The sequence below is a fragment of the Cibotium barometz genome, chromosome 5, assembly GCF_041138505.1.
Source record: "Cibotium barometz isolate CiBa-2024 chromosome 5, ASM4113850v1, whole genome shotgun sequence".
Lineage (NCBI taxonomy): Eukaryota > Viridiplantae > Streptophyta > Polypodiopsida > Cyatheales > Cibotiaceae > Cibotium > Cibotium barometz.
Genome location: NC_141050.1, coordinates 51,197,715 through 51,253,533, shown reverse-complemented (window position 1 = coordinate 51,253,533; position 55,819 = coordinate 51,197,715). Strand labels below are relative to the sequence as shown.

Here is a 55,819-nt window from a genome sequence, read left to right as displayed (position 1 = left end):
CTTACTCTTGCTATTGCAAAGGTAACGCCAAAGGTATGTGGTACTTTGTGTGTGTAAGAAACAGCAAAACACACATCTACTCACGAGGAGCACACGAGGGCGAAGAACACACCAAGTATCAAACAATCCTCTCATCATTCTGCCTCAAGTTTAGAAAGCACCAACATGCAAAGGAACACAACAAGGAGAGATCCAGACCACTAGGATTTTCCATCCGTACTGCTTGATACCCTCCATCAATAACACACATTACATATACAAAACCCAAAGCTCCACGAAATAGGCAAACCCTCCATGCAACACCACACGCAAAAACACTCTCCTCAAGGTTAGAGGATCGCTCCATCCTACCTAAGGCGATCCACGAGTTTGAATCCCCCTCATGTTCATTACAAGTTGAGGACTTTAAGCAGACCCTACCAGGCTTGACTCATGATGCCTTCACTGTCCAGCATTGTCTTCTTGGCACACTTCATAATGTTCACCTACTTTCCATTTATGTTACGCTTTATTTAAGCCCAGCATCTCCCACCGCTTTGTCTTCTTGGTGCACTTCATAATGTTCACCTACTTTCCATTTATGATACGATTTGTTTAAGCCTAAGCATCGCCCACCACAGCACTCACATTATATCTTCATTGGTCTCCTGCACCCGCCAATCCAAATCTCTCTCTCTCTCTCTCTCTCTCTCTCTCTCTCTCTCCATTTAGTCTTCATCTTCACCTCTCTCCCTTTCAAGAGGATCTTTCACTTGTCATGATCATTTCTACGCAGGCCACCCATTTGTGGAGCGTTTCGGTGCAAGGGTTGTCTATAACACTCCATAACTGAGCCGAAAGTTAAGCAACATCCATTGGGTAACAAAAGTTGGCTTGAAATGACTCCAGAATCCCTAAGCAACATATACCACTGAAAATATGCAATCACTACACAACAGTCTCCAGTACGGTAGCATCGTGTATATTGTCTAGTGAATAAAGACATGCGCATCATATGTTAGAAATCATTTGATTTTCCACTGTACATTATGCAGAATATAAAGCCTATACATAGAATTGAACAAAGTTATGTTTGTGCTATCACTGTAGATGCTTGCAAGGGCGCAATCCACATGAAAGAGAAATTGACCTGACCCTATGACGAAGCTATAATTTTGGTTGTGGATTTTGTTGTTTCAGTGTGAAAATCCGCCACTACACTTAACAAATTCTGAGGCATAGCCACAAACGAGAAAAGCTATCCACTCTATGCCAAACTAACTTTGTGGCAAAGGCTTGTGTTACATCATCATACATTTAAAACATTCCTGTAAAGTGCACAAAAAATCTCATGTCGAGAGTTTTGCCTCTATCTCCTCCAAGCTCAAACCTTTTGTTTCTGGGACTTTGAATATCACAAATAGTAGCGCAAAAACACCAATGATGCCGAACAACAGGAATGTTGGGGCAGTACCAATGGCTTCCTGAAGCACAAAACAAAGAAAATTTTGTAAGTTCTCAAACCTCAGCAATAAAACAACACTATCCATTTTCTTGAAAATGAAGAAATTTCTTGTGGGTGATGTTTCGCCTTCTTCCTTTGCAATGCGCCCAGCCACTACATACAGACAGAGACGTGCATACACCCCTTGTCCAGAATCAACGCACTACACTTCCTAAGATGATGGGATTATACACAGTTGTTTGGGAGGTTGCCCTAACTTATGTACACACACTAGGCCTTTGACAGTGTTATTTGCACCTGTAATCAAGTTTCGGCATGCATCCTCAGGACCAGTCACCGAGGTCACAAGGATGCATCCCAGACCTCCATCACCGACGTCTTCTCTCATCTTTCGACAGAGGAGTACAGACCAGGCTCGGCCCGCTCCAATCCGAGCCCCCTCAACATCAGGGTGACCAGAGAGCAAGTTCAACTTACGCTGAGAACCAGATGGCCCCGACTCCCAAGGGAACAGAGGGGAGACTAGGGCATCCCGAGGGGTGTAGGAGTTGGGAGGAGTTGCTGTCTTACTCAGGCCACATCTAAACAGAATCCTTACAATTGTCAGGAAAGATGAGGAAGCTCGATACATGTTGCTGCAACTACGTTTCCCAGGAAACAGGCTTCTACACATGGCAGCTTGCTATTTCCCACATGAGACGTCTGCATATGCCCAGCTTAGTAGACAATCACCATACATGCCTCTTTATGAGGACATCATGGAGTACTCTAGATTGGGCGACATGCAAACCTCAAGGACAGAGAGCCATCAACTTCACTTAACTGGATTTTGGAGACCCCATTTTATATACCCAACCAACCACCCCTTGCCCTGCCACCTGACCCTCACCCCACCTGATCGACCCTCTTCATTGTCTATAATGTCACTACAGCCATACTCAACTCGAAAAATAGCTGTGCCCAAGACCATGAGGGAATACCGGCAGAGCACATTGCACATGCATGTGACGCTCTTGCCCCTCTATTGGCACACATGTTCAACAAAGCTTTATGTCATGGTTTCCCACCATCCAAGTCCACCAACACCATCACCTCATTTTCAAAGTCGGGGACCCATCAGATCCCAACAACTACAAGGCTATCATGATTGTTCATGCACTGGCCAAATTTCATGGATTGGTGCTAGAGTAAGCTTAGCTTCATGGCGGAGATGCATGAATACAGGGCCACATGACAGACCAGTTATACTCCACATTGGATCACAGTTTTACACTCAGGGCTATCATTGCGGAGGCTAGATTGGAGATGCTGTGTTTACTATTATTTCGTGGATTTCCACTGCAAAGCTTTTGCCACTGTTCCCTTGCCACGCATCCTCATGTGTCTGTAGAATTTGGGTATACCATTGGAGATGATATGGGGCATACAAACCAGGTGAGAGCTCTAGGAGGTATGTCACACGAGATCTCTAGCACAATTGGGATGAAACAGAGCTGCCCTCACTCTCCACCCCTCCTATAGCAAGCAGATAATACGGTGTTCATTTCAAATTCAGCTGAGGGATTACATAGGCACTTAAATGATGTAGATTGCTTGATAATGAATGTGTCCCAAGCACAAAAGACAACTACACCTTAAAATGTGGATAAGACTATGTTGAGAGGGGACAGAGCACACCACATAGTGTAGATTGCTTGATAATGAAATGTGTACCAAATACAAAAGATAAGTACACCCTAAAATGTGGATAAGAGGGAGTAACCTCCTAAAGAGGGGAAAAGTGACCCGGCTTGGTCCTAGATGAGTTCACATATCACTACCATGACATACATTCTACAAATCCCCCCTAGAGTGATGTACACATGCACATGAATATGGTTGATCAATCCTCAAAAGGCAATAAGCCCAAAACTTTGTAGAAAGCTTCGAACTTTTCACGAGAAAGATCCTTCGTGATCAAATCTTCCATGTTGTCATGTGTAGGCACATAAACCAAGTTGATCCCTCCTACAGAGAGTCTCTCCCTAACATAATGACAATGCATCTCAATGTGCTTAGTGTGAGCATGGAACAAACGGTTCCTCACAACTGCTAATGCACTCTAGCTATCAGTGAATATGGTAGTGGAGGATGATTGTCCCAACAGCCAAATCTTGCCTATTTATAGGCTCCTAATTACCCCTATGTTGCAGTTGGCCAATGCAACAGCTATCGGTCCTTGGACAAACAAAATGCAAAATTAGACATAAAATGCCAAAGTGCCAATAAATGTTCTCCAGCCTCTGACTGCCTTGGGTTAAATCCCTAAGATTAGCCCTGGCTGTTTACTAAAATCCCTAACATTAACCATAGATGTTCACTGGCCCAAAAGGTGCCTAAACACAGCCTAAACTGGGGATTACCATGTCCACATGTTGTGCATGCTAATTCCTCACACACGGGCTACATATGGATTGTTGACCACCTTTCTAGTACAGCCTACATGTCCCCTCCCTCTGTCTCACCCATCAAGATACCAACTGGATGATTCCATCTGATCCCCTCAGCCTACACACCCACACCACTTGGCTCGCGCCCCCCAAGCTACCCATGAATAGATCACTTCCTAAGGATTACAGCAAATGGAGTCGGAGTCATTGAGAGGCCAGGACTACCCAGACATGTGTCACATGCCATGTGGCTCTGGATTGGGCAGATCCAGGTCTCATCTCACCACCTCAAAGTGGAGACTGGGAGAGCAGAGGGCATTGCCAGAGAGGACAAGAGTTGTAGACTCTGCTCTACTGAGGTCCAGATGGAATAGATCACTTCCTAAGGATTACAGAAAATGGAATCATTGAGAGGCCAGGACTACCCAGACATGTGTCACATGCCATGCGGGCAGATCCAGTTCTCATCTCACCACCTCAAAGTGGGGACTGGGAGAGCAGAGGGTATTGGCAGAGAGGACAAGACTTAGACTCTGCTCTACAGAGGTCCAGATGGAGAAGCACTACATTTGCAGATGCCCAACATACTATAAGATCCAGGCAAGATTCCACTACATCTTCCAAAAAGGATTAGGTCCATTGTCCAGGATCGTTGATTTCCCGGACCATCGCGCCTAGGACTTTACCTGTAACCTGATAAAGCTGAGTAGGCACAGAGACTCACTCCTCAAAGATAGGAAAGCCCAGCCAGCTTCTTCCAAGTACAAGATCCAGTCAGCGACTTTTCCATGGCTCAGTATTACATGAAACCCTTGTACTACTTTTGGTCTTATAGACCAATTCGGTCTTTGAAAACTAGGCCAAAAAACTACACCGTGCAATATGGCACCCGTGAATTACACTTTGAATCAAGGGTTGGGGCATTCTAAATTCACCACTTCAGGGTTCTAGAGAGCAAGCTTTCTTGAAGTAGACACAAGCTCAATAAAAGATCGGAAAGAAATGTGAAGAAAAACATTTGGAGGCAAAGGCTAAACCATGCACGGCATACTTATCCTAAGGCTTACTGTGGTCATTATATAAACGAATTTGCTTTAGCCTTCAAAATCATGCTGTGTATTTCTGGCTATGTTTGACTAATCTACGTTGGATTTGCCCAAGATAGCTTAGTGTCGAGATAATTCTACCTCATGACACCACCCAATCCATACCACTCATATGTATATGCTTGAAAACCCAAATACTCCAAGGTGATTTACTATGACGGAGCTAAACCTTAATTCTATGACTCTACGTAGCTTTAACATCCACTAACAGGAAATCATCTAAGATCACACCCAGATACTCCACCCAAGGTGATTTACTATGATGGAACTAAGCCTCAATTCTATGATTCTACAGTAGCTTTAACATCCACTAACAGGAAATCATCTAACCTCACACGATATCTCCAAATAAATAGTTAATAAGATGACATGATATCTCCAAATAAATAGTTCGTAGGAATATACCTCCAAGGAATATACTACTCATATCTGTATGCTTGAAATGTTAGCAATCATCTCCTGTCTGTATATTTACACCAGGGCCTCTGTTGTGGGTGTGCCAGCCCGATTAGAGTGTTTTCTCATTTTTCCCCACTCTCCATAATTTTTCCCTATTTTTCCTCAGGTGTGGGAGGCTGTCCTATGGCTCCTGGCTGATCCAGACACTGGCCGACTGCTGGTCTGAGTATTCTGACATAGGCCGACTGTCCTTGCTGCTCCACGTCTCCCTCTGTGTGCTGGCCGACTGGCTCATAGGGGCCATATAAAATGGCCCCTAGCCCCCACACACATTGCATTGGGTATTCCGGGGATTTTCTTGTGTATATAGTAGAGTTACACGCCTCTCTCTCTCTCCCTCTCTATTGCTGTGTTTTTCTGCAGTGCACTTGCTCTTGTGTTTTCAGATCTTGTCTTCATCTCCGCTGCATATTCTGACATGGTATCAGAGCTCTAGGCTCTTGATAGATTTTGGGAACTGTGTGAGCAAGAGGGGGGCTGTTTTGTTGCTGATTGGTGGACAGCCACTTGCAGGTTTAAGTTCTTCATTTTTCCCACCGACCCACCCTTTTCAGTTACACCCCCGCAATGGCAGATTTACTTGAGATGGCTAAGAAGCATGTGAAGATCCCAACACTCCCCACGTTCCTAGTGGACCGTCAATTGGACGGGAACAACTACGGCATATGGAAGGTAATGATGGAATCTGTTTTGGAGTCTTACGACCTTGCTGATTTCATTGTTGTTGGGGTTCCACGGCCGGAGTTAGAGGAAGGGGAGTTACCCTCGATTTGGAAGAAACACGAGGCACAAGCACAATTATGGAATCGTGTCAATGCCAAAGTCCGTTCTTTCATTTTCCTCAATTGCACACCACAGGTAATCAATCATATCAAGCATATGACGCTGGCCAGAGGTATATGGCAGCATTTGGCTTCTCTTTACAACAGGGTATCGCCCATGAAGAGGATCTCCTTGGAAGTACAGATGCGGGTGATGAATCCTGCAAAGTCGTCAACAATGCGGGAGCACATCAACAAGCTCCAGGCTCTTCAGCAAGAAGTTCTCCAAGCTGGGAAAGAGCTATCATCGGAGGCTATGGGGATATGGCCATAACGTTGCTATCACATTTGTCCTCTCAGTACTCAGCATTTTACTCTTCGTTGATTACCAGTGGCAGGCTCAACACCATCACATGGGAGGAGCTTGTGCCCATGGTCTTAGACCAGGAGGAAAGATTCACGAACCCTCCACAGGACGGAGGTTCGGAGGCCTTAACTAGCCAACGATCGAAACGCCGGAATAACAAGGGCAAAGGGAAGGCTTCATCGGAGAAGTCTTTTGAGAAGAAGCCCGACGCAGACCCCGAGAAACTGAAGGCAGAGAGGACCTGTAATGATTGTGGCGAGAAAGGCCACTATTGGAGGCAGTGTCTCAAGCGGAGCACCAAGAAGGGTGCAGAATCCTCAGCAAGCAACCGTGAAAACTCCAGCTTTTGTGCACCTGGAGGTGATGGACACAAATGTTTCATTTTCTTCGTGCAGGGAGGAGGTTGGAGGACTCTCCGCTACGGATACTCGGGAGTGGATTCTAGATAGTGGTGCTTCCAGGCACATGACTCCTTCCCGTTCGGCTTTACAGGATCTTTGCAGGTATTCTGGTCACATCCTTACTGGGGATACATCCACTATCCCAGTTCACAGTGAGGGAAGGTTGGAGATAGTTCCCAATGGCAGAGGGGGGAAGCATTCCTCCCAGGTGTTGTATGTTCCATCACTTGGTTTTCATCTGTTGTCAATGCATCAGGTTTGCAAGACTGGCATACGGGTGGAGTTTGATGAGCATTTTGTTGCTCTCTAGGACAAGGCAACACGCCAAGTAGTTTGGGAAGGCGGAGTGGAGAATGGAGTTTACAAACTTTCAGCACTCTCTATCCCAGGTCCTCAGTTTTGTGATGAGTGGCAGTCTAGTAATGGCCACTTAAGTATGGATACGCTGCAGGTGCAGACTTTCCTGGACCAGATGGTGGATGGCTTGCCAATTGATTGCAGCAGTTGGCAGGAACTTTCCAGTACAGATGTTGGTAGTTCTTATGTTCGTCAGTCAGAGGAAACTCTACAAGTAACCTATGCTCTGATGTCTCGTAGCATTCGGGACAAAGAAACTCTTGTAGATGAGGAGGTTCTTTCCACGGGGACCTATTGGAAAGCCAAGCAGGTGGCAGTTGATTACTTGCAGAAGGAAGTGGATGTTGCACATTCTCCAGGCTTTGTGGTTCCAGATTCAAAGGGGGTGATTTACAGGTTTCTGAAGGCCTTGAGTGGTCTTTAGCAGGTTTCCAGGACTTGGCATCCCACCATAATAGGTGTTGATCCTTGTGAGCAATATGATGCCTCCTTGACTCGGAAGCAGAATGGTTCATTGATCTGGTTGCTGAATACCAGATTGGACGGGAGCTTCCTGATGAGGCTGTTGAGCTCATGTTTGCAGAGGACTCTTTGGGAGGCAGGATTGCGTATCTCGTGGTTTCTGCAGCATGCGAAGAATCTTGGACTCTTTTACACAGGAGGGGGATTGATGGATGGAGTCAGACTCCGAAGTCCGAGTGACTCAGTTTGGGGAGAAGAGCCAGACATGAGGACCTTGACATCACGCTACAGTTTTTCCCTCGGCTCAAGAGCGGTTTCATGGAGCAGTAAGAGGCAGCCAACTATTGCCTTGTCATCGACAGAGATGGAATACCGGGCTGCTTGTGGTGCTGCTTGCGAGGTGGTGAGGCTGCAGAGGTTACTTGGCAGGATTGGGTTTCCACTGGTGGAACCCACGGTCATCCAGAGGCATTTTGTTCGTGAGAAGATCAGATGACATCTTGCTAGAGTTCTGTTCGACAGAGGACAGTGCGGTGGACCAGGCTTTGCTCCGGCAGCACTCCAACTCACTGGGGTTGGTTCCACATCCAGGAGCTGAGAGGGGGTGTTAGCAGTCATCTCCTGTCTGTATATTTACACCAGGGCCTCTGTTGTGGGTGTGCCAGCCCAATTTAGGTGTTTTCTCATTTTTCCCCACTCTCCATATTTTTCCCTATTTTTTCTCAGGTGTGGAAGCTGTCCTGTGGCTCCTAGCTGATCCAAACACTGGCCGACTGCTGGTCTAAGTGTTCTGACATAGGCCAATTGCCCCTGCTGCTCCACGTCTCCCTCTGTGTGCTGGCCGACTGGAGATATGAGCAAGTCGTGAGCTTCATGTTACTGTCGGCTGCTTTTTGGGCTGGCCAACTGGCTCATAGGAGCCATATAAAATGGCCCCTAGCCCCCACACACATTGTATTGGGTATTCTGGGATTTTCTTGTGTGTATAGCAAAGTTACACGCCTCTCTCTCCCCCTCTCTATTGCTGTGTTTTTCTGCAGTGCACTTGCTCTTGTGTTTTCAGATCTTGTCTTCATCTCCACTGCATATTCTGACATGAAAACCCAGAATACATATTCCAAGGTGATATTACGATGGAATTAGACCTAAATTCTATGATTCTACTGTAGCTTAGCATCCACTAACAACAGAAAAAGATCATCTAAGATGACATGCTATCTCCAAATAAATAGTTTGTAGGAATATACCTCCAAGGGAGAGAAGGCAAAAGTCACCACTGCATTTGATGCAAAGTTCAATAAGACAGCAATACTTAAAGCCCGTCCTCGTGTTCGCAACGGGAAAATCTCAGAGACCATAAGCCATGATATAGGCCCAAATGAGACCTGAAAAAAAGGTGGACATAGAATGAAAAAATAAAAATTTGAAGGATAGAGGCTAGACTCAGAAAACCGCAAAAACTCAGAAATAAAAGAGTAAAACAGCCTTGAATTTTCCATTTCTGTTTTGTAGTCTCACCTGGTAAGATCCCACGTAAAGAAGTAGGGCAATGACTGCCAAGAAAGAAGCACCTTGTAAAAACGCATAATACGTTGCTAGAAGGAAGAGGGAAAAAACCTGCATGTATCAGCCAAAAACAACTGAGACAATTTCAATATGGCATGGAGTTCAGCCACCAAAATGAGAAAATCAAGGAAGCATAGAAGTGGCACATGGCTATTTAACAATACATAAACCTTACAAGGCCGCTCACGCCTCCAATGAGCAAAGGTCTTCGACCTAGTTTATCTACTTTCCAAACTGCAATAAATGTCATCAAAACCTGCACAACGACAGATGAAAGCTAAATCCACCAAGACTAAATTCATACCAAAAAAAAAAGTAATATGCTCTTTCACACACGGAAGCGTGCACAAGCACATGTTTTAACACAATTTTATTACTGCCAAGGTCTACAAAGCTCATGATACTGGGAGTTTCCAACCTACATAGCTCAAGATTTAATCTGATAATGCCCTTTGGAAATCATAAAAGAAGTGTGGCTTGTTAAAGGTCATTGTCTTTTCATCCACAAAGTTGAGTGACTTGATTGCAGCAATAAGTTCTTCTCACTGTACCCTATCACTAGAGAGAAGATCCACACACACATTTTCTGGATTTCAGATAGATCCTCCTCCTTTCCTTAAGAGCTTGCAGAGAAGGGAAGTTTTTGTGACAAAATGGTCAATGAATCTCCGGTGATAATTGACCCGAGCCTTAGCTGTTTGAAAGTAGTGAGTGCTAGAAATGAGGAAAGGATCAGTGGCAATTCCTTGGGCTGAGACAACGAGTCCTAAGGGGATGCCCAAGGACACCCTAATACACACATCATTATAAAGCACTTTCGAAGATGTTCCAAGTGCTTGTCCCTCCAGAAAAAGATGTGGAAGTCGAACTAAAATCAGAATGTCTTGCATGAACCTTCTCGGTATTGCTAGTTGTGTGATGAACCATGCTTCCTGGACATGATCCGTTGCACCACTTAAAGAAAAAAGGTAGATTGTATAAATGGAATCGGCTTTGAAATATCACAGTCAAAGTGAGAACTCTCTAAACCAGTGCTTGATTCCCATAAGTGTAGCTTGTTGTGCAGCCATGGACACCATAAATCCGAAAGGGGGCAGATGGGACAATACTTTATTTATTAGAAAAGATTACATATAAAGAAATGCTGAATTTGATATTTTGAAGGATCAACAGCTTCAAGCCTAATAGTTACGTAGTCAGCCCAAGATTGTGGGGCATTTATGACGAGATTTGAGTGTATTTGGCCAGCTTGGCCTAAAATTGACCAGTTTTGAGGCCTTCTGGGCAGAGTTTGAATAGAGTTTCACCATTGTTTGACTAACATTGACCAGTGGTGACCGACCTTTTACCTCTAGTTGACCAACTTTGGAAGTAAATTATATAAGTGTTAACCAATATTTGACCATTTAGACTTTACATGAGAATCTATAGTACCTTGAAAGATCCCAAAATGACAGAAACTCTTGTGGCATCAGCAGCAGCAGAAAATCCTGCACTCTGCATAGCAAAAAAAAGGGAGCTTTCATAATCATCAAAAAGTCTTAACAAGAGTTTCCAAAACCACAAAAATGAGAATAATCATATCAGTCACTCAAAATTGCAGAGCATAATACCTGGAAAATTGATGCAGCATAATAAAGAACACTTGGTTGTCCAGTGATCTAAAACCACCAATAAGTTAGTGAACCTATCTCATAGCATTATATGCTCCATAACAACAATGTAATGAATCCAGGATTGTTACCTGTTGGAACAAGACAAGGCCACCACCTATCATCAAAGCTTTCAAACTGGTGCCCGTGAAAATCTCCGAGAGGCTCACTTCATCCTGCACAAGTTGCAAAGATTGCAAGGTTTCCTGCATTTGATTTAAAATGACATCTTCATCGACATCTTTTCCTCTCAACCTGCGGATGGCTGCAGCGGCTCTCTCTTGTGATGGTTCCATGGCTCCTTTTCCTTTGCAAGCACAAAGCAGTATCCAACGTGGTGATGGAGGTAGCCACCACATGCCCACCACCATTATCAAGGCAATAGGTGCAGCGGCACCATACATGATCCGCCATCCTCCCACCGTATCAACTGCTAGATACCCAATAAGATATCCAAGCTGTAGAAAAATATAAGTAGCATGATAATTACCCCTTAAAAATGGTAACCCACTCATTAACACCCAAAGAAATTACTGAGGGAATCTTACCAACATTCCCAGAACTATAAGTGCCTCTTTCATAGAAATCAATGTGCCGCGTATCTCCTCGGGGCAGGTCTCAGCAATGTACATTGGGGCTCCATGCATGGCCTGACGGAATATTAAATTGCATAATTAAATTTGTAAAATTACAATGCGTCCACTGGAAACTTCGCCTCCAAAGGCAACCCAAACTCATGGCCAAAACAATTTCACCCCAAATTGCAGACAGAAAACAAATAAAAAAAGAACTTTGAAATGTATGCGAAAGGCCAGAATAACCTATGAGATAAGAGTGGTACAGTATGTGTGCAGTCTGTAAAAGGAAAAGCATCCCCTAGATCAACCACGACAAAGTGAATATGAAATGAAAAGTAAGATGGATGGGCATATGAGCATCACAATGGGTCTTGGCTATATGCTCCTTAGTGAGGGCTGTTAGATCGCTCATTGTCAACACAACGAGAAAATGAAGATGCCTGAGAACCTCACCATTCAGAGGACTGCATACTTATCTTTCTAGGAGTCCAAGGAACATCTAACACACTTCACCACCGATTAGGAATACATTAACTGTTTCGCAAACAGATACATAAAGGTCTTTGAGTCCTATTAATGTTGTGCTGCGTTATGAAATGATATTATCTAGCTTCCTCTTTCATGAGTTTGAAGGACCTCCATTTCTTTTGCCTTTTTCCCTCAAAGCAAACATCCTTCTATTCATAAAGAAAGTATACCTGAATGAAACAGATAATCCCCCTCTAGAAAGGTAAAGTCTGTGAATAACGAAGAGGGCCTGTCGGTGGTGGGGGGGTTGTCGCTTCATGGCTGGTTGCTGTTGGAGAGAGACTAAATCTGGAGGTCGTAATGCAAAATGAAGCCCCTCTCATCTCTGGATAGTAAGGGGCCAGTGAAACCGGCCTTCAAAAACTTGACGGGCGGTGAACACACTTAATCACACCCTAATCGCTTTACGAACTGGAATAATAAATTTGGAAGAAGAAGAAAATAAATAAGTGGAGCTAGAGTGCTCCTGCACAAAAGACCAATTGGCCCCAAAGCGTGGTGCCCCCGCAGGTATTTATAACTCAACGTCGGCGTAGCCCTTGTACAATTCCCGAGAAGATGCCTCCTTGATCCACGGGGAGATCTCCTGCTAGCTTTCACCCATGATGTGTTGTGGGATACAAGAGCCTTGGCCCCTTATTTATACAAGTTTGGGGGAAAAAGCTATGCTTTTCCCCCTTGGAAAAATCTATTACAAAGGCTTTTTCAAAAAGACAATCGAATAGCTCTTTTTTTTTCTCTTTTTTTTTTAATAAAAGAAAAACACAAGTAGCGCTAGTGTTTTTTCGAAAACCCACGCTGCTTTTCTTTTTTTTTTAATATATATTTTTATATATGAGCTGCCCAGCGCTTTCTTCCCTTCGCTTTTCTCCCTTGCACGATTTGTTGCCGCCCAGATGCTCATCACGTGTAGCTGCCCGGCGCTTCTCTTCACTGCTGCTCAGCGCCCACGCTTGTTGCACGGCGCCTTCACTTCTCTCTCTCTCTTGCGCTTGGGTGCAGTACGGCTGCAGCACCTGCCACGTTAGCACCCAGTGGCAGTGCCTGCAGTCTTGCAACCTGTCTATCCAGCCGCCAGCTACCACGTGTCAGCGCCATACGTGCAGTCCAACCTGTGCAGCCAGCCGTACCTTCACACGTGTCAGCTACCACGTCATCGGTGCCACGTCAGCTGTGCCATGTGTCGGCTGCTGCTTGGGGCTGAATCACAAGGTGCCTCAGCTGTTGTTTCCTGCAACAAGGTAGGAGAAAGACCAAAAACATGCACACACACCAAACATGTATCTGAATCCACACACATGTACAGACTTACACATGCATTTACTGGATTAAACATGATTAGTGAATGCTTAAACATGCTTAAAACATAATTACAATGCTTAAGACAAAGCGGTAAAATACTCAATCCTGTAACATACCCCCCTCTTAAAACAAAGCAATCGTCCTCGATTGTTCATTCAAAGGTTCTGCCAACTGAAACAGAACCTAAGAGAGCAACGAGAAAGCTATGGCCTGCCAACTGAAACAGAACATCAGAATACATAAATCGGAGCATCCACTTTGTGAATAATCATGTCCCCCTGGATGCTTTACCTGCTTTGCTCATGGCCATCCCACAGGACCCACGATCAGCAGTACATCATGAACAAGAATAAACACTGATGCATATCAAATGAAAGTCTAGAATAGGCGTCCCCATTCTCTGAAGATATTCGTATATCCATGAATCAAACCAAGTGACTAGTACACATATATCATAGAAATCCCATAGGCAGATATACTGTCAGTTCAGTATCTCGGGTGTGCTGATAAGAACACCAAGCGACTTCCAGATCTCATCCAAATGAACTCTGTGACAAAGGAGCGGCCCTCTTGAGTAACAGGTAGTACTCCAGAATCCACAGCTGAACCTGTTGAAGCACTTTCTAAGGTAGGCTCCAAACCAAAAGCCTCCAGGTAGGCACCGTGAGCTCCCCGAACCCTGAAACGCTCCCCTCCGCCTCTGATCCTTCCTCCGCCTCTGTTCCTCTGCCATCGCTTCCTTCCTCCATCGTTGCGCCCCTCCTTCCTCCATCGTTTCCTTCCTCCTTCGCTGCCTGAATCGCTCCCCTCCGCCTCTGATCCTTCCTCCGCCTCTGTTCCTCTGCTTTCGCTTCCTTCCTCCATCGTTGCGCCCCTCCTTCCTCCTTCACTGCGCCCATCCGCCTCTCTTCTTGCTTCGCCCCCCATCCTCCTCCGCCTCCCCTCCTTGCCTCTACCCGCCCTAATTCGCCTCTTCCTTCCACTCTGTTCGTCCCTACCCCTGCCCGCCCTTCTTCGCCCTCCTGTTGATCGTTTCGCCTCCCCTCCTCTAAACGCCTCCCCTCCTTCCTCCGCCTCTTCCCCCGCCCCTCTTCATCTTTGTGTCCAGCCATCTCCCCCTTACCTCCCTTTCCTTTTTGCTTTTCCCTTTTCCACCCTCCTTTCCTTTCCTCCGCCTCAACACCTTCCTCTTCCCCTTGGTTCGGATTGCTCCTCATCGAGGTTCAAGTCGGCCTTTTTCTTCGATTAGCATCATGGCTAATCATTCTCCCTCGACCGGGCGAACCATTGTATTTTCCAAAGCCGAGCTCGCGGTCCTCTACGCCGAAATAGAGAAAGACTCCAAAACGACCCTCATTGCCAGAATCCTTGGATCTCACCCGTCCCGTCTCCAGGCTCGAGATTGGGTCCTGGCGGCTCTGCCCTCCGACCTCGCTCTACACTTTCTAGATGTCAGGTTGCTTGGAAGAGGTTTCTTCCAAGTGGATTTTGATTGTGAGGACGCAGCCTCAGAGGTTTTGAAGGGCAGCCCTTTGCCATTGGGCCCGAGGAAGATATTCTTTCTTCCCTACTCTAGCTATTTTGACCCTGTTGAGGAAGACCGGAACCGTTTCCCGATTACTCTCAGATTCCCAGGTCTTCCTCGCACATATTGGCCTATGTTAGAGGCCATCGGGTCTGCCTTTGGGCTTGTTCTTCAAGTGCCCCCCCTTCACGCCTTGCCGACATCTTCTGCCCAGGTGGTCACTGCCTCGATGGATGTTGTCCCCAGGGTCATGGTTCTTGCCCGTGACATTGAGCTCTTTGAGGACTATGTTTTGCTTCCGGGCCCTTGTGGCCCTTTGAAGCAACGTATGGAGATTGCAGGTAAACCCGATCAGTGCCGGGTTTGTCACCAACAAGGTCACTTTGCTCGAGATTGTCCTCGGGCTCGAGGTATAGGAGGCCTTGTAAGCGTGCCTCTCAAGCACCACCTCCCTTGGTTCCTTCCCGTCCTTCAGTCCGCCAGGTGTGGCGAGCTGTTTCTCACGCCCGCCCCCCTAGTGCGATTGATGGGAAGGCCTCGGATCATGTACAGATAGATGATGTTTCTGGTCAGAGGGATGTGTCAGTTGATGCATCTTTGCAAAGAGATGATATCTCAGATCAAGATGACTTTGTGGAGTCCTCTCTACTCGGAGGGGGCGATATGCAGGATGTTCAGCACAGTGGGGATCATGTATTGCAGGATTCTCAGCATGATGCCCCGCAGGGCGAACAAGTTTCTCGTACATATGCAAGCACGGTGCAGGGCCTCGGACAAGGGCATGTCAGTGGACTTTGCCCCGTGGATTTTCCCGTCCTCCAACATTATGAGAGCGTCCTCAAGCTGCCCATCGTCTTCTTAGATCGGGGGTCAAACCCTCTTCTCTTCCATGAGAATCGTCTCATGGAATGTTCAGGGCCTTGGAGGGCTTCCCACCCGTGGTAGGAAGCGCCTTCTGAAGGACCAGCTTCACCCTGCTGTTACAGGAGGGTCTATGGATGTGGTAAGATGCTTTCTGGCCTCACCTTCTGGTCCTCGACAGTTGGGACTAGAGGGGGTGTTTGTATTTCAGTGGAAGCATCTATTATACCTCATGTTATTGGGCACGGTGTTATCATCCCTGCTAGAGCGCAGTGGATCTTGATCATGCATGAGGGTCAGAAATTGGGAATCTTGAATATCTATGCACCTAACGTGAGAGGTGAAAGGGTGGCCTTTTGGGACACCATTACAAATGTCATTCCCCAAGTTGATCATTGGATAGTGGGAGGAGATTTTAATATGGTTGAGCAACCTTCTGACAAGAAGGGTGGACGCGAAGGGGGTTTACACCCTTTGGAGCGAGCCTCATGGGAGAGGTTCACGCTTTCCTTTTTTGGCAGGGATTGCTGGACTGAGGATGACTTCCAGAGAAGGCCAAATTCCTTATCTTTCTCTTGGCATAACCGCAAGAGCAGGGATGAGAGCATCTTTGCACGTCTGGACAAGTTTTATGTGGATGATTGGTCCTTGGACAGAGGAGGCACCATTGCTATTATGCCTGGCACCACCAAATCCGATCATTGCCCCGTCGTTTTGTGTCTCAGGGAGCCTGGGGCTCGCTCGGCCTCTCCCTGTGTCCGTATCCCTGACTCTCTTTATCTAGATGCTGACATTTCCCTTGAGATCAGAGAGATATGGAGATCTTGTGACGGTCCTGATCCTCGTCATAATATTGCACTAGCTCTTGAGAGGACCAACCATCATTATCATAGCACTGCCTTGTCTAAGAAGGAGGAGGCTCTGGACAAGGAGAGAGCTATTAGGCGTAGGATTGCTGCTCTTCAGAGGAACATGAAAAGCATCCACATGCGACTTGGATTACAGACCTCTTGACCACAGTTAGAGCAGAGCTGCAGTTGGCCATGGATAGGAGGGCTGAGTTCGCCTTTCATGCAAACGAGGCCTTTTGGACTCAGATGGGTGGCAGATGCAACAAAGAGTTTTTTTCAACGCACAGGCCTTCCCATAGCAGGGATTCTGTGAGGTACTTGCAGGATTCACAGGGTGAGGTTCAGATTGAGCCTGATAAGGTGAGGGGTATTGCTTCAGAATTTTATCGGTCTTTGTTGACTGCAGAGGTGCCCTCCCCTCAGAGAGATGTGGCACGGCAGAAAGTTTTTGAGTGCATGCCCAGGCTCATTACAGATGCTATGTGTTCTTCCCTAGATGCCCCTTTCTCGAAGGATGAATTCCTTCACGCACTGCATGCTCTTTCCAGTGGTTCATGCCCAGGGGATGATGGTCTTTCTCCCGCCTTCTTTATTCTTTTTTGGGATCATATTGGAGATGCTATCACTGTTGCCCTTCAGGAAATGTGGTTGTCGGGTATGATGCCTCCATAGTCCATACCTCACGGAGGGGCTGATTCACCTTATCCCCAAGACTGGGGACAAGACTGGCATCAAGCAATGGAGGCCCATCACCCTCCTTGGATCTGCATATAAAATCTTAGCTAAAGCCTTGAGTATAAGGTTGCAGCCGATTCTCCAAAGGACTATCCATGATACCCAGAATGGGTTCCTCCAAGGAAGGAGTATATTTGATAACATCTTTTCTTTCTGGGAAGCTGTCGAGTGGGCAAAGTCTAGCCAGCAGCCTCTTGCCATTCTTTTGCTTGATTTTGAAAAAGCTTATCACAGAGTGGATTGGGATTTTTTGGAGGGCACTATGGCATACATGGGCTTTTCCCAAAACTGGATCAAAGGTGTGTCTTGCCTATACAAGGAGGCTCATAGCACTGTTTTAGCCTGTGGGGGGCACGGTGAGCGTTTTCAGATTTCCCGTTTAGTGAGGCAGGGCTGTCCCCTCGCCCCTTTACTGTACCTCATTGTAGCTGAGGCTATGAGCAGGTTTCTTCGGGCTGCCCCTGGTGTTGTGGGTCTTAGGCTGCCTTTATGTACGGAGGAAGAGTTTTTGGACTCTGAGTTAGCAAATGATACGGCGTTGTTCCTTGAGGCTTCACATGCTTGTTTATGTGCTTTCCGGACAGCCTTGGAGGCCTTTTGTTTGGCAACAGGAGCTTCTATAAATTGGCATAAGTCGGTTGGTTTTTGGATCAATGATTCTCCTCTTGCAGATTGGGGTACAGATGTTGGTTTTACTTGGATTGAGAGAGGATGCTCTGCCAGATACCTTGGTTGTCAGGTGGGCGTTGACATCTCCCCTGCACAATAGTTTGCTCCAGTGCTCTTAAGCATTAAAAGCAAACTTCATCACTGGAGTAGGAGGAAGCTCGACTTGGCCTCTAGTGCTCTGGTGGTTAACCAAGTTTTGCTAACCACGACTTGGTTTATCGCTTCATGCTGGATTTTTCGTAAGGGCTGCATTGGCCAGCTTCGTCGCCTTATTCGGAACTTTCTTTGGTCAGGGCTTGATGGAAATGCACACACCATGGCTAGAGTTGCTTGGGAAACCATTATCAGGCCTAAGCAGGAAGGGGAATTGAATATCATTGACCCTGAGGTGCAATGTAAGGCTTTGCTGTGTAAGCTGGTTGTTAGGGGCTTTCTTCCAGGCACTGAGCCGTGGAAGGACTTTCTCATGCGCAGCAGATCACGAAGTGTGTCCCTGTTCGCGGAGGTGACTGGACACTCAGCTCACGCTTTATTTTTCGGATGCAATTCACCACTCCCCTTCATCCCCCCTGGTTAGGTCCCTCCTACGGGCCTGGGACTGCCTGAGGAGTTTTTTGGTACACATCCCCCCGCGTTCAACGGAGGAAGTAAACCGGCATCCCATTCTGTGGAATGATTTGATCTTAGATGTGCATGGTAGGCCTCTTGGGATGCATATTCTTTGGGCTGGCTGGGAGACCCTTTGCCCCACAGTTTGACTTGGAAGAGCCTCACCGAGGTACAGAGATTGGATCTCACGCAGCATTTGAGAGGCTCTAGTCGGAGGATTGCACTGATTGATGCAGCCATTCCCAACCACTGGATTACTGGATCTTTTTTGGAAGACCGTCATCATTTTTGGTTTGGGGTTTTTTCTGGGACAGGTGTTCCTCTTCAGGTTATGGGTCTCCCCTTGCCTAGGGAGGATGATGTACCGGTCTTATTTTCTGTACACGTTGGATGGCAATTGGAGAGGTGTGACGTACATGACCTTATTGAGGGCCCCCAGATTCGTCCAGTCAGAGTTGTTGGGAGGTTAGGGAAGCACGTCTTTGTTGACCCCCCCCCCCCCCCCCCCCCCCCCCAAGGATGATCACAAAGAGTGTTAGCCTTTGGTTGTATGGTGGCTGCCCTATCAGACAGTTGCATTGGGACCCCGGTGAGTGGGTGTAGAAGGATGCTTGTAACCCCTTGAAAAGCATGCCTTTTTTCAGTTATACGGTACGGAATGCCATACATCTTATCTTGGGCACATTCAGAGTGTCCCCATTGGAAATCTTACGGCATTTTGACTGACATTCAGAGGGTTTTTTGGCGGAGATTGTGGCATTCTTATAGGAATGCCACAGATTTCCTCCTTTATCTGGGTTTCTCTTCATGGTGGTCTGGCCACCAATCAGTGGAGGTCAGTTACTGGTGCTTGCCCAGCTTGCCCTAGATGTGCAGGAGTTTCGGAGTCAGTTTACCATTGTTTATGGGAATGAAGGGAAGCACAGAGGGTTTGGTCTGCGATTGCACACCTCTTTGGTAGGATTAAGAGGGATGCTATCATTTCTTTTGGTTCTATCATTTGGTTGACACAATCTGGGCCTCAGCTGAGATTCGAGGGCACTGACAAGAGCTTGGCCATTATGGCTAGGCAAGGAGTTGCTCGGCAGTGTTGTCTTCAGGATTTGCCACTTTCACACTTTGTCCCTCCGGCACAGAGGTTAGACAGCTCTTGGGAGATTATTGCTAGCATCTCTGCCTGGAATATCTGGAAGGCTAGATGCACCGAGGCCATTGAGGGTACTCCCGTTCTTGTTTCTCAGTGTCTTTGCAGGATTTGGAGTGATATTATTCACACCATCATGGCTACCTGGGCCAAAATCCAGGGATCTTCGAGGGCTGCGGAGAGGAAGTGTGGCCAGTTTATGAGAGAGTGGGACATTGGTATCTGTTGGAAATAAGTGCACACCTCTAGTATAAACTTTTGTCTTGAGTCTTGTGTGTCTGCCATGTGGCATCTTATTTGTCCCACATATCAGCGTGGCTACTATCTCTTGTACTACACACCTATATATTGTGGGTGTCACATCATAAAAAACTAGCTTGTGTCTTGTCTACACTCATCTCAAGGTAACTCTTTGTCTTTCAATCTTGTTCTTATTTCACTTCTAGTCTTCTAGTTTCTAGCTCTTGTTTCCATATTTTTACATGGTATCAGAGCGAGGTTCCTCCCAGCCTCTTCAGCCCATTGCCTTCATCTCAGCCATCGGGCTGTCCTTATTCAAAGTTTTCATGGAGCTGCTACTGTTATCTCTCTTGGAGCTGCTGCTGCCCGTCATATTGGAACTGCTACAGCCCGCTGTACTGTTGCTGCTCTCCTTTGGCTGCCTTCTTCATCGACTCAAGGGACTGTCTCTGCCTGGGATTTATTGCGCATCATCTAGCTGCAGATCGACTTTCCTCCTGTTAACGAGCTATTTGCTGCATTCAGTTCTGCCATCGCTTCCTCTTGAAGAGTCTACAAGGTACTGTGCATTGTCTCCTTCAGTTTGCTGGTCAGTCCTTTTGTTATCCTCATATCTGCAAACTGCTGGTTCCTCATGCTTCGATGGGCTGTCACATGCTATGGCCTTGACAAGTGGTGAGAGAGCCGGCTTCTAAAAACAATTTGAATCTCTTCTTTCATTCATTTCTGCAATCTTGTAAGGGAATAGACATTGCCCTTGCATTTTAGCAAGAGGTAAGACCTTCCCACATGGCCTCTTCTACTCATTCTCTCATGTCTATCGACAAATTCAATGGGTCCAACTTTCATACTTGGCAAATCAAAATCAAGTGCCATCTTATGAAAGAAAGTCTTTGGGACGTCGTTCACCATGCTGCTCCCGAAGATTCTGACATTGAACAAGTTGTCACTTATGTTCCCACTGCCAAGAATGACAAAGCCTATGCTATCATCTTGCTCGGTCTTGGAGATGATTACATTCATCACATCTCCGACATACAGTCTGCTTCTCGAGCATGGATCACTTTGGATACCCTTTTTGGACCCCGCTCTAAAAACTCTAAGATTGCACTTATGATCTCATTCTTTGATCTATATATGCAGGAGGGAGCTACTATAGCCTCTCATGTCAATTATCTTCGCAGTCTTATGGTTCAGCTTGCATCAGTGAAGTCCCCCATCTCCGAAGATATTGCTATTGCTGTGCTTCTCAAAAGCTTACCTGACACCTATGCTACTCTTGTCACTACCTTCAAGTATCACAATAATCCTACTCTTGAAGGTATCATCAATGCTCTCCAAGAAGAAGAAAGAACTCAACAACAAAAGGTAACTGACACTGCATTTTTAGCAAAGAAAGGAAGTTCTAAGGTAAGAAAGCCTTGCACCCATTGTGGCAAAACTAATCATATGGGGAAGGACTGCTTCAAGGCTCATCCATGCACCATTTGTGGCCGTGATAATCACCGAGAGAAGGACTGCTACTCTAAACCCTCTACATCAGCCCCTACATCTACCTCAGCCCATGTTGCTACAGCATCTCCATCAGCAGATCTTGCTGTTCATTCCTCATATGATGAAACGTGGGCTTTCTAATTACTTCATCTTTCTTGTCTACCACTTTGACCACCGATGATGTAGGTCAAGGGGTTCTAGTGTCTTACTCATTCTGCTTTTGGACCTCTCTCGTCCCTACCCAAGAGGCAGAGATTGCCCTTGAGGAGGGGATGTCTTCAAGGTCCATCTATTTGTCTACAGTCAGTCTTCTGTCTATCTAGTCTTGTATGTCTGTCTATTTGTCTATCAATCTGACTATGTCTTGTTTTAGATCCATCTTGTCCCTACCCTTGTGGACCCATATGAGGATATCACTTGAGGAGGGGTGTCTCAAGATCTTTTCTATTTTGTCTTCTATCTTGTCTTTCAGTCTTGGTCTGTCTACAGTCAGTCTTCTGTCTATCTAGTCTTGTCTGTCTGTCTATTTGTCTATCAATCTGACTATGTCTTGTTTTAGATCCATCTTGTCCCTACCCTTGTGGACCCATATGAGGATATCACTTGAGGATTTATTTTGTCTTCTATCTTGTCTTTCAGTCTTGGTCTTGTCTTGTCTGTCTTTCAGTCTTGTCTTTTGTCTTCCTCCTAGTGTCCACTTAAGGAGGGTGTTGGAAATAAGTGCACACTAGGTATACTCTTTTCCTAGTCTAGTATAAACTTTTGTCTTGAGTCTTGTGTGTGTGACATGTGGCATCTTATTTGTCCCACATATCAGCGTGGCTACTATCTCTTGTACTACACACCTATATATTGTGGGTGTCACATCATAAGAAGTATCTAACACTCATCTCAAGGTAACTCTTTGTCCTTCAATCTTGTTCTTATTTCACTTCTAGTCTTCTAGTTTCTAGCTCTTGTTTCCATATTTTTACAGTATCTTTTTCACGTCCTCTCTCTCGGGACCTAAAACTTGCGGCGGTGCCCGAGGGACTAGGGCCCTTGACACACTTGTCGATACCATCAATGCATATTAAAACATTTAAACATGGCCACAGCCTTAACACATATCCATCATCACTTTGCATAAAACATAAAAGATGGACAAAACATCCACAAATGCTGAAAATGGAGCTTGCACGTGTGACACCGCATAGAGGCCGGAATGGGCCGACCCCCCCCCCCCCCCCCCTCTGAGTATTTTATTACCCAAGGAGAATAATATCATGTACAAGCTTTGAGGGCCTTACTCTCCCCACCGGAGATGCCGGATTATCCATATACAAATGTCATAACACAGCCCAACACGAGGCAACCAAGCCAGAACATAGGCTGTAGAAATGCCGAGCCAACAATATAATCCATATACCGCATACTCAATTTAGGATATAAGCTCTGTTTACCCTTCATTTTCCTGAGTCTAGCCTTCTCAAATCTCAAAAGCACTCAATCACCCAAATCAAAAACCAATGATCGACGGTGAAGGTTTGCTGCTTTCCTCTGTTTCTCGAGTCCTTTGAAGAGCCACCTTGACCTTTTTGTAAGCCTCATCCATATTCTCCACAAAACGATCTTCCTCAAAGATCTTATCTTTTGTCTGTAGGATCGGAGGTACTTTCTTCCTACCTTCCACAATCTCAAAAGATGCCTTACCTGTCGAAGTGTGAATGGTGTTGTTATAAGCAAACTCCACTAAAGGAAGATACTTTTCCCACTGTTCCTTATGATCCGAAACATAACACTTTAGAAGATCCATTACATATGAGTTGGCAATTTCTAATTGCCCATCTGTTTGATGAAAAGATGATGAGAACTTCAATGAAGTCTTCATGTTCTCGAACAATGCTCTCCAAAATAAACTCGTCATTCGGGGATCTTGGTCACTGAAAATAGATGTGGGCATCCCATGGTATTTGAAGATATTCGTCAAAAATATCCTCACCATTTGCTCTGCATTAATCCTCTTCCTGACTGGAATGAAATGGGCCTACTTACTCAAATGATCCACGATAGTCCAGATGCCATCATTCCCACTCTTTGTCCTAGGAAGATTAAAGATAAAATCCATAGCAATACTCTTCCACGGTCTATCTCGAGGAATAGGCAAAGGATGAAGTAACCCAGGTGTCTTTTGACGGTCATACTTCACCTTCTGACAAATGATACAATCACACGAACAAAAGCATCAGCATCCCTGCACATAGTAGGCCAATAAAAGAATGCCTCCAAAGCCTTCACTGTAGCCTCAATACCACGATGGCCTGCATAAGGCGGAGCATGGCATTCTATCAAAACCTTCTATCAACTGAGATGTGACACACAATTTGTCATGCATCATCAAAAATCCTTCCTTTGAGAGAATAATGATCAACTCGCTCTCCTTCGGTCAAACGATCAAAAATCCGCTCAAAATCTCAGTCGTGAGCATACTGTTCTCACATATCATTAAGTTCATGATGAAAGATGATGGAGACGGCAGGCACATGTAGACAAGGCATCTGCTACCACATTCTTTTTGCCATCTACATGAACAATCTGAAAGTGAAACATGGACAAAAAGTTTGCCCATCTCATATGCTTCTCTGAAAGCTTCGTTTGGGTAAGGAAATAGCGAAGAGTCTGATGATCACTCTAAACAATGAAATCAATCCCAAGAAGGTAATGCTTCCAAGTAGAAAGAGCATGAATAATCGCAAGAAGCTCCTTCTCATATACTTGTAGACTCCTTTCTGCTGGTGACAGAGTTCTACTCTCATAAGCAATAACATGTCCTTCCGGCATGCATCACACTGTACCACAAAAGGTTTATGAAGATCCGGTAAAACCAAAACTGGACCAATGGTTAGCTTTTCCTTAAGCTTGATGAAAGCTTCCACTTCCTTCTCTGTCCATCAAAATTTTACATCCTTCTTGGTCAGGTGATGTAAAGGTGAAACAATTTCTGCAAAGAATCGGATAAACCTCCTGTAATATGAACAAAGTCCTAAGAAACTTCTCACATCATGAATAGTCTGTAAATCCGGCCAATTCTTTATCGCTTCCATTTTCGCTGGATCCATATCCTGACGCCATCTTTAGACACTATGTGCCCAAGAAAGTGAATCTCCTGCATGAAGAATTCACTCTTCTTTCCATTGACAACCAACCTATGCTTTCTGAGTTCCTCAAAGACTTTGGTCAAATGCTCCCGATGCTCCTTCTCTGAATGAGAAAACACAATCATATCATCAAAGAAGGTGGGATTGAAAAATCCGATCCATCATCCTGTTAAAAGTCGCTGGAGCATTCGTAAGACCCAAAAGGCATGACCAAAAACTCATAAAGTCCAAAAGTTGACTTGAAAGTTGTCTTGTGCACATCTTCTGGTCTGATGCGAATTTGATGATATCCACTCTTCAGATCAATGCGACTGAAGTAAGCTGCTCCCTGTAACCGATCCAAAATATCATCGATTCGAGGTATAGGGAATCTGTTCTTGATGGTAATCTTATTCAGTGCCCTGTAATCAATACACATCCGCCAAGAACCATCTTTCTTTTGTACCAAAAGCACTGGTGAACAATAGGGCAAAGAGCTCGACTGAATCAACCCTTTGTCCAACAGATCACGCACTTGGCTCATAATCTCTTCTTGTTGGGCTGCACTCACCCTATAAGGTGGCTTATTCGATGGTGAACTTCTAGGAATTAAATCAATCCCATGATCCTCAGGCCTAGCAGGCAGCAATTCCCCTGGCAAAGCCTCTGAAAAACAATCTTGAAAACTTTTGAGAAAATCCAATCTTTCCTTATCCAACTCAGATAGGTTAGAATCTGTGATATCCTAATTCTCTTTAACAAACAATAAGTAAACATAAAGATTCTTCTTTATTAAACGAGAAATGGCCGAGGCCGATACAACAAGAATAGATTCCCCTTTAAGCTTTACACCAAGAGTGTGTTCCTTATTCTTATTAGTGAGAGAGATTTTCCTGTTGAAAGTATCTACTACCGCTTTAACCTTATGGCACCAAGGCATACCCAACAAAACATCACAACCCTCCAAAGGCATAATGAAGAAATTATCCTCTCTGTTCGTGTAAGTCTGCACACTAAGACGCAGTTTCCCAATGATCGGTGTAACCTCAACCGAATGTCCAAGACAAGCCAAAGTAGCCTCATGCAACACACCCATCTCCTCTAGTTTGATGCCCAACTTTGCTGCAAGCTCGGGAGTGATGAAGTTTGCACGAGCTCCAAGATCGAAAAAGATAAAACCTCCTGATCTCGAAGTCTTCCCCATGCTCTGCATAACTCTGAAGATACATCCCCTTGCTTCAATCCTATTAAGTCAGGTACTAGTCTAGCATACGGTTTCTGTTTCTTTGCTGTAGGCTCTTCCTGTGAGTCATCTGCGTTTTTAGGTGCTCTCTTTGGACACCTATAGTACCGATGCCCCGCTTCTCCACAAGAGAAACATTTGTTGCCAGCTATAAGCTCTTTCCTTTCTTCATCTGTCCTTTGAGGTAAGGGCTGAAATTTTCTCTTCTTGGATTGTCCCTTCTCTCGTGGTTCAGTGTTTTTGGTCTCTTTTGACTCCTTTGATGCTTTCTTGGAGAAGAGACGTTGATCCTTGAATCCTAACATCTGACCAGTAAGCATGGCATATTCAATCTGAGCATTTTCTATTATCTGAGTCATATTAATGACCTTTGTTTTGATGCAATAATCTCGAAGCTCCTTGGGTAACCCAAGGCAATAAGTCTAGACGATCATAGCTACTCACCTTGGGCTCAAAGCTAAGAAGCAAGTGGATCAAGGAAGTCATGAGTGATGATCACCAAATAAGGTAAAGAAAATAATGAAACAACATCAACACCAAGAGGTATTAAGCCTATTATGCATGCAATGTGTTTTTATGAAGGGAATATATATGGAGGGAAGAATCAACAACTATTTAAATTAAAATAAATGTTGAATCAGATTTCTTTAGGGATTTGTATTGTAGTCAAGCTCATTTGCTAAGTATCATCATAGTCAATAGAAACATGGATGTGTTCAAACTCAATCATGTTTCTTTGTGAAGTTTTACTATTGAGTGATCTTGGTGCCTTAATAGTATAAATGTTACTTTTTTTTTGTGAGCAAAGTATGTATTCTAGTTTTAATGAGGATGACTATTTAACTAGTGACACGGGCCTAAAGGATGTGACCGGTAGCAGAGCATCCCAAAATTTCTTGTTATATTCTTCCAGATTGTTACAATCTTTGGAATCTAATCGATGCCAAGCTGTCATAGCATCCACCTCAAAAGTCGGTGTCAACCATAAGGAAGGGAAGATTTGCTTGAACTCCACCCAAGTGCTAGGTGCTTTTCCCTGATAAAGAAGTGTCGACCACCATTGAAGAGCATTACCCTTTAGAAAAGAAGCTGCCTTTCGTACCTTAGATGCCTCTGTGAAGTTACCGCCAGAAAATGCCGCATCAAACTGTTGAATGAAGGTAAGAGCCTTCAAACGATCCTTTGCACCACTAAAAGTATCAAACTTTATTGCAGCACCACCCTCTTTATAATCTTTTGGCTTGAACAAGATTATCATAGGGATGTGGTTTGAGAAAAGAATTGCCCACAACATTAGATCCCATGCGCATCATACCACCTCCCATACCAGGCATACCAAAAGCACTTCCACCACCACCACCAAAAGTTCCATACATACCTCCTGGCATACCTCCATGTATACCTGGTTGCATACCATAGCTCCCAGTCATGCCCACGTTGGGTAGACCCGTCATGGAATGAAAGACAGAGCCTCCGCCAAAGTAACCTAGATGAGAAGTATTAAAAGGGTTTCCATGGATAGGTGGGGGAAAAGAAGAAGAAGAATCAAGGTATGGCTGAAAATTGGGGTAGATAGGAGCCGAATGTTGAGGCTTCTCAGACCCATGCTTCCGTGGTTTAGATTCAGCTTTGAAGTTTTGTGGAAAACGTGAGTCCTTCGCGAGTTCCATTAATCCCTCCATCAAACTCTGCATCTTTGCTTCATAGGTGGCGTCATCATCTTCAAGTTCTGGCATATCGGAAGGTATTTCTTGCTCGCTTTCCTTGTCTTCATCGAAGTAGTAGTCGTCCTCTTCCGAAGATAAATCCTTCATCTCCGCACTAGTTCCAGCCATAGAATTAAATGTGTCAACCACAGGCTTGCCCTCTTGAAGATTTTGACGATGAATCCCGGCAACAGAACCTTGAAACCGGCCTTCAGAAACTTGACGGGCGGTGAACACACTTAATCACACCTTAATCGCTTTATGAACTGGAATAATAAATTTGAAAGAAGAAGAAAATAAATAAGTGGAGCTAGAGTGCTCCTGCACAAAAGACCAATTGGCCCCAAAGCGTGGCGCCCCCGCAGGTATTTATTTATAACTCAAGGTCAGCGTAGCCCTTGTACAATTCCCGAGAAGATGCCTCCTTGTTCCACGGGGAGATCTCCTACTAGCTTTCACCCAAGATGTGTTGTGGGATACAAGAGCCTTGGCCCCTTATTTATACAAGTTTGGGGAAAAAAGCTATGCTTTTCCCCCTTGGAAAAATCTATTACAAAGGCTTTTTCAAAAAGACTATCCAATAGCTCTTTTTTTTTAATAAAAGAAAAACACAAGTAGCACTAGCGTTTTTTTCGAAAACCCACGCTGCTTTTCTTTTTTTTAATATATATTTTTATATATGGACTGCCCGGCGTTTTCTTCCCTTCGCTTTTCTCCCTTGCGCGATTTGTTGCCGCCCGGATGCTCATCGCGTGTAACTGCCCGGCGCTTCTCTTCGCTGCTGCCCAGCGCCCACTCTTGCTGCACGGCGCCTTCACTTCTCTCTCTCTTGCGCTTGTGTGCACAACGGCTGCAGCGCCTGCCACGTCAGCTCCCAATGGCAGCACCTGGAGTCTTGCAACCTGTCTATCCAGCTGCCAACTGCCACGTGTCAGCACCATACGTGCAGTCCAGCCTGTGCAGCCAGCCGTACCTGCACACGTGTCAGCTGCCACGTCATCTGTGCCACGTAGTGCCACATCAGCTGTGCCATGTGTCGGCTGCTGATTGGGGCTGAATCACAAGGTGCCTCAGCTGCTGTTTCCTGCAACAAGGTAAGAGAAAGACCAAAAACATGCACACACATGTACACACACACCAAACATGTATCTGAATCCACACACATGTACAGACGTACACATGCATTTACTGGATTAAACATGATTAGTGAATGCTTAAACATGCTTAAAAACATAATTACAATGCGTAACACAAAGAGGTAAAATACTCAGTCCTGTAACAGCCAGGGGGCTCCATATGCATAGAAAAGTGATCCACCTCTCCTGCACTGCACTAGAGCTCCATTGGAGGCACTCCCATTGGTCAGCAACCAGGATGAGCTGCCATGACATTGGTAGGATGAGGTGTGCCAGTCTCATGCCATCCTCCTCTAAATGAATATCCATGCCCACCTCCATCACCCAAATCGCAGTACCTGGAATGATGAAGTGGTCATCATCTGAGTCTTGGATTAAGAGGTGCATTATCCTGCCAGACCACACGGGTGGGCGTCCCTAGATATGAAGGGTCCAAGAAAACATATGCATAGTGTGAATTCAAAAAAAGAGAGTTAGAATCAGTGGAGAAACTCTTCAATTAATGGGATTAAGAAAGGGTGAAGAAGAGAGAAAACAACCAACAAACTGATCCCAGATCCCTGAATTCCATTCAACCAAAACCTTCAAGAACACACGCAATATGTACCAGTAGAGAAAAACCAGCCAAGCCTCTTCACAACAGTGCCCCCCATTGCTTTCCAGAAACAGCAGCCACGTACGTAATGGAAAACGTAACCATGGCCACCCAGCCACGTACATTTGAGGACTGCACTGCATCAGTGGCATCAAAGTCATCTTCCATAGCTGCATTTTAATTTATTTCTTCAGTGATTATCCTTTTCAGGCCAAACTTTTTCTCTAGTGTTCTTCCCACTTTCACCATCCCAAGTATCATGTCTAAACCTTCACGTACACCATCAACATCAGGCTGCAGCATTTGTGTCTGTTGCATCGGTTGTTCTTGGGGCTGTTTCTGGTTCTCTGAGTACTCCTCGTACTCACGACTAACCTGCCCCTTCAGCTCTTACTCCAGCCGAATAACAAACTTTTTGTTTTTCAGCCTGTTCTTCCTTCCATTTTTGCTCTTCTCAAACCATAATTTCCTAGGTTGTTCTCAGGAATATTAACCCCCGCAACATATACTTGTTCATCAGCCGCAACATTCCCCACAACAATATCACTTTCCTGAGCTTGCATCTCAGCTGCAATAAAACATACAGCAGCTGTATGCTAACAGGCTTCATATCATCTTCACGATTATGGCAAGCAATTTACCACAGGTGTGTCTATCTCGTCCGAATCATAACTTACTGTAGAAAAGGCTCCCTCTACACAATCCAAGGCTACCTCTTCTTTCATCCCATCCTTCATATTATATGTAACTTTCGTCCTCTCATCAAACGGTTAAATCCCCTATCACCCCATTTTGTACTGCATTGACTTGCCTCAACCAGAGCTGTCCCAAATGATGTGATACTGTCCCACAACCCCCCCCCCCCCCCCCCCCCCCGCGCCCCGGTTTTGCAAAAATGATATAAAAAAGGCCTCTCTGTAAACAGCCCAAATACATTCAATTTTTTACCATTCCTGTGCACTTTACGCATGCCTTGTAAGGCAAGACAGCAACACTATTCATCCCAAGCTTTTCTACCAATTGTTCAGTTCCCCTATGATCTTCATAACTCTCTCGACCGCAACTTTTGCCATCTTCTTTCTTCTGGATTTGCAGGTACTCACCACCTTTGCAAACTGGTGCCTCGGATCAGGGCTTAAAGCAAATCACAGTAGGATTGACACGTTGACTTCTACATCCCTCAAAATTGCCAGAGAATCATAACTTGGCAGCCCATTGTCTAAGTGGAAACTCCACAAAACTTATTTTTCAGCAAGAGACTTCTCTGCTTTTCCAATGAGCACATAGTCGCATAGAGATCTCTACATCTTCCCCATTCTCCTCATAACTTCCCTTTTCTACATAGACATTAGCCCTCGCTCTAGCTTCATCCTCCGACAATTCTGAGATTGTAGCCAGTGCCATTGGTTTCTCCTCTTCTTTCTTTCTGGCCAGCCTTGGACAATCAGCTCACACATGGCCCTTCTCCTGGCATTGAAAGCATGTGATGCCCGCTGTATCATGTATCGCACATGGCTCTCTAGCTTGGGTAGTATGTACCAAATGCAAGCCACGGAAGGCATATGATACATGGTTTAGCAAGGAGGAAGATATGAGCATGTGGCTGTTGAAATCAGATTGAGAAGCAAGAACCAGCTCCTATACCACATAAAAAATAAATAGGGATAGTGATCCCAATGTGGAATGCCAAGTATAGACCCCAATGGACATGAGATGCCAGCGAGCCAGCGTGATGCCAAGGGAGAATACCTGAAACGGCATGATTTTAGTTACACTGCTTTATGCAATGTGGTGCAGCAAGCATAGTTACTAGGGAACGCCGTTCCCCACTTCTGGAAGTTCCGACATGTGGGGGAACGTTCCAGAACAAGGAACGGCCAGGGGGAAACACTTCCCCACGTTCCGAAACGTTCCCCTGGTAACAGACCCAAAAACCCTAAAAAAGGGGCAAAATATTTTCAAAGAAAGCATTTTTCCTCTATTTTTATCTCTCAACTATGCATACACAACATAAATTTTCAAAGTTTTAGCCTATCCTACTTAAAATTCATCATTTAAAATGACATTTTTCAGAATTCCATTAGTTTTGTTTGCTAACGTGGCGTTCCCCCGTTCTCGGGGTTCAAAATGTTCCTGTTCCCACGGGTCAAAGCATTCCCCCGTTCCCGTTCCCGTTCCTTGGTAACTATGGCAGCAAGCTAATTATGTTGAGTGTTTCAAACAACACAACAGAGATCAAGCTAATTAAAAGAAATGCCTACAACTTTACTTGCAGATGACTTATGCCAATACTTACCATGCCAATTCCGAGGCCGTAAACCAATCTTCCAATAAGCAGAAGAGTAAAACTGGGAGCTCCAGCCTGTAACGCTGCTCCAAGGATGTAGAAGGCAGCTGCTGTGATCAACTCTCTTCGACGACCTTCAAATGTATAGCCACCAAGTTTCAGAACTTCCGTAAGGAATCTCATCATAGTAGAACTAGTTGTTGAACAATGTAAATACAGTGAAACTAAGTCCTCAAAAGAGAGATTCTTGCATAGTTGAAGTAGAAAGAAACCTAGAAAGTCTGCTACAGTAAAGGCCAAAAGAGACCCCACAAGGGCACCATACAGTGAACCGCTCTCCTGCATTATTGCTTAGAACAAAACTATTACAACATTGGACAATTATCTGCAGTATGACGGATCTACTTGGTAAAGGACACGACACATCCATGGCATATTTGCATCAACAGAGAAGGTAACGAAAACCAAGTGGTGCTTGTCTAGGGAGTGAATGCATTACCACAAGCCCAATCTGTACTGATGATAGATCGTACCAGTTGGTTCCACTCAATGAGGCAGACTGCATCATAACATAGAAACACTATTTGTTAGTAGATGTTGTAAACCAGCAGCTATACTAAAGACACAAACTTGGTCATGACTGAAATTATAGCAACAATAATAATGACAATACATTGTCATGTGCATGCCCTCATGGACATGGTCTTGTACCGCAGCCACCTAAAGGGTAGAGTTCAAGGGCGAGTTTGGACCAACAGGGCAGTGTTTTGGGCACCTGGACAAAGGGCTGCAAGGTGCCCATGGTCAGGACAGGTGTGGACAGCACTTAATGGTACATTGTATGGAGTCATGAATCTGTCCTGCAGGCTGACCAGCCAACCCTACAGCCGACTAGCCTTCATATGCCTATATAAGGGCAGGTCAATGGTCATTCGCAAGTGTTTGCAGGCCAAAGTATAAAGCAACAACAAAGGCATCTCATCAACACTTTGCATAGTCTTGCACAAACAGATCTTGGTTTATAATATGTGACATCATTGTATATTATCATGTTTTGGCAATATACATTAGATTATGTTTACATGGTCTTCTCTATTGTGTACTTATAGTTCATTAGGCATAAGATTAGCATCTCTTAATCATGTTTAATTTAGCATTAATCCTATTAGATTCCACAGCCATGTAACATTGGTATCAAAGAAGCAAGCCAGCCTTCTACTAGTGGCTTGTGTTTTCTAATTCTGAGGCTTTCTACATGTGCGTCAGGGTTTGCAGGGTATCCAGGTTTGCAAAGGTCTTGTGCATTAGGGTTTCTTGTAGCCACGTCAAGCATAGGTCTGGCATTTACGTCTTGCATAGGTCTTGTGCATTAGTTAGTTGCATAGGTAGCATTTGAGTCTGCATGTGCAAGGCAACTTCAGCATTTTCTTTTCATGGGTTCCATATTGGAGTACCTGCAAGGACTTGCTATCATAGAAACGCAGTACCATCAAGCACACGAAGTACGTGTTGCATGCACAGAAGCCTTGTTGTACTGATCCACAGCCCTAAGCCTGATTAAGAACCTTGATGCTAAATAAACAAGATTAAGACAAAGGAGAGAGGTTTGGTGTCAGGGTTTTCTTTATTTATATATGGTACAAAAAGCTTGATGAATGCTTGTACGTGTGTGGGCCTTGATCAACCCCAAGGGGTTGACCTTCTAGCCCCTTTCTACATGCTTCTACTGATGCTAGACTTGATGAAATGCTGAATGAATAAATGACTTCAGGTTTTTATATATGCCTGAGGTGCTGGTCGGCCAGCTGCAAATGTTGTCGGCATGCTTGGACCTGAAATATTCCTGAAAATCCCAATTAAATGGCTGTGCTGAAGGTAATGCTGTCCCATGTGCTGGTCGACCTCCTATAGACTGGCGCCTACTGCCTGGGACCCCCTGATGGCTGCCGACTGGGGTCCTAGACCCTCCATGATGATGATGGTGCTGAGAATGATGATGATGATGCTGAAGCAATACTGATGCTGATGATGATACTGATGATGATGAGGATGCTTATCTAACGGTACTTAATTGCTGCCTAATCAGGGATTAAGAATGTTCATGCTGAAGATTAGCCATGGCATGGGCATGCACGTGACAGTATGCCTAGCCTGGTTCGAATAGGAATATGAAGAATGCAAAGCCCGTCACAAACAAGAGGAAGAAGAAGGTGAGGCCTGTTATGACCCATGTTATTTGACGAATAATAATCATGGTCATTTAAATTTATATATTTTTTTTATGATGCCTATTTCTCATGAACACGTTAGGATTGATTGATGTGATGTCAATTGATTGTTACTACTGACGTGGTTTATGTTTATGAGTTTAGGTGATGAGGTGTGCAAGGGTACCGATTTAGGTGTTGCACAGTGCGAGGGTACCGATTTAGGTGTCGCACGGATGGTGGATTGAGTCATGGCGTGTGGACCGATCTCACAATATTTTGTGGCTGTATTATGGCATTTGATATTATTTTGACATCAGTGTGATGTGTGTGTGTGTGCACGCGTCAATTTATTGTCCAGTGTGCGTACGAGCACTAGTTGATTTATTTTGTAATGTGCATATGTGCACAAGTTAGATTATTGTATTAGAAAAATTGTGCAAACCTTAGAAGGTTTGAGGACAAAGGCTAATTAAATGGCAAAGTCCAAATATGGATGTGTACTTTATTTTTGGCTGAAAGCCTACTTTTGGAATATATCACAAATACCCACGCGAGAAGAAGCCACTCACGTTGGGGGGGGGAGATTGCACCCAGTCTTGTGTTGCCTTGTGTTGATGGTGATGTTTTTCTTTCTCTTGTCTTATGTTTTGTTATATGTTTTAATTTTCAATTTAATTCAAGTAGTTGTTTTAATATTTGATATATTTTATGAGTTTTTGATTATTCTCTTCAAGAAAATTAAAGGGTCCAGTTGCAGTGGTATCAGAGCTTTGGTGTAATTTAATTTTCTTGAAGGCGGTGAAAAGAGGTGAAAGAGACAAAAACAGAGGTGATTTTGGTAATTTTCTTGAATTTAAATGAAAGAAGAACACGTTTAGGGATTTTTGTTTATGTATGAATGAAATAAAGCTTGTTTTTAACCATTGGGTAATCAATCTCCATCAATCTATTGCCCAAAGGGTAAAACTAGGTGGAAAACCATTAGTGGGTTTCTCAAAACCATAAAACCACCTTCCTCTTCACTAATCCTCTTCCTAATCTGTCTGTACGTATTGAAAGAGCAAGCAGAGGAGCATGGAGAGCCATAATCAGAATTGCAAAACCTTTCCTTTGCTCAGTTTCTATAATAGAGGACTGAGAATTGTTCAAGTTGTTTTCAAAAAAGAAATTTACTTTTAATTTTTATTTACCTTCTCCTCCTCAGTATGCGCTGGGCGCAAATCTTAAAGTAATATATATATATATATATAATCCTTCTCCTCCTCCCTCCATCCGACGGCCTGCGCATCCTGAAGGGCAGGCCGGCTGCGCAAAATCCAGGAGGCGTGAATTTTTTTTTCTCCTCTTTCCATCCGACTTCTCTCCATCCCGGCGGCGGCCAGCGCTGCGAATTCGAATTCAGGGGGAGAGAGGAATTTTCAGCTGATTTATTGCTTAAAAGCTTTGTTATTACAAAGCTTATATTATCTAAAAGCTTTATAAGTTACAATGTTTATTTTTTATTTTTATATTAGATGCTGAATTTTCTTTTTTTTAGTGGGCTGCGTTCTAACGATTGACGTTGGGCATTGGCAAGCTTTAATAGTAAAGCCTTCATAAGCTTTTTAATAAGCTTAATAAATCTAATATTAAAAGCTTTATGAGATAAAGTTTAGTATAAAGCTTTGATATAAGCTTAGTAAAAAAAAAAGGGAGACCATATCTATAAATATATCACCTCTTCTCTAAATTTGGGTTAGCTGAGCTCTTCTCTAAATTTGGATTAGTTGAGCTCATAGTTTCAGGCTGAAAAATGCTTGAAAAAGCTTTTATTATAAAGCTTTGTTAAGTTTTTTTTTAAAATAAGCTTTGTGTAATATGATCTTTATGTAAGCTTTTTCACGAGTCGACCATGAGGATGAACTAACAATGATGATTTAGTAAAGTTACTTTAATTTTGCACAAGTGATTGAAGCTTTAATTATTCAAGCTTATTTTAAAGGGTACATGGATTATTTCTATATAAAAAAAAAATAAGCATTTGTGTATTGATCTAACTTGGCAGGACTCACATCTAGCTCGACATTCCATATGAGATAAGAAACTCTATCTTTTCTCTTGTTTTAAATTTTTCCTATTCTTTTAATTGTCAAGAAATGGGTGAATATCCGCACCATCGTACTATTCAGGAACAGCTTGACACCGAAGAGGTTATCGCACTCGACACATTAACCAAAGGTGGAGGTATGTGTAAAAAAATTATTTATTGTATACAATTTCTTGTTTGCTTTTGCATCTGTTAGAAAACTTTAGCTCCTGAAAAGAATTTTAGATACAGTGACCTAACTAGAAAGATCAAGACAAGATTAGTAAAAGTTATCTTCAAGATCTAGTTGCCCAAATATACAAGTAAAAATGATTACTAGACATTTCATAGAAGATTAAGACCAATTTGAAGATTCAAGAACCAAGCAAGTTTCTCCAGTCTTTGATTCAAGTTATCAATTGCTTCACCATCGAATTTAGTGATGATGAGAAAAGTAAAGAAATAGCTCTCAAGTGATTAGAAACCAAGCTTAAGTTGTATACCAATCACAATTACGAAGTTTATAACAATTCAAGTAAAGCTTTATCTAAATTTTCAAGTGTTCTAGTTTAAGATCTATCTGAGTACAAGATTCTTTCAAGTAAAGTTTTGTCTAAATTTTCTAGTGTTCTAGTTTAAGATCTATCCAAGTACAAGATTCTTTCTAGACCAAGAATTGCTCTAAGTCAAAGATATATTCAACCATAAGATTTAAACCCCTTAAGAACAAGATTTATTCAAGAATTGCAATTATGATTAATTAAAGACTAATCTCTCAATTTTTGTCCATTCAAGTATTTTTAATCTAAGCCAAGATTCATTACTAGTATATCAAGTTCTTGCTATCAACTAGGGCGCAAGATGTCTATCATTATTCAAGTTCTGATTTCAAGTTTAAGATTAAGCTTAAGATCAAGATCCCCTTTAGATTTCATTGTTTACAAGTAAAGATTCACAAATTCAAGAATTATAAACCTATTCAAAGATTATAATTTTTGAAATTTAGTTAGACAATTACAAGATTAAGATCAAGAACGAATCCCCAGAATTCATCAAGTTATTGACAGCAATGTAAGTGATTATTTTTTCAATCTTAAGTTGATAAGAATTTCCATTTCGACCTAATTCATTTTTGGAATAAGACTTGTAGACTAATTTTGAGGATAGAGAAAAGTCATGTCAGAATGAAAGTTTCAGAGGGAATTAGCTACTCCGTCTCAAACTTCTGTTCTTAAGGTAGTGTCGTGTGGAATTAATCTATGGTATGGGACATTAGATTGGTTTTACATGCCTACCCCAGACGTATCTATGTCTTCTATCTTTCACCAGCGAGTGTTTGTATGTGGAAGGTACCTCTGTGGTATGGGACACTTAGATCCCTTTTACATGCGTTCATTTGTTTGGTTTTATTTTCAGAAAATGTTTGATGTGATGATCTTATCCTCCACTTGTGCCATGAAGCCATCCACTCATTGATTGCGCAACTAAGGACAGTTGATTCCCAACAGGGGGGACTGTTATGACCCGTGTTATTTGACGAATAATAATCATGGTCATTTAAATTTATATATATTTTTTATGATGCCTATTTCTCATGAACACGTTAGGATTGATTGATGTGATGTCAATTGATTGTTACTACTGACGTGGTTTATGTTTATGAGTTTAGGTGATGAGGTGTGCAAGGGTACCGATTTAGGTATTGCACAGTGTGAGGGTACCGATTTAGGTGTCGCACGGATGGTGGATTGAGTCATGGCGTGTGGACCGATCTCACAATATTTTGTGGCTGTATTATGGCATTTGATATTATTTTGACATCAGTGTGATGTGTGTGTGTCAGAGTCACACGGGGACGCGGGGACGGCCCTTAGGGACGCGGGATGCGGGACGGCCGGGGACGGGGGGGGGACGCGCAGGGGACGCCGTGCAGAATGGGGACGCATACAGTCGTCCCGGGGACGCGTTCCCGAAACGCGGGACGGGTAGGGGACGCAGACAGGGGACGCAGACAGGGGTCATAAACGGTCAGAAAACGGCCAGAAACGGCCAGAAACGGGCAAATTTCCAGCTATAAAAGAAGGCACACTTTAGGACTTTTCTCCACGCTCAAGTTTGAAGCTTCAAGCCTCATTGCTCAAGCCTCAAGCTTCCAAAGTTCCAAGTTCCATTGTCCAAGCCTCAAGGCCCAAGTGGCAAGTTAGCCCTCTCTCTCTCTCTATACTATCTACATTGTGCCAACTTCCAAGCCATCTCTCTCTCTCTCTCTCTCTCTCTCTCTCTCTCTCCAAGTTCCATGATCCATCCCTCTTGAGACTTGCAAGCCTCAAGAGTCAAGCGGCAACTTGCAACTCTCTATTGCACCCTTCTTCCCTCTCTCTCACACTATCATCATTCATGGCATCTCAAGGTGAAGGCGCCGCCGCCACATCTTCCGTTGCGGGCTCTTCACGAAGGAGGCCGGCGGTGCACACATGGTCATGGTGGGATGAGGTCCACTACACTAGTCGTGGAGTGGGCGGTGGTTCAAGCCTCAAGGGCATGGAATTGCATGATCTATTGTGATCTATCATCTATGATCGATCTAGTATCTCTATTTTGTACCCACTCTTTTTTGTAACCCTCACTGCCCATGAGGCATGTACTTATCTCTTTGTATCTATCAGACTATCAATCACATAATCAGTGTGCCATCGATGTTTTATTAGCGCATTTTGCTCAAAATGACTCTTGTTTTTTTGTCTATTCGGTGTAAAATTTTGTTCAAAGTGTCTCCCTATATGTATGTCATGCATACAACTCCTAAATTGCTTTTAAAAAAGAGGTTTTTTTTTGCCGTTCCCGACCCCGTCCCCGGGACGGCACTTCCCCGTCCCCGTCCCCGTCCCCGTCCCCATGTGACTCTGGTGTGTGTGCACACGTCAATTTATTGTACAGTGTGCGTACGAGCACTAGTTGATTTATTTTGTAATGTGCATATGTGCATAAGTTAGATTATTGTATTAGAAAAATTGTGCAAACCTTAGAAGGTTTGAGGACAAAGGTTAATTGAGGACAAAGGCTAATTAAATGGCAAAGTCCAAATATGGATGTGTACTTTATTTTTGGCTGAATGTCTACTTTTGGAATATATCACAAATACCCACACGAGAAGAAGCCACTCACGTTGGGGGGGGAAGATTGCACCCAGTCTTGTGTTGCCTTGTGTTGATGGTGATGTTTTTCTTTCTCTTGTCTTATGTTTTGTTATATGTTTTAATTTTCAATTTAATTCAAGTAGTTGTTTTAATATTTGATATATTTTATGAGTTTTTGATTATTCTCTTCAAGAAAATTAAAGGGTCCGGTTGCAAGGCCCAACTCAAGGGAACACTTACCAAGGACCTCGTCTCTTGTGAGGAAGAGCTTCCAACAATGGAGGAGCACATGACCTCAGAGGGTGAAGATCCAGCAAAGGTGCAGTTGCTAGAGGTGTCGTTGCCAGAGCCACAACAAGGCCAATAGCTAACCGAGGAACGCTAGGTATGTCTCTTTGAATTGAGTATGTAGGAGAAAGAAGATTAGTGTTGGAGCAATCCTAATCACATGTGCATGATGATATACAAAAGTAAAGAGAAGTAGAAGAGAGAGACTCTTACCTAATCTACTCCTACTATGTATTACTAAATGAATAAGTAATTACAACGATTGGCAAAGATCCAAATTAGATCTGAGCTCTAAATGCTATGCATAAACTGAATCTTAATGTCCTCTGTGCATTTATGGAAAACGCTTATATGGAGATGTACTTGGTCGATCTAGATGTCGTGACTGCATGCCCTTGGTCTTGGCTCTGTTGTCCAAGGTCTTGGCTCTACAACTTTTGTCTCTGAATGCTTACAAATGACCCATGGCCTCCCTTTTCATAGAGATCTTGATAGCAAGTTGTATTCAAGTCGGCCAGCCCTTTCAACACCATAAAAAGCTATAAAAAATGTCATAAAATGTGTTCCTATTGTGCCCAATACTTGTCCCAACAATTGATGCATGTCCTAGGCACATCTGGGCACCTATAGGGTTGTCAAAACTGCTCCAGACTGCCCATACACGGCCCAACTTTGCCTCTAAGGCGTAATCATGTCTATGTGGCACCGGATAAAGGTGTGCACGTGAAAGAGGAAAACAAGTAAAACCATTCTTACTCAAATAAAATATGCCATAGATATTCTAAAAAGGTTTAGAATCAAAAGATCCAAAGCCCATTTCAACTCCAATACCAAGCTTGATAAGCTAGATTCAACTCCAAAGTTTGATGCAATGTTGTAAAGCCAACTTGTTGAAAGTTTGACACCAAGTACATAGGTTGCAAACCTTATCTTTTGACTCACATAAATCCATAGTCACAAGAAACGTTTTGAGGTTTCAAGGTTTCGTAGGTTTTTTCAAAAGGTTTCATCCGTTGCCAAAAAAAACGCTCGAAAAATTATATACATATACATATCTTTCAGAAACCACTAGAATATGGTGTTATCCCACACATTCCAAGTATTGTGATTTCTGTTTCGGCTAGGAATTGTAGAATGTGGGATCGTAATAATGGACCAAGAAGATGAAAAAGATGGGAATTGGGATAAAGAGATGGGAGAAGAAGTGAAAAGAAAAAAAGAAGAGGAGGAACTTAGGAAGAGAAGACTAAGAAGAAGAAGGAGAGGAAGTGAAAGAAGGGAAGAAGGAGAGGAAGTGAAAGAAGGGAAGAAGGAGAAGAAAAGGGAAAGGAAGGAGAGGAAGAGGAGGAGAAGGAGAGGGTCCATGGGCACACAAATTGCTACTACAAAAGGATCTACTCAAGGGGGGGGGGGAAAAAGCAAGGAAAAAAAATGTTAAATAAATGCGAAATTTTTTTCCCCCAAAACTTTCTTGACCAAGAGGTTTCAAGGTTTTTTAGAAAAGTTTCACTCTGAAACATTTCGTAGGTTTCAAAATGATGAAACATATTTTTTTTTGTGACTATGCACAAATCACACACAACAATAAACTAATGCCACATGGCACACACTTATCTTATCCAAATATAAGGGTGTATTCACACCTAGGCAGGTGTTCGCGCACACATACATATGAACAACGTCACACACACACACACACACACACACACACACACACCAAAATAGGGTGGACACACATATACATAGCTAAAAGTGTGTGTTCATATTTTTGGATGACATATTGGTATTTTCAGCTACGGTTGAGCAGGAAGAAGGTTTTGAAGTTGCTAGAAAGTAATGAGCTCTATGTCAATGAGAAGAAGTCCGAGTTTTGTCTATTTGAGGTTCACTACCTTGGATACATAAGCAATGCCGAGGGCATCCGACTTGAACCGGCCAAGGTGGCCAAGATAGTCAATTGGGAGATACCACAAACAACTTACGATATCCGATCCTTTTGGGGCATATGCCAAGTATATTCCACCCACATCGACAGATTCTCTGAGCTCTCCGCAGACCTTATAGATCTACTTAAAGGTATCAAGACTAGAAGGCAACGGATCCAAATGACTCCACAAGCTTTGGAGGCATTCAAGAACCTCAAGGTGGCTTTGTCAGAAGCTCCTTGTCTAGCGCTTGCCTCGTGAGACAAACCATTCCAAGTAATCACCAATGCGGGTAGCATCGCGATTGGAGCTCTGTTACAACAGAATGGCCATCAAGTAGCTTACATGTCCCGTAAGTTACTACCCACAGAAAAGAATTACTCGGTCTATGATTGGGAACTCCTAGTAGTAATTCAGACCCCAAAACATTGGAAGCATTTCCTTTATGGGCGAGAATTTAAGGTTCGCACTAACCATCAAGCATTACGCTGGATTCAATCGAGTACCTTCTAGGAAAGGCCAACCCAGTGGGCCGATGCTTTGAGCAAGAAGGAAACCATGACTCTGATTAGGACTAGATAACATAAAGCACATGTACATGGATTCCGAGAAATTCGGTACAAAGGAAAAACAGGCATTGGATGCCACAGGACCATGCCACTTTTTGATATGAGATGGTTAACTTTTCTACAAAGGCCGCCTTTGTGTCATGAAGTCGATCAGGGAAGCTCTTCTCCATGACGCCCATGACGCCATCACTGGTGGTCACAGGGACATGAATTCAACTTTGGAGAAGCTAGAAAGGTAATATTATTGGCCAAGAATGAGGCGAGATGTGTTCACTCATGTGCAACACTGTGATGTTTGTCAGAAAGTGAAAGGTCCTCATGGGAAGAAGATAGGGTTGTTACAGCCTTTATCCATTCCCAAAGGACCTGTCCAAGATATATTGATGGATTTTGTCACAAATCTACCTCCCAGTTTGGGTAAGCGTGATACTCAGTGCTTAACTATTGTCAATAAATTTAGCAAATTTGTTATGCTTATTCCATGCAAGGCCAATGTGACCACCGAAGACATTACTCACTTGTTCATTCGGCATTGGTACCCAATTGGTGGGATTCCTAGGACCTTAGTGTCAGACCAAGATGCCAAGTTTACCAGTCATTTCTGGAGAGCGTTGTTTGACAATTTTGGTACTAAACTGCACTTTTCCAATGCATTTCACCCATAGACAAATGGCCACACAGAAATTTACAACTAGTTGGCCTTCGACGTGCTAAAAGTATTATGTCCACAATCAGCAAGGGAAGTGGGAATCATATTTGCCTTTAGTTCAAGCAATTTTGAATGATTCATTTTCCTCCACTATTGGCAGGACTCCTTATGAAGGAGCATTTGGAAGACCATTTCAGTCGCTATTGACCAGAACCTCGTCTTCAATTCCTGAAGCGAACAGATTGACGAAGCCTTACCAGGAGATCTTGGAATCAGCCAAAGACAAGCTAGCTAAAGCATAGGAGGCCTACATTCGCCAAGCCAATAAAGATCGAAGGGATGTGAGGAGATTGGGTTTATCAAGCAACGACTGAAATAGGTAGGCAAGCAATGCCCAAAGTTATCGTTCAAAAGCTTTGGACCTTTTCCTATCCAGAGAAAGATCAATGAGGTGTCAATGAAGTTGAAGCTACCTCTGAGCTCTGGACTATACACGATGTGTTCCATGTCAGTTGGCTAGAAGCATATGCATGTCCAATCTCTTCAGAGATTAAAGATGAAGTGGAACCAGACATTGTTGACGAAGCTGAAGTGATGGTTCCCGAATGGCTCCAGCCAAAAACAGAGACAGTTCCTCACAAAATTTCAAGACTGAGAGACTCATGAAGCAATTTGGCTTGACAAAGAATTCTTCAACAACTATCAAGTTTTATTGACAGACTATCTAGAGGCTATGTAGCTTCCGTCAAGTTAAGCAGAAGGGGATGTCATGTGCATCCCGCGCTTGGATGCCACGTGGACATATCCATACAACAGATGTAGGACCTGGAGTGGAAACTAGTCCCATCTGAGCCCCAGTCCGGGACAAGTCAGCAAGGGTTCCACTCTAAGCGTCCAAGGTCAGGTGTACAAGTCCCTTACATGGTCTTGGTCAGGTGTGCATTGTCCTGCACATGAAGCAATGCTAGTCCATACTGTGAGTCTCCCTCTGGAATGATGTCAGGTGTCCTGAGTGTTTGGTTTGCAGCCAGAAACTAGGCATCTATGTAGGAAGCATGTAGACGCATGCAGGAGCCCTTTCGGCTACCCTAGGAGGGGATTAGTATCCCTTGAACATGGGCACGGGGTAGGCCTTAGGCCACCCCAAGGGCCCAAGAGGCCCATGTCCTTTTCCCACCAGCGTTTGGAGTGGCCAGGCTTTGGTCGACCAGCCCAAGAAAGGGCCTGGCAGCCTGTCAACCAGCCCATGGGGGCTTGGCCAGCCAGCTGACCAACCTTGGAGGCAAGCCCAGCCAGGCGGCCAGCCCCAAAGTGGTCTGGACAGGCCAGCGCAGTCCTAGGCAGCAGCCTGGACAGCATGCGCAGGGCGGCCAGCAACACTGTGAAACAAGCACATGATTAATGAAAACAGGTGGTGGGAGAAATAATAACAAGCCGACTACCTCAAGGACCCACCGACCGGTATTAGAAGGGCCTATAAATAGCCAAGCATAGAATTCAACCATTCACAAAGGGTTGCTTAGTGACATTAGACAAAGCCACCGAGCTATGCAGAGCCCGATGCCCCCAACATAGTAGCCACCACGGTCCACCCACGCTCACGTCACCTCAGGAGGATCAAAGCCATCATTTCCCACCACCGCCGCAAGACTTTCTCCCACCTGTCACCCTCACTACATTGGGTACCATGTTGTAGCGCCCTATGTGGGATATTCTTGGCTGATGCGAGAGCTTGAGGCTCTTTGTTTTTTTCATGGATATTTTCTTTTAGTTTTACTTTCACTGCCATGATGATGTATTCCATGGACATGATGTAACATTTTGGTCTCATAGGTCATTTTGGCCTTTTGAAGACGTTAATACAACTTTCTTTCTTTCTTTCTCTCTCTCTCTCTCTCATTGGCAGGCCACTTAGGTGTACAGTGGCAATACCACATACCAGATTGACTTTGCCAAAAAAATATTCATTAATACATTTTTTAACCTGGTTGAAAAACATGATAACCCATTTTCAAATCTATAGAAAACGCTTGATTTACTAGATCATGCCTTAATGTTAGAGAGAACAAGCAACAGGATACGCAAAAGACTTGAATGATATTATAGATGATGACAAACCTCGACGGATAAGGTGGCAGACGACGTGGCGCCTATGTCATAACCATAGAGGAATCCTCCCAGGGCTGGAAAGAAAAACCTGAGTGGTTTTTGCCATCAAGGAGGTATTGATCAAGGTTAAGTCAAGGATTATATAAATGAAGCCCCCAACAATCTTTCTTGAATTTTTCTAAGAGCCCAAGGCTATGTCAGATGGTTGAAAGCTCATCAAATGAAAAGAATCTGCTTTTTTTATGTATTGTTTGAAAGAAAAATAAGAAAAAATGTATAGGACTTACGGTATGATGACAGAGCTCCATTTGAAGGTGTTGGAAGTGAGCTTTTCTCGCGGTTCTGGGGACTCGATGAGCTGCGTGTAGGCATCGGGATCCGCCTTCATGATCGTTCTATCTCTGAAACCCTAAAAGCAAGCTTGTATATGGGTCCTGGGTCTACCGATATCCTCTCTTCACAGACAAGCTTTCTCTGCAACGACAAAGGTTTCTGCAGTCCGCACGTGTACCAAATGCTAGCATATGTACTACTTATATACGCAACGAGGGCGCGCCCCTTGTGGCCCACGCAACTCTCTCCCCAACGTGCGTTGCGAGCACGTGCGTCTCCCTTGACTCGTAGATCTTAGAATTAGAACTATGGTGAGGTGACAACTTGTACAGAAAGAATGATGACAATTTGACAATCCTCAATATATATATATATATATATTAATAATATATGGTACCAAAATGTTTTTTCCATTTCTATTAAATATATTATTTGAGATTTACAAAAATAAGAGTATTTTTTAAGGTTTCTTAAATTTTTTTAGTATGTAATGATTAATGCTTGAAAAAATCAATGAAATGATGACCCTCCATATCCTCTTTATTTAAGGCAATAAAATGATGACCCCTTATACCCTTTCCATTTGCATGCATTCATCCATATCCTTTCTATTTGCATGCATTCATCCATATCCTTTCTATTTAAGGTCTCACAATTCTCTAAGTGATTTTTTTGTGAGCTTTTGCATGTGAGCTTTTTTCCAACTCTCAAGACCATCCACCAAGCTTATAGCATCAAGATCAACACCATAGAAACAACTACCACTCAAGATGGTTACACATAACCTACATTATTTAAGGGGGTACACTATATTTGCCTATCTAACATAACTTACAGTATTTGAGGGGATACAATATATAATAATCATACAATGAGGATAAGATCCAATCCTCATTTCACTTCAATATATATGGGTGCTAGCTCGTAGTTTAATCAACATCTAATTCCTTTCTACAAGCCTTTTATCATGAGATTTTTCGAGCATTGGGGAAATTTGGAACATCCATGCTTCCATATATATTCAATACCTCCATTAGGCAAAATTTGGACTCAAAAAGGGGCTCTCTAATAAATGCCATGTCAGTTTTTTCTATTTAAAAAAATGGACTAATGGTTAAATTTCTACAAATCAAATCAAAATTTAACGTAGATTATAGATTGGGAGTCTACTCTTCAAGATCTTTCCAATGATGGACAATTTTACATATTCAAGAAGTTCCTAAATTAGTGTTGATATGACATGTTAAAGGCTGATTGTTAAATTTTTACAAATCAAATCAAAATTTATCAGAGATTATAGATTGGGAATCTACTCTTCGATCTTTCCAATGATATATAGCATGATAGGCAATTTTGCATATTCAAGAAGTTCCCAAGTTGGTGATGACATGTCCAATTTGGAAACTACTTGAATATGCAAAATTGCCTGTCATGTTATATATCATTGGAAAGATCTCGAAGACTAGATTCCCAATCTACAATCTCTAATAAATTTTGATTTGATTTGCAAAAACTTAACAATCATTCCATTTTTTTTTAACTAACATGGCATTTCTTAGAGGACCCCTGTACAAATTTCGCCTAGCATCAGGACTTGGTTAATGCCCATAGTTAACCAGATGCCACCGTGAATGAGTTAGCCTCGTCTTTTTATATCTTATCATGTATTCCAAAAAACTTATCTCTTATCTCTTATCTCTTCTTTTTATCTCTTTCATGTATGCCCCTAACCAAACATTCTCCACATTCTAACCTGTCAAAAACTTATAATGGTGTTGCCACATTTTCTACATTACCTCAAGAATCTGTTGTGCCACTTAATATGCCCTAGAAATCTTGCCAACTTCTTGACATCTCCCATTGCTTGCAACCTCACAATCACTTTTACTTTGGCTGGATCTACTACCTGTAGACCTTCAATTAACATTATGTGTCCTAGCATGGATTCACTCATCATTATAAATACACACATGGCTAAATTCAAACTAAGTCTTCCTTTCTTGTAATTTACCAAGCACAACATTAACCCATGCAAGTGTAACACACTAACAAACGTGATGATCAAAGAAGGAGAGAAAGATGACAACAATGATTTCCATGAAGGAAGCTTTGATCACCCCTTTTAAAAAGCATTGTGTAAGGGCATGATTCTCACCTTGTCTTTTAACCCATTCCTACCCTTATGTAAAGTCTCAATTCAAGTCTACATGGTGTACCTATTTATAAAGGTAACTAGGATGGGGGACCTTCATTGTATTAGGATGTAGCACATAATAGAGATAGAGATTCATCACTTGAGGGGGAGTATTTGGCATTCAGGGGGGAATGTAATCTTAGGAAAATAGAGGAATAGAGTTTCATCACTTTAGGGAGAGGGTTGAAAGTACAAGTAATGAGGATGAAAATGTTTTGCATTAAGGGAGCATGTAACCTTAGGATAATAGATGAAGCATGTAGGAATCAAATAAAATATGTATCTTCACATTGCATGAAGATCCCAAATTTGGTCGTTTCATCTTGTTAAAGATAAGCTATGAATACTCTTATGCAACATCCATTATTCTTCAAGTAAATCACACCTTGATAGGTCTTCACATGGCATGACATGAAGACCTTAAGATGAGCACACTATGTTTTAATGTTGATTCTTGGCAAAGACGAATCTTTAGAAATGCAACTAGAGTTCATTCCTTCAACTTTTCCTCCTAGGTGTGAAGATTAGTAAATCTTGAGAAGATCAATCTTCACATGGTATAAATATTGACATCCTCCTAGGTTACGCTCATGTTGGGTAATTTAGCTTACTCTCTTCATGGAAATGAGATATTGTGTTAGGGATTATTTTTGACTTCTCACGTGAAAAGTGATCTTCACTTGATATGAAGTTGTGAAATCATTGAATGGAGAAGGATAAGATACAACTCACTTAGGCCCACTTTGACAAGGGTAATCCTTGACATACTAATTAGAAAATGATGCTTCTTGTGAAGCTTTGATCTTGACGTGGCATGAAAATCTCGACATGAAGATGTTTGGTTGCTAGCCTGTGTGAAGATGTAGGTTTTAAAATTTTGGTGATTTGCATGAGTTTCTTTTGGACATTTCTACCCAAAATGTTCAGTTTGGTGCAAAGAAGAATGATCGTATAATCTTGTATCCAATTGCACCAAAACAAAAAATATTTCTAGATTTTTCATGTTTTTATGGAAAAGGAGAACTTACACTCTCACATATGGATGTGCATGTTTCTAAAACACAAATAATTAAGTTAAGAGTAAACCCAAAGATATGTATACCCTAATTCACCAAAAAAAAAAGGAAATCTTGTAGTCCCACATGTGGATGTGCATATTTTAATTTTTGATATTTTTCTAGAAAAGGAAATCTTATAGTCCCACATGTGGATGTGCATATTTTTGAACATAAATAATAAAGTTTTTAAACATAAACATGTGCTTCCACATGGATGTGCATGTTTTCAAACATAAACAAGTAAAAATATTTTTGGATTTTTCATGTTTTTATGGAAAAGGAAAACTTACACTCTCACATATGGATGTGCATGTTTTTAAAACACAAATAATTAAGTTAAGAGTAAACCCAAAGATATGTATACCCTAATTCACCCAAAAAAAAAAGGAAATCTTGTAGTCCCACATGTGGATGTGCATATTTTAATTTTTGATATTTTTCTAGAAAAGGAAATCTTATAGTCCCACATGTGGATGTGCATATTTTTGAACATAAATAATAAAGTTTTTAAACATAAACATGTGCTTCCACATGGATGTGCATGTTTTCAAACATAAACAATAAAGTTAGGAACAAACCCAAAAATTTGTATGGCCTAATTCATACACAAAACTCAAAAGTATGCTAAAAACCCATTTTTCCCATCTTATTTCTTTCCTTTTTCCTCTTCCACATGTCTTATCCCACTTCTTAGCCTTTATAGTTCTCTCAAAAGGAGCATTAGTGCTAAAGGAAAAGGAACTTACAGCAAGGAGATATATTAGAAGAAGCTGATTAGCTCCTAGATAATGTTTGGTTCCTTCAGGTATCCCACTCAAATTCTTACATTCACCCAAAAGAGCGTTTTACGCAATGGTGTGTATCACTATGCTGATTTGTGTACAAGTTGGTCTTGTCGGCACCATATGTTAAGGATGAAGGGATTGGGTGATCGCCGATGAGAGGCGCACCTTGGATATCAGTAGGATAAGGGTTAGGGTCGGCCGGCCATGTATGGGCGCCCAAGTGTGAACGGCCAAGTCACCTATATGAGTCAAATGTAACCCTAAAATCCTCATTCTCATGTGTTGTGAATACAAGAGTGCTCTTGCCTTATCTCTTTGGTTTTCTTCTCCTGCGTTTGTGTGAGAGAGAGAGAGTGAGTGAGAGAGCGATCGAGCACTGTGTAGCGGCACGGCGGCGGCGTAGAGGCGGTAGAGCGGCGACGGCGGCTCCTCCTTCACGGCTGCGACACGGGAATCCTTCAAGGCGGCGGTTGAGCGGTGAGTGACACACCCTTTGGCATTCTGTTTGAGCTTCCTTCCCTGGTTGTATGCTTGCAGCCATTCGTGGCTCGCATACGGTGTTTGGCAAGTCCCCAGCTACGACCTGTGCGGCAAAAGCGCACACCAAATTTCATAAAAACAATCACAAAATTGAGTATGGTGACCTCATGATGACAAAGGAAACAAGCCTAGTGACTATGAGATGCTTTAAAAGTTTGTTTTGATCTTCGCTCCTGAACTAAAATGTGTTCTTACATCTTTTCGACAAGGGGTAAAATCTATGTCCTAGAGGTCAACACACACACAGCCAGGTGTTCAAACATTAAGATGGTTTGACCCTAGACCTAAGACAATCGTATTCCAAGGTTAACTAAAGACGTCATGCTGCCTAGGAATATTTCCAATAAAGTTAAGCTCATTAATGATTTACACTAGCATGCAAGCAACTTCAAAAACTAAGTAGTACATTGATAATTTCCATGTGGTCATGCATTATAGTTTATGCAATTGATTGAACAGTAAAAACGAAAGAGAGTGGGTATGGAAGAATTACACCTGTAATTGGAGATCTCCTTGATTTGACGAGACAGCTTGCAATTTGATGTAGATATATTTTGATGAACGTTGCGGCAGTCTCTGGACTTGGAAGCGAACCCACCTCAAACTTTTTAACCTGTACAAGCAACTAACAAGCACTATACCTCGAGAGGCACATCAGTGTGAAAATTCAAGACTCGTTTAAAGAATCTAAACTAGAAAAAACTTGAAAACACTAACCTACCTACCAGTCACCACACTACTACTGAGGATACGGTAAGAGGATGTTGTAGAGTCCTGGCTCTAGCCCTAAGGCTAAGCCTCTATCCGCATCATCCAAATAAATAAAATCAACCTCAGTAGTGCCATGAGTTTCATCCGTCCATTCATCATTGTCAGATATTTCCTTTTCATTTTCCCATCCACATAGACTCATCAAGAATGTAATCATGCGAGGATAGTCATCTTGTGGAAAAGGAAAGCATTGGGCTATCGGGGATATGTCCTCTACGGAGTAGGGGTCAGTCATGGTTAATAGGCGAATTAGCCATTCTAATTCCTCAACATTTTCCTCTCTGGCTAATACATCTATATGATCCCATTCAGTTTCAATTACAGGATAGCACATGTGAAATATCTGAGAAAGGTACAGATGATACCTCTCATCAAAGGCGGGAGTGGATGAAGTGTATGATGATCGTGCATCTGTCATATCTGCAAACACAGATATAGCATCAGTAGGTTTGTGAGACAGGTCAATCTAGTTCTTGATTGTATACGGATATTTATCCTCTTTTTGTGCTCTTGCTCTTTTTACTATTTTTTGTTTTTCTTTTCTTTGTTTTGTTTTTTTTTTGTTTTTTATAATGTATGAAGCTATATATATACATCCCCTTGAATTTGGCAATTACATGGTCAGGGGAGAAGGTTAAGGAGGAAGCATTAGAATGTCGAGCGTGAGTACATGCTCCCCCTTTCCTTGGGTAGATCATATTATTTGCAATGATGTTGCAGCCTCTTGGAACCAATTTGTCCAGCGGGTCATAGGTTGTGATGTGGGCAGATAGCTTTTTATGACCCTTGTGGCCACATCCAATTGCAAAGATGGTAGTGTACGCTCCCATTGACGAATGGAGGAAATGGTTTCCATCGATACTATTACAAGGGAAGATGTAGGCTCATCGGTTTTTTGTTGGGTGTTGACAAGAGTAGGTGTAGAGCATGTAGAAACTTCTATATGAGTGTGTGCCTGGCATGAGGAGCTAGAAGCTTCATGTGGCTCCCCCCTTCCTGAGCTAGGTGGTAATGATCGATATCGTTTGGGAATCCAAACTAACTCGGGAAGTGGTGCGGAGCACTCTGTTACCTTTCCCTTACCACGGTCTTGAATTGTCATTGGGGTGGCAACAATTGGTTTGCAAGGTTTTACAGGTGATGTAGAGGGATTCACCTTATGTTTAGGGACCCAAATCTGGTCATTCCCCTCGTAGTACCCTTGGGCTACTAATAATTTTTTAGGGATCCATCGCGATGTTACATTGCCCTTTCTCGGGTGGGTAGCTGCTTTCCTTTTACGAGGCTTCTTGGTGGCTGAACGAGATTGAGCAGGGGAAGTAGCTGTTAACGAAGCTTTGGGGACCCATTTGTATGTACTCTTTGGCATAGTAAGTGAAGCTTTAGGGACCACCTTGCCTGTTTCCACTCTTGGCATTGAAGCGTTAGAGGGGTGGCCAACAATCAAAGATGGTTTTGCCACTGGACTTTGTGATTTTTCGTTATCTAATATTTGAGTGGATGACTTAGGTGCGGGATTTTGAGCGGTCAGACCTAGTGTTGGTTCTTGCGTTGTGACTTGTCTAGTTGCCCAATCGATATTGCACTTGGTGGCCATCATCCATTTGCGCCCTAAGATTACAGTCCCCCTTTCAAATATTTTTCGTAAACACATCAAGTGCTCGTCCCAAGAGGAATGAACACAAAGATCATCTAAGAAAGCTTCACAGAAGTCCCTTAGATATTCCTTAAAGGCCGTGTTTATCAATCGTTGGAATGTTGCAGGTGCATTGGTCAGGCCAAAAGCCATGACGCGAAAGGCAAACACTCCAAACTCCGTGATAAATGCTGTTTTAGCTTGGTCCTCGTCTGCAATTGTGATCTGATTGTAACCCGAGTACCCATCTAAAAAGCTATATGCCTCCTTGCCTGCCACTCTTTCAAGCACATGTTCAGAATATGGCAAGGGGTAATGATCCCTTCTGGTGGCTGCATTAACCTTTTTGAGATCAACGCACACTCTGAGTTTCCCATTCTTCTTTGGCACGATGACTATCGGAGAAACCCATTCTGAGTGCTCAATTGGGTATATGAATCCACATTTTACCAGCTTTTCAATTTCCTCTTGTATAATCTTTGCGTACTTAGGATTCATTGGGTAGGGACGTTGCTGGACTGGTTTAGCAGTGCTAATCATTGGAATCGTGTGTTGCACCACCGAGGGTGGAACACCCTTCATATCATGATATGTCCAAGCAAATATGTCCTTGAATTCTTTAAGAAGCTTCGTAAGTGCAGCTTCTTCCGCCTTGGTGAGGTCTTGAGCAATATAAACTGGTTTAGACTCCTCACCCGGATCTGCTAAGTCTATCTCCTTAACTACCGCAGGGCCAACGTAGACACCGCTACTCCCATTGGTAGGCGTTCGTTGGGCTTTTGTGTAGACTACTTTACGTTCCCCTGTGGTGAATGATTTGAAATGCTCGGGTGCGGGGTGTAAGTCTACTGGTTCTTGTTGTGCCAGACTTTTTTCTTTCAATTCCGCTTTCTTTTGTTGTTGAGCCAACTCTTGGTTTTGCCGCCTTCTTGCAGTACGACTTAGTTTCGGCTTCTCTTCGATTTCTAATTGGGCGACGTCATGAGGTTGCGGAATACACCACATGACACTTTGGAGGTATTGTCCCCAATTATCCGCTATCTTCCGATGAGCATCAATGGCTCCTACATAACTAAGCCATTCTGCAGTGGATCTTTCCTTGTTTATTGCAGTTCGTACATTAGCTCGATAGCGTTGGCGCTTATGTCTCGTTTTCTTCTTACCAAGTTTTTGATTTTTGTTTCTATCCGATTCGGACTCACTTGGTCGATCTTCACTTTCGGATGAACTGCAGGAGGCCACTGTCCTAGGCCTTGAGCACCTTGCTTCCACATTTGGGTGAATATTTGATTCATTTTCTCCATCAGGCTCAGGGTCAGTTTCTTCTTGAGATTCATACTCAGAGTTGCATTGGTCAGAGTCTTCGCTACTTTCAGTGTCGGTGGAGTTTGCCACGTTCTCGCCATCAGGAGTCATGTGCATAACACCTATCATGTTTATTGGCACTAACGGTGGCATATCTTGCCCCTCAGGTGTTACCCAACTTGTGCCTCTATTTCCCCATGTGTCTATGGTTGCCGCTAGGTGTACCCAATCCACGTTATCCGACTCAGTCATACCCGGTAGGACATCCATGTAAGGAGAATCTTTCCCATCATCAGTCTCTTTTTTGCATGTATAGCAATACCTTAATGGGGCGGAATGAACGGTGGTATCCGATCGATTATCGATGATAACCTTGCTTCCTAAAGGATGTGCACGACCATTCTCAAGATCAACTCAAATGACAGAGTCCTGGAATTGTAGGTAGACATGGTTTTTCGACCAGTCATGTACCATTTGTGCTTCCCTCATGAAAGGACGTCCTAAGATCATTTGGTATGACATAGGATGCTTGGAGAAATCCATTACAATGAAGGTATGTTTTACCTTGTATCCCAGGACCTTGATCTTAAGGTCCCTTAACATTCCAATAGGTTTAGCTATGGTTCCGTTTGCCATCTTAACCACTATGTTTGTGACTTCGAGGTGAGGCCTTCCCATAGATTCCCAACAGTTTTTAGTCACAATGCTCACTCCAGCACCACCATCAAGGATTCCCTTTAGAGTTAATCCCCTGGTAGTAATGGGGAGGGTGGCATTAGATTCGTCACCTTCAAAGTACTGTCCCAACTTGTTCACAGGTATTTCCACGACCGAATCTTCATCAAAGTTGGGTTGTAGATCCCAATGCTCCCCTTCATCTTGAAGCGTGTCGGGTCTATCCATATTTGCAAATTGTGGTAGCCCCGCCTTTAGTTCTCCATTGAGAAATACCCGAAGAGCTAAGAATAGCTCAGGATCTCCGTATAATTTGGATATGATCGTGGTTCTGATCTCAGAGGACATGAAATCCATTAGCTTAGACACATTCAACGGTACTTTTCGAGACATCGCCCCTTGACTAGGGACTGGTGAAGATGGAATCACTTCCTCTTCGATGGGGTCAGGCATTCCCTCACTAAACATTCTTTCCAGCAAGAAGGGTGTTTGCCCACTTCCGGATGTCCTATCCTCACTTTCTTCCCGAATGATACTAGGTATAGCTAACGGTTTATGGTTCCGGTGAGGCTGAACTTGCGTAGGAAACACTGTGTCTGGAATTTTGATTTTTCTCGGGTTTGGCTCCAGTTCTCTTTGTGTTTCTTCCACCAAACCCCTTAAGTGTTGCACTTGTTCAATCTCCTCAACTGGGTTTGGGTAAGTTCCAATCTTTTTCTTGAGGGTTCTTGGCCCACGTGGCTTGTCTTGGGGAGTCTCAGTTAGTTTGGGTGGTCGAGAGGGCATTAACTGACTTGGTTGTGGGACCGAGGAAGTTTCCTTCTGTTTTCCCTTATTTATGTACTCGCTTGATTCTCCTTCATTGAGCTCCCGAGTGGGTTCCTCCTTTAAGGTAGTGGCTTTGGTCCCCATGGTTTCTATTGAATCGGAATCATCTTCAGGATCATTCATATACACGGGGTCGTCTCCTGTCCCTATGTTAGTCTTTGAACTAGGCTTGGAGCTCGTGGCATTAAGCGATCTCTTCCGTCGTGTTTTCTTTTTCTTTGCCTGAGCGATTGATGCAGTATCCCTTTCTTCAAGAATGTAGTTTTGATTTTGAAGCATTGACCGTGTAACTACATTCGCAGGTACAACGGGTGTGGTTCTTCGTGCTTGGTTGGTGACCTCAACCAAATTCAATGGCGTAATCTTGGGTGCATTAGGATTATGTGGACATTGAGCGATCAAATGATCTATGCCACAACGATTACATGTAAGTACCGGCATTCCCGATGTGCTCCCTTGATTTGGTTGCATCTGAGTAGCGATCTTTTGTAACCTATTAGGGCACTCCGCTACACGATGCGGTCCACCACACTCGTAACATTGAAGAGGTGGTCTCCTCGCCATGGTATTAAGGTTTTGCCCTCTTGTGGCAAGAGCAGCCGCTTGATATACAGGTTTGACTTGCCCGAAATGATCCTCCATGTAGTACTGGGGAATCATTTCAAACGTATCAATCGCGTATGGAGCAGTGGGGTCTATCTCCTCTTCATAATCCCCACATGCACTATGTGACTCACAACCCATCTGGTTTACAGGGGTAATCCTTGGATGTGGAGGTTGTGGTCCTAGCACTGGCGGTGGTAATGGCATAGACTGGACTACATTCGGATTCCTTGGAACTATGTGCTGTGACGGTTGCTCGATAGGTTGTGCAGGCATTAGCGCGGGTACTTGAGGTGTGTTTGACCAAGCTAGTGGTGCCTGGTTTGCCAACATTCGCTTAAGTGTTAGGCAATCTTTAGATTGATGGCCATACTTACCACATGCATTGCAATTCCCATTGAATTTGACTCTGAATGTGGGACATTCACTCGTGCTATGTGGTCCTAAGCACACCGAACACCATTGTTGCTCTCTCCTTGGGTACATATGGCTATTCTGAGGAGCTCGATTACCCCT

The 55,819-nt window shown here is 43.3% G+C and overlaps 1 protein-coding gene across 3 annotated transcripts; it reads right to left on the bottom strand.

Moving 5' to 3' along the window:
* Positions 1-1,050: 1,050 nt before the first annotated feature.
* On the bottom strand, positions 1,051-45,167 carry LOC147638613 (D-xylose-proton symporter-like 3, chloroplastic). Of its 3 annotated transcripts, XM_086798530.1 has the most exons (13): positions 44,863-45,166; positions 44,585-44,663; positions 32,123-32,182; positions 31,896-31,962; positions 31,633-31,757; positions 11,553-11,654; positions 11,097-11,462; positions 10,966-11,013; positions 10,787-10,849; positions 9,528-9,608; positions 9,305-9,403; positions 9,034-9,171; positions 1,051-1,463 (listed from the first exon to the last, which is right to left on the bottom strand). In XM_086798530.1, exons 1-13 carry the CDS (start codon positions 44,961-44,963, stop codon positions 1,329-1,331), a joined length of 1,464 nt encoding a protein of 487 aa, XP_086654656.1. In that variant the 5' UTR covers positions 44,964-45,166; the 3' UTR covers positions 1,051-1,328. The 3 variants fall into 3 exon arrangements, 2 of the variants coding, with proteins under 2 accessions (XP_086654656.1, XP_086654657.1); XR_015265947.1 differs by lacking the exon at positions 1,051-1,463 and having other exon boundaries at positions 9,035-9,171; positions 9,523-9,608; positions 44,863-45,167; XM_086798531.1 differs by lacking the exons at positions 31,633-31,757; positions 31,896-31,962; positions 32,123-32,182.
* Between the last annotated feature and the right edge of the window lie 10,652 nt (positions 45,168-55,819).

What these genes read in the sequence shown, in the direction of transcription:
- LOC147638613 (XM_086798530.1), bottom strand. Translation starts at nt 44,963, where the DNA reads ATGAAGGCGGATCCCGATGCCTACACGCAGCTCATCGAGTCCCCAGAA. An exon ending in GCCTTGTCTTGTTCCAACAG is followed by an intron (nt 11,014 to 11,096) that starts GTAACAATCCTG and finishes TGGTGGTTTTAG; the next exon opens with ATCACTGGACAACCAAGTGT. An exon ending in TTGCCTTCTCTCCCTTGGAG is followed by an intron (nt 1,464 to 9,033) that starts GTATATTCCTAC and finishes TTTGTGCTTCAG; the next exon opens with GAAGCCATTGGTACTGCCCC.